The sequence below is a fragment of the Amphibalanus amphitrite genome, unplaced genomic scaffold (genome assembly GCF_019059575.1).
Source record: "Amphibalanus amphitrite isolate SeventyFive unplaced genomic scaffold, NRLGWU_Aamphi_draft 000526F_arrow, whole genome shotgun sequence".
Taxonomy (NCBI): domain Eukaryota; kingdom Metazoa; phylum Arthropoda; class Thecostraca; order Balanomorpha; family Balanidae; genus Amphibalanus; species Amphibalanus amphitrite.
In genome coordinates this window covers 173,562-245,454 of record NW_024882020.1, presented here as the reverse complement: position 1 = coordinate 245,454, position 71,893 = coordinate 173,562, and the positions used below count along the sequence as shown (strand labels likewise).

The window sequence follows — 71,893 nt, the reverse complement described above, 5'->3', positions numbered from 1 at the left end:
GTACTTACCCGGGGGCTCCCCGGCCCGTGTTCCTCCCTCCGATCACCAGAGGTGAGTTGAACGACAGCGGAACAATATTCAGCAGCTGAAACAGTGCCGATAAGGTGCTGTCAGAATTATAGGAGCTGGACTGGCACTTGTGATGTAGGAAGAGCGCTGACATTAAATTAATTACTGTTTTGTCTTTTCATTTTCAACATATTGCAGCAATTACAACAACTATATACCTATTGACAAGAAAAACACGTTAAAAAAAACGACTCAAACCAAATGTGAATGAGATACCTTTCATATATAAAATACCTACAGACACAAAACAGCGCAGAAAAACATGTAGGTACTGAACGGGGAACAGCTAAATAACTCATTTGAACAGCTCTAACTTATATCAACATGCAAAAGTACATCAATAACAATGTGTGAAGTGCACATGCAGATGTCACAGATGGTTATCTGTCTGCGCACCTGTGAGAAGGCGTGCATGGCGTCTGGCGGGGTCGTCCAGCCGGGGGTAGGCTACACTAACCTGTGCGAAGGCGTGCATAGCTGGGTATCCAGCGGGGTAGGTGACACTCACCTGTGCGAAGGCGTGCATGGCCGGATCGTTCAGCGGGGGTAGGTGGGGTGGGGGAGGGGAGGCGGGAGGGGGCAGCGAGTGCTCACCTGTGAGAAGGCGTGCATGGCTGGGTCGTTCAGCGGCGGCAGCTCATCCTCAGGGTCGTCGGCTGCCGCCGCCGAGCCGCCATCCTCCGTGTCTCGCTGCTCTATGAAGCCGCCCTGACAGTCGGGACAGGTGTACTCCTGCCGGGGTCACAGTCAGGTCATGGTTACGGTTACATCCAGGACACAAACCTCGTAACGCATGTCGGGTCAGAGGCCATTCCCTCAGGTCAGAGGTCACCCGAACATAATGGGTTTTGCCTTTATACGGCAGAACGGTATGGGTACGGTGACTCATGTCACGACGACAATGCCGATGAGGCTCAAATAACTTTCCGGTTGCGGTAACTGTCAGAATACGGTAGCTGCCAGTTCACGGTTTAGTCACGATAACGGTCTAGATCTAGATCTAACTATCACGGTCAGATCAAGATCAAGCAATGGACTGGTCACAATAACGGTCGGGTCAAAGGCGACGGTAACGTTAATGGTCAGGTCACGGCCAGGTCACGGTCCGATCGTAATCAGCTCAGGTCAGGGTCGGGTTCCATTAAGGCCAAGCCACCCGGCCACCGTCACGCAATATCTTCATTATTCACTATTCAGCCTAAGCCCATAGATAAGCCCGTAAACGCGTCTTGACTATGATGGTCGTCGATCGTCTCTTCAAGATCAAGTACTTGAGAGGGAGGAAATTATGTCAGCTCGAAAGGCGGGAAAGTCTGTCAGCCCAAGAGGGAGGAAATTATGTCAGCTCGAAAGGCGGGAAAGTCTCAGCTCAAGAGGGAGGAAAGTATGTCAATTCGAGCGGGAGGAAAGCTTGCCTCAGTTCGTCGCGCCCACCCAAACTGAGCAATTCGAAGAGCGACGGATTCGCAAGATAGCACTCCTCAAGGGATAAAGATCACAAAACACCAGACTTTGAACAACAAACAAGTACCTAAGAACACATCGATTTTGATAGGCAAAAAGCTGATACAGACTAATGAATCATTTTGTACACAGACTGTCCAGTTTGTAATATCAGCACATAGCTATATCAATTATTTAACCCAACCCGTTCCAGGGATTGTCTCGATTCCGCGGCACACAGCAAAAGTAGGCTGAAGTTTGATGGTCAGATCTAAGAGCGGCCCTTACCGGCACCACTGGGGTGATGTCCTTGTTGCAGATGTGGCAGAAGTACTGTGTATCTGTAGTTGCCGCACCCGACGCCTCAGCCATGGTGTTCTGAGCTGTCTGCCAACTGTCGATCAGAGCAGGAACATTATCAGGAATAAGTCATTAGATTGGAGCTACTTCAATAGAGTGAGTCCGCAACTCCGCAGTCCACATCTAAATGTGCCAGAGTTGAAAAGGAAGTGAAAGACTTCCCACGCTAAGCTGTCTGCTTTACTTTTACAGATGCTCAAGAAAATGGAAATAGTAGCTGTGGGATCAACCGTGCCATCTGTAAAATCAGGTAGGTACCTCACAAAAATAGTAAAATATAAATGGCACCAGGCGCACCCTTATCTTATTTCACCATTATGCTCCAAGACACCGGAATGACTAATTATTTCCCTTCTAATCCTGTCTCAAAATACTCATTATATCAACATAAGATTTTATGTTAAAAATGACACTTTAAGGCATGGGCACCAAACACTATTTAATCTTTATTAACCCGCGCCCTGCTACACCTTATCATACATCAATTCTACACATGTTGTGAAAATTTCAGACCAAGGTCATTCAAGGTCAGGTCACCAGGTCACTTGAAGTGACCTCACCTCATAAAAAGTTTCAATGTCTGTCATAGCTACACCGAGTGACCGATCGCTTTGAAACTTTCAGCGATTGCTAAGAGCAATAGCATGTACAAAATGTATATCTCAGAATTTTGATATCGATGACCTAAGGTCAGGTCAATTTTGCGACCTCCCCATTATAAGTCAATAGGAGAAAATTGAAATGCGCCTCTTTTGGACGAAAGACATTATAAACACTCCCAAACACTGAATTACAAGTGGTTTAGACACACTGAACATGAAAATGGTGTCCATGACCCCTGTTTATGCCCTGAGGTCATCTTAGGTCACGAATGGTATCTAACAGTTTTTCGCAAATAACTTTTGATAGAGGCATGCTAGAGCGATGAAAACGCCTTAGATGTGTTCAGCTCGACGATACGGATCGACTGATATGCAGCATGACCCTTTCCGGTCAGGTCATGACCTTGACCTGAGGTCAAATTTTCAAGTTGACCTTTCAAGGTCAAGTTATAGTTCATTCGATGCGTCTTGACGAGAGAAACACGATGCCGGTAAAAAAAAGGCTCGTACAAGGCTTGGGTCAAAAGTTATTGCAGAAAAACTGTTTCCGAAAAAATCGGCTATTTTTGCAGTTTTTGCCACCTGCAGGCAAAACCGTTGACGTTAGGTCAAATCCGAGAGAATTACTCAGAAAGGGTGTTAATAGGGCTATCGAATGCGCTTTTCTGCGGCGCTGTAGCTCTATTGGTTCCCGAGTTATGCGTTGGCTTCTTGGAAATTTTTGACATTCGACCTGGAATTCGGCGAAATTTTGCCTTCAATGACCTCTGGTGACCTGACTTTTGACCTGACCAAAAAATTGACCGAAGTGATTTCGTCATTATTTTTGACGCTCTTTCGAACGCCGCCTTCCGCGTATCGCTACGTGGCCCAGGAGCCGAGTTAGAAGGGGGGTGTTCAAACACCCCCCCCCCCCCAGCAGGGCGTGGAAATCCAGGACCCCCAGCCGGGCGCGGGTTAAGATGGTGTAGTTCTATGTAGTTATAAAATTATGTACCAAATATTTATATTTGAAGAGGGGAATGGGCCGGGATCCAATATTTTTTTATAAATTTAGTTTGAACCTTTTGATAGGAAGGATTCACAAGGACAGAGCCACCACTAAGCGGAGCCCGTTGCATTGTTTGCAATCGCGCAATTCCAGTTCTATGGCAGAATTTAGAGCCCAAAGTTTAACGTGCAAACATAGCTGCATACGGCCGGTCCCTCACTGACTTCGCCTGGCTACGGCCTGCCGGCTGCCACCAACCGCATCCATAACCATACCTGTCGGGAGGCCCATAAATGTCAAGCGCCTGTCATGCTTAGAGCCCGGACTATTGTAACCACGATGGAACGCATGCTCTCACCACACGGAGTCCAACGCTCTACCGGGCTACGGGACCGCCCCCCAATATTTGGGGCTTCAGCTTAAGTAACTATTTAAGCCCATTTTAAATCAAAATAGGCAAATTATAAAATTGTCATACAACATGATGAAAAATAGGAAATTATTCTGGTGAGATTGTGATTGCAAGATTGCAAAATCCGGATTGCATTCCATTTTGGTGGATTGCACCTGGATTTGAAATCCATTCAAAAAACAGGATTTGATTGCAGATTGGATTGCATCATACTTCCAATTTTTGCAATCCAATCCGAATTGTGTTTGATTAGTGCTTTGAAATGGTTTGTTGCGATTGAAAATTATGAGATCGGCTTCATCGGCTTAATGTACTTTGCTATCAAGGGCTTTACATCAAAACTTGAAATAATTTAAGCGCTTTTAATTTAAATGCTCAAAATAATATACGCTGATGAACTACATAGGAAGAGCAAAATTACGTATTTGAGGGCGAGTTTTAAAAAATATAAAACACTGGTTGGGTAGAGGTTTAAATGTGGGGGTGTTTGAGGCAAAAAATATTTCCCATAAAATACCTGTGCCTTAGATAGGAATTACTCACAAGACTAGGTACTAGAAATGGGTGATTTGGGGATGGAGGCATGGCCCTATGCCCCCTCCCTCCCCCAGATCACCTAGTGCACTAATAATACAACAAGATTGCAAAAAAGGATTGCGGATTTGATCACAATCCAAGTGAAAAAAGAGGATTGCGGGTAGGAATGCAATCCACTTCGGCACTAGGAATGTGGAATGTGGATTGGGTTGGGAATGCAATCCTTTCAAAAAGGATTTTCCCGATGCCTGCTCTAATCACAGTCTGAGCCCTAATTTAAAAAAAAATTCCACAAACTTAAGAAAATCACACATCCACATCAGAAGACCAACAGCAAGACGTCTGCATATCTATGAGCAAGACACACACTTTCTGATGATATAAATCGTAATTACGGCGTCTGGACTATATAATTTCTTACATGAAATATTGCTTGAAATTGAATCCAAATCCGTGCAACAGTATTAGCATCAAATTAGCATTTGGTTCGCGTCAGATTCGTATAAAACTTGCATGTCAAGGTTCGGGTTTAAGGAATTCCCTAATGAAATGCTACATCACTATTCGACTGCCATCTATGTCCGGGAAGACTTGCATAGCGTCAGCAACAGCACCGAATACAGCATCGGATTCAGAATAGCTTTGGCTTGAAAAGACTCCTAGGGGTCAACGGGGGAGGGGGGAGCACACGAATATGACCTTGTTTTAACCTAGCTCCTAGCTTCCCTCATTCATACCATAATCGTCTCTTTACCCTCGACGCCGACGGACCTATTGGCCTACCTAGGGCACCGGTCGATGGGGGGGGGGGCGCAGGTAGGTACGACCCCCCTCGCCGTTTCACCCCTGGTGGAGCTAGTGCGTCGGCCGTCGCGGAAAAACGAGCGTATGTGCTGTTACGAGACGCAGAAATTGATACCCAATTTTAAGGTCCTAGGTCTCGGGGGCAGATTGATGTTCCACCACTCCCTACCCATCGGGCTCCCATGGCTCAGCACTGGCTAGTGGCTGCTGCCAGTGGCAGCACTGGCAGCACTGGCATTGGCAGGCAGTGATGAGCAGTGCTGAGGGCAGGCAACACTGGCAGCAGCCAGTGCTGAGCCATGGGAGCCCGATGCAGGGCCTCGTCTAAGGAATTTTCACTGGGGGGGGGGGGGGGGGCAGAGACTGAAGGAGCCAAACCTAGGGTACCCCCAAATCCTGTTTTCTCACCGGATTTAGGCCACTTGTTTTTCGTCACAGCCCTGAGACCATGATTTTTTAACAATTTTATTTTTTTAATGTGATTTTTTATCCCGCGCCGGGCATGGGGATTTTTGAACACCCCCCCGCGGTTTTTCGCAGATATCTAAGAAACGGCGGCGTGGAGCGCCGCCGTTTTTGGCACACCTGTTCATGCATCTGTTCCGCACGTGTTGTGAAAATTTCAGACTCAGGTCACTCAAGGTCAGGTTACCAGGTCACGTCAAGTGACCTCACCTGAGAAAAAAAGTTAGAATCCTCGTCATAGCTGCACCGACCGAACGATCACCTTAAAACTTTCAGCAATTGATGAGAGTAACAGTATATACAAAATGTATATCTCGGAATTTTGATATCGGTGACCTAAGGTCAGGTCAATTTTGCGACCTCTCTATTATACCTAAGTCAATAGGAGAAAATTGAAAGGCGCCTTTTTGGACGAACGTCATTCCAAACACTCCCAAGCATTGAGTTACAGGTAAACTCGACAAGCTGAACCGAAAAATGGCACCCGTGACCTCTCCTTATGACCCTGAGGTCATATCAGGTCATAAAAGGTCCCATGAGTTTTTTTTACAATAACTTTTGATAGACATGCTATAGCGATGAAAACACCTCAGATGTGTTCCGCTCGGCGATACGGATCGACTGATATGCAACATGACCTTTTCCGGTCAGGTCATGACCTTGACCTGAGGTCAAATTTTCAAAATACCTTTCAACGTCAAATTATAGTTCATTCGACGCGTCTCGACAAGAGGAACGCGATGCTTTCAAAATAAATGTCACTTCCTTGAGTCAAAAGTTATTGCAGAAAAACGTACGTTTTTCATAACAACGGGTATTTTTTAGATTTTGGCCTCTGGAGGCTAAACCGTTGACCTGAGGTCAAATCTGAGGACACACCGGCGAAAGAGCGTTAAAAGAGCTATCGAATGGGCTTTTCCTCGGCGCTTTAACTCTATCGGTTCCAGAGTTAGCTGTTGGCAGTTTCCAAAATTGTTGAAATGGACAAAATTTGACCTTTGATGACCTCTGGCGTCGGCGATATCAACTTTGACCTTCCTAAAAACATGACTGAAGTGTTTCCGTCATTATTTTTGACGCTCTTTCGAATGCCGCTTAATGCGTGTCACTACGTTGTCCCAGGAGCGGAGTTAGAAGGGGGGATTCAGACACCCCCGGTCCGGCGCGGAAGTCGCGGAGCACCGGCCCGGCGCGGGTTAACATTGTATTACCCCCTCACCAGACAGTGATAAACATACTTATCCGTGTTGGGCGTTTGATTGAGTGTGTGTGTGTGGGGGGGGGGGGCAAACACGAGTTGGGTCACTGGCCAGCTCTGCTAATTGACAATTTGCTAATTGGCGCTCTCAGCTCTGAAAATCACAAAACTCTGGCTTTTCCCGTAGCCATGAACAGTTATTTAACGAATCATTTAATGTTTCTCGTTAAATCCATGTAAGACACCTAGCAAAACGTATTGCCGATAAGGTAATTTTGTGAGAAGTTCACGTGTTGACTGGGGGGGCAAATGGTGGCCACTGGGGGGGGCAAACCGCTCGACTGGGGAGGCAATTGCCCCCCCCAGTTAACATGTTAGACGAGGCCCTGGCCCGATGGGTGGGAGTGGTGGAACATTAATCTGCCCCCGAGTGTACCTAATCAATCGGTGACATCTGAGCTGTCAAGTGCACCAAGGTATGGATCCGTTTTTGGCGAATAACTTCGCAAAAAAATGGTCGCAGAGCCGTGATTCTGGCAGCATTGTTTTCGCCTTGCTCAGACGCGTCGAATGATACACTTTTTGTTTGGGTGAGGTCAACTTAGGGTGTTGCCGACCTCGGGTCAGTCAGGTCAGCGCGCCCAGGGGGGGGGGGGGGGGCTCTACAGATTCCCCCCGTTTTTCGGCATTATCTTCTAAACCGTTTGACGGACCAACACGAAATTTGCTATTGGTACCTTTCACGGCATTAATTTGACACCTTATGCAATTTTTCAACCTTTTAGCTACCACAATTTGGCCGGAAATGACGTCAGAGTGACACCATGTCGGCCGATTTTGATGCAAAATATTGAATTACGGCAAACTCTCTCAACAGCTCAGACCCCATTTCACCACACAGAAATGACAATGATCAGCTGACGCATTTTTCTTGGCCGAAGTCAGAGCGCGCGGCCCGACGCACCACCACCGCACCACAAAGTATGAGCAGAAGCCGCGCCCAAAGCCAGGGCCCCGGTAACGTGAGGTAGCCGAGTCGGGGCAGCGTGCGCTGACCCAAGCCGGGGCCGCAGCTTTGGGCGCGGTCTACCGCATCCCCGCGGGCAGCCCCGGGCTATCACATGACACCGGGAGGACGCGCGGCCCCGGCTTGGGTCAGCGCACGCTGCCCCGACTCGGCTACCTCACGTTACCGGGGCCCTGCGCTTTGGGCGCGGTCTACCGCACCACCTAACAGGCGTGTTCGAAACCGCAGGAGATGATGATGAACGGGTTTATCGAAACTTGATTGGATGAGCATATCGGTAATAGCGATTTCAGTGTGTGCATTTATTGTTCATAGTGGTGTGAAATGTGGTTGGGGTACGACCGACAACCCGTCGGGACGAATTTCGCACTGGGGTACTCAAAATTTGAAGAATTTAAGACGTTTCCATGAGTTTTGAAGGTATGGATAAGATCTAAAAATCCGGTTCTCCTTATCTGGGCCATTAACTCCATACGGTCCAGGAAAGCTGGCACACTACCTTTAATTGAAGGTGTTCCGCCGCCATTGACCATCGTGCTCCTGAGATCAAACTGCATCTGATAAGCACCTTTTTGTTGAAAATTTTCATTCTCAAAATTTGACTTTTCCTGACCCGAAAGCATGAGCTGACCTCCGGTAAATTCAGCTGAACATGACCTGAAATGGCACAGACGACATTGTTCTTAAAATCTATTAGTAAAATGGGCCATAAAACATGCGTCACGTGACCGATACATTATATACAATTTACGTGACCTGAGATGACCTGGCCTTGACCTGAAAATTCAAACTATGAGTACAGTACACTCAGGGTATCTAAGGCCTATATCAAGGAGTGCATTAACCAAAGATGAGCCTGATCAGACTTGCCGACTTGCCGGCTTTATTTTAAACTCCGTAATACCTAAGCCGGCGGCCAGAGCCTAAATTGTGATCAATCCAAAATACTGATAATTTTCACTTTGACCTGACCTGTGACGTCATCAGTTACTTCGAGGTCAATAAAATTAGGTTTCGCTGGACAGTTTTTCCAGGGCTATCAGATGATCTAATTTGACCAAATCCGTGCACCATATGGTTTTTACAACAAACATATTCATATCATGAATTTATTTGTGTTTTCATCGAAAATAATGTGATAGGGGAGAGTGGGGAAAGATGCCCAGGGTTTTACTATGTCGTATATTATTCGAAAATGACGATCGGAAAGCAAAAACTTGGAGTTTCAACGGAAGCCGACATCATTTTTCTCCAAAAATATCACACTTTCGTGCCTGGAATATGATAACTGTTTTTGCTATTAAGCATTTTCCTGAAGAAGTGAAAGGGGGCATCTTACCCCACAGGGTGGGAAAGACGCCCCCTGGGGTTGGGTAAGATGCCCCTCCGCACTAAGTGGCAAAAATGGGCACGTGAATTGCCTGAACGAATCAGTAGTCCCTCCGAGCCTGCAGTAGACACCAAACGTCATCGTAGGGGCCCTCAAAAGTAGTCGTAAGGGGCTTCAGAGGTCATCGTTAGGGCCAACATAGTCCAGCGCGGCCAAACAAGCCTCCGTGGTGGCGTTCGGAGACCACTGTGGGGCCCTTATAGGTCTTCATGATGCTTGAGGGCCCTCGAGCCCATCGTGGGGACCTCAGATGCCAGCGCGGCCCGTGGAGCCAACGTGGGAGCCCTCAAAGGATGTCGTGAGGGGCCCTGGAGCCAATAATGGGGCCCACAGAGGCCGTCGTGAGGGCTCTCAGAGTCAGATGCCGCCCAAAAAGTCGCTGTGTGGGCCGAGAGACCGGCATGGGGAGCACCCGACCGTACTGGACTCTCAATAGTCCCAGATCGGCTTTTGTCTCTCATCACAAGTATGTAATAAATGATTTGACGGGCTGCTTGAAAGACAGCCTACGGATTTTGGGGGGCGTCTTTCCCCATCAGGACAGGGGGCATCTTACCCCAAGGTACCGAAGTAACATTAAATCAGCACAATTTGTTAGTCATACAACTACACCCTGAAACAAACTGTTTGGGACACAGTACACGCATGTTAATGTATCACGACTATAGCAAGGGACGCAAAAATTATCTACCTTCTTTGATATTTACAATCTTTTGACACCAAAATATTTTTTGAAAGCAGCAAATAAAAAACATGCAATCACCAGCCAGCCGTTGCCCAACTGAGCTTCGCAAATTTTTGTGCAGTTAACAAGACAGGCTTCCGCTTTACGCTAAGAACAAATTTCCAGGTTCGATTCTTTGTTTCGCCGCTAGAGGGGGTGGGGCGTCTTTCCCACCCTGGGCATCTTACCCCACTCTCCCCTACATATCTATTTTGACAAATGAGGGTTATGAGCGACTCAAACGGACAGCTTTTAAGGAACACAATAAACCTAATTTGACCAAATAGGCACCAAATATGCACCTAATATGCACATAATCTGCACCTTATATGAACCAAATGTGAACCAGATGACCGTCGTGAAAACGGGTATTATAACACTTTCTAATGCTTACAGACTAAGCATGAGTAAGCATGACTAAGTACCTTAGTCGCGTAACTAAGTACCTATATGTCAACAAAACGGATGGGGTCCTGTGGCCTTCAGAAGCGATGACAAACGCGCTGAAGGCCGTATAGAGAAGCAGCTCCCACCAGTTTCTGAGCGTTGGCGCCACGTGGTTAACTCGCGTGTTGGAGAGTTATTCGATATTTTGGCGATAGGTGTTGCGATATAGATATTTTCTCGGCTCAGTTCTCTTATCTCACAAATCACAAATTTCTTGGAGCCTCTGTTTGGTAGGGGAGAGCGGGGTGAGTTGTATCATGTCCAAGTTGTATCAGGGCGAATTGTGCCAAACTTATCCAATAGATAGCGCTCGTGACACGACCAGCCGACGAGTTTTTCCGGGCGCCATCTTTCCTTGTTATGTCGTGTGGCTGGGTGGACGCGTCTCGAGGTGAGAGCCGATTTTATGTTTTTTTTAATGTCATTCTAAAGAAATAAGTTGCAAGAAAATGTGTGTTTTGGGCATTTAGATGTGCACGGATTTGAAAGATCTCCGTAGCGGTGGTGAGGGTAGGTTCTAAGGCTGCGTGAGTGAAAATGGATTTCTCCAGCTGTCCGCTGTTTTTGAGCACGAGGATGTTTTTTTTTTCAAGATGGCGGCGAGGTACATGTTGTATCAGAGCCGGGTGGGGTATGTTGTAACATGTAGGTATGTATGGATGTATGTAAGGGTATGTTGCTTTTGATCGCGAAAGCTAAGCCCTGGCTGGCGTTTGTAGGTAGCTAGTCAATACTCGTTCCATTTCGGCACAATGTGTTGGCTTCTTTGCTCTTAACGGGCCACTTTTGCGTCTAGTCTGTTGATGTTTCGTTCGTTTCGATGTTTCGTTCGGATTGCATTGACCTAAGTTTGGTCTAATAAAAGTGAAGCCTTTGAACATATACATTGTATTAACCCCATTTAATGTTGTTGTTACATATGTTCAAAACCAGTAGCAAGCACACTCCCTGAAACGTGAAATACCTAGTGATACAAATTACCCCACCATGTGATACAACTCACCCAAGCCATGGGGCAAGTTGTATCAAAAACATTGTTCTATTCGGCAGACCGTAGAAGAAAAACTGGTAGAGGTAGCGAAAAAGTTACTTTGCACAAAAAAGCAGAAGAATCAAGGTAGAGGATAGTATGGAAATAATGAGTTTATCACGGATAGTTACGAGGTTATGGGTCTCGGAGTAAAAACTGATACAACCCACCCCACTCTCCCCTACTTAGTTTTCAGTTTTGAAGTTTTCCGTGCGCGTTGGTTGAAGTTGGCGTCCGCACGTCGCCATCTTGTCTACTTCATCAGGTCGTATTGTCCATTCTTTTCGCTTTCTTCTTTACTATTCTAGAGACTTTTCATAATCAAGGTCCTTTGTTCTCTATCTGACCATGCCGCCTGCCTTCTCCAAGGCGGTCACTGCCACGCTGGAAGGAAAGTTTGTCCCAGGCGGCCCAGCCTACGTTCTTGCTAGATTCAAAAACAAAGACAAAAGCTTTCGAAATTTTAGCCCATACAAAATCCGGGATGAACTTCTGAAGGTTCTGTATTACCCAGCAGCCAAAGTCTCTGCCCTGCGAAGTGGAACTCTTCTAGTTCAAACACAGGATGCCAAACAGACTGATGCGCTTCTGGCATGGACCTCGTTCGGAGAGGACGAAATATCTGTGATTCTTGCTGATCGACTTAATCAGGTTGAGGGCATTGTGTATGCCCCAGAGCTCATGACAGAATCGCCTCAAACTATCCTCCATGAAAGCCGCGACCAAGGAGTAGTGAGCATCACTCGACTTCCTTCCAAAAACAACAAACCCAACCCGCTTCTCAAAGTCAGGTTCTCTGCAACGCAACTCCCAGCTCACTTCTATGCTGTATATGTGCGGTACGAGGTGAGGCCCTCATACCAACTCCCTCGACGCTGCACCAGGTGTCAGAGATATGGACATGGCAGGGGCACGTGCAGGGCTCGCACGGAAAGATGCGCAAGGTGTGCTGGAGACCATCCAACTCCTGGCTGTGATGCCCCACCATGCTGTGCGGCATGTGGAGGCCCCCACCCAGTCATCAGCAGGGAGTGCCTTGTCTGGAAGGAAAAGGCCAACGAGCTTCGAGGTGTAGCCCCACAGTCGTCCAACCAAACCCGGACCCAAGCAAGGGTGGTCCCTCAGGCCAGTCCCTTCAACCAGGAGCGCGATTGGCCAGAGCTGACTACCCCAACAGCTGGCCCTTCTGGTGACAGGTCCCGGCGAGCTGCTCCCAAGCCCCGACCTGCGTCCTACAGCTCTCTCTCACAGGCTCCTGCAACCAAACCGACAAAGGGGCCCCAGCTCGTGCGTGAAAGCACCGAGGGTCGCCCCCCGGCCCAAACATCAGAACTGAACGGAGAGATCGAGCAGGACAGAACCCCCTTGCTCACTGACCCCTCCCCAGTAACTCCGATACTGCGGTCCAGGGCCCTCGACTCTGATGACTCGACAGGTCGTGAGCAAACAGAGAATCTCACCGATGAGGAGGAGACGCCAAACAGTCGCTCTCTTTTCTCCGTGCAGCGATCGCCAGCCATGTATAGCGATAGTGACTCTGACTTGTCTCTGACGCAATTCACCCAGAAGACACCGAGCACTCGCCTCCGATCACGCACAGTCAAAAAGAAGAACATGGGCGTACGATCGCAGCCTGTGACTAAACGGTCTTTCATTCCCGAATAGGTCATCACAGCCCCTTGCTGTAAGCAGTGTCCATGCATTTTCTTCAATGGAATGTAGGAGGTCTTCTCTCACATCTATCAGAATTTAAGCATTTTCTACAAAAAGAAATTCCTCTTCTAGCAGCAATTCAAGAAACGCATTTTCGAAACTCTGATCACTACAATTATGATGTTCCTGGATACACATTGTATAGACATGACATAAATATGCCAAATCGACAGGGAGGGGTTGCACTATATGTAGCGAACTCTCTTCCTCAGCGTCAAACAATCTTGGCTTCCACACTTAATGTGGTAGCGGTAACAATTTCCTTGTTTAATCGAGAGGTTTTGGTCGCATCGGTGTACTTGCCACCCAACTCAAACATTGTTAACCGTGATACCATAAATGCTCTGTTTAGACAAATGCCTGAACACTGTTTGATGCTAGGCGACTTCAACGGCCACAGTCCATTATGGGGCAGCCAACAGCTATCTCCAAGAGGGCGGATCATAGAGACTGAACTCAACCGCCAATCTCTTATAACTATGAATGATGGAACTCCGACTTTCATCAGCCACAGCTATCATTCAACATCCTCCATTGACCTATCAATCTCTTCCCCCAGAATAGCCCCGCTTTTCAAATGGAATGTTTCACCGGACCCCCTTTTCTCAGACCACTTTCCTATAACCATTGAGCTTGCCAACGCCACACCACTGTCTCCTATAACTGAACGCAAAATATGGAAAACGGGTAAGGCTGATTGGAAAGCATTTAACGCGAGTGTCAACCGTCATTCCCCTTACAGCATGACCCGTACGATATCGAACTTCATAAACGCAGTAAGGGCTTCAGCCAGTGAAACGATAAAAGAAAAAACCATCAAAGTCGGTGGCCCAAATTTACCTAAAAATCCACCCTGGTGGAACTGGAAATGTCAGCGAGCCAAGGCTTTGCGGAAAAGGGCATACAAGCAATTTCAAAGGTGTATCTGTGATAGACACGCCCACCTCTATTCAGCAGCACGAAAAGAATGTGCTGAAATTATATATAAGGAAAAAAAGGAAGGATGGGAAAATTACGCTGCTAAGTGTAACCGATTCACCCCCCTCAGCGAGATATGGTCCCAAGTTCGGTCATTTGCTTCCAGAAGAACCGCCCCACGCCCCTTCCCCCAACTACGTATAAACAACACGTTCATAACGGCCCCGCCTGAAGTCGTAAATGCTCTCGCCAGACAGTTTGCAGCCGCTTCCTCGACAGAGATTTACGATCCAAATACTCATCGAATCCTTATCAGCCAAACCAATAATCTTGATTTTTCCTCAGCTAATACTGAGTCCTATAACGTTCCTTTTACCCTTCGCGAACTTAAATTATCTTTGGCAAAGGCCAGCCCCAAGACGTCAGTAGGCCCTGATGGTCTTCCTTACGCTTTTTACATCAACCTAGACGAACTAAATCTATCCACTCTACTCATCGCTCTAAATAATCTTTGGTTAAATGATTCCTTCCCGGACGAGTGGCTCAGGAGTATTATCGTTCCGATTCTAAAACCAGGCAAAGACGCTCAACTCCCAAATTCCTACCGCCCAATCTCTCTCACAAACTGTATTTGCAAAATCTTTGAGCGCATGGTGATCACCCGCTTGCGTTACTACCTGGAAGATAAAAAATGCATAGACTCTTGCCAAAGTGGATTTCGTCAACACCACAGCACGGCAGATAATGTCGTTCGTCTAATCTCTGACATTCAAGTTAACTGGGAACGTCGCCAACCAACAGTTGCTGTTTTCCTGGACCTAGTTTCTGCCTTTAATAAAGTACACAGCTCGACGGTTCTGAACAAACTCCATTCAATCGGCATTAGAGGCCATTTGGCCATCTTTCTTCGTAATTTCCTCAAACCTCGCACCTTCAGAGTTCGTTGTCAAACCACGCTCTCTGACGCTTTCCGAATGGAGCACGGTGTACCCCAAGGAAGTGTATTGTCACCTACCCTATTTCTAATCGCTATTAATGATCTCTTTTTATCACTTCCACGGTTTCTTACCCTCTCTGTCCGTTACTCACTCTTCGCCGACGATATCGCAATATGGGTCTCCCACAAAAGCTATAAACAAGCCTTTTCAATTATACAAAAGGTAATCGATCACTGCGTTCAATGGTGTAAGAAATGGGGCTTCTTTCTGTCAGCTCCTAAGTCAGCTCTGATGGTCTTCAAAAGGGGACCTCTACCGTCCTTGGACGAATCGCCACAGATTGATGGAAATAGAATCCCGTTTTACACATCCCACAAATTTTTGGGGATAATCTTGGACTCAAATCTGACTTTTCGACTCCACGTAGAGCACATCAGGACACGTTGTCTTAAAAGAATAAACGCCCTAAGATGCATCTCAGGTTTTACCTGGGGTGCGGACAGAAAAACGTTGTCAATGCTTTATATAGGACTCATCCGATCTACTCTCGAATACAACTGTTACCTTTTTAGTACGCTCTCGCCCACTCTTTGTAAACGCCTCGAAGCCATACAATCAAATTGTCTACGGATGATAACCGGGGCGTTCCGCACAACACCGACACTCTCCCTGCGAACGGAGGCAAACCTGCCAGCACTAGAAGACCGCCGTTTCTTCCTTTTCCTACGATACTACTATCGCGCCAAAAGTATTCCGAACCATTCTGCAATTCCAGCGATGGAAGCCAGGAAACCCTTTTCCCGGCAACCTCTCCGCAGGTCTTGTTTCCTTCCCGAAATTATAAATCAGGCTCATGAGATACTCAACATTGGCCAAATAAACGTTGGCTCTAAACCGCCTATGCTTCCCTTCTGGCTCCTGCGAGATATTTCTATTGAATATCTTTTTAACGATTCAAAATCTAACATTTCGCCAATGGATGCCCAACTGCTGTTCCATGAATATGTACAGAGAAACCTAGACTCCACATTCTTCTACACTGACGGCTCATGTCTTTCAAATCAAACGGGCGCGGCAGCCGTGGGCCCGAACATTAGATACAAAATACGCCTGCAAGACCATGTCACTATTTTTTTCAGCAGAAGTTCACGCTATTCAAACGGTAGTCCGTCATATACAAACACTTCACATTGAACAGGCAATAATCTGCACCGATTCCAAATCTGCCCTTCAGGCTATAGAAAGAACTGATAACGTCACCCACTACTGCATCCAAAATATCCACAAAATGCTACTAGAACTAGACGAAAGTCAGCATATAACTTTTCTTTGGGTGCCAAGTCATTGTGGCATCGCAGGGAATGAGCTAGCAGACACCCTTGCTAAGGAAGGAGCAATGAGAGCAGACCCTAGTGGGGTGCCTCTCTCGATCGGGGACGTCTGCCACAAACTCCGAACAAAATTTAATACTTACCTACAAAACAAATGGAATCAAACTCACTCTCCTCATTTATATGCGATCAAGCAAAATCTTACATCCTGGACAACTTGTAACCAGCCAAATAGGATTCGCGAGGTTACACTGGCAAGGCTACGATGCGGACATACTCGTTTCACCCACTGTTATCTTTTCGAAAGGACGGACCCACCAATATGCCAAACATGCAACACACGCATTACGGTTGAACACATTCTAATCGGATGCACAGCCCTCCGCAACGAACGAAAACATATCAACAACCACCTTACAAAATATCGCCTCAGAAACGATCTTCCGACTCTTCTCGGAGATGATCCAGCACTAACTGATCTAGTACTTGATTTTGTCTTAAACTCACCTTATTCCGACAAACTGTAAAGTATGCACCATTACTTGACCTCCTTCTCGCTATCATCGCAAGGGACTGTCCACATACTCTGGGACTGTCCCTTCACCCACTGCACAACGACGACCAGCGGCCAAGGATTCTTCAGTCACGGACCCGGCCGCTGAACAGCGGCAGCGGCCGGGTTTGGGCGACCACGGGCCCGGGTACAGCAATCGGCCTTCAACAGCGGCAGCGACATATCCCCCACTCTTCAAACCATTCCTATCATCCAACTTTATCGTAACATCGTAACCCTACCATTCACAAACTTCCTCCTTCCCTCCCCTCACAAACATCAATTTAACGGTAAGTCTCACTGTCATTTATGTGTCTTAACCCTAGAACGCCTAGGGGGGGGGTTGTATCAACCCCCCCCCTGAGGTTTTTCGGAAATAGTGCAAAAACGGCGGCGCGCAGCGCCGCCAAATTTTGGGTACCTTATGGGGCAACCTTTGCGCATCTTTTGCCGAAAAAAAATTGATCGGGTCATGTCAGGTCACGGAGTTATGACGTCATAAGAGGTACAGCCTCCGGCCGGATTTTCACAAACTGAGTGCCAATGCCCGAGGTTTCCTGCCGGTGGTACGGACATCGGTTGATGGATCGTGATGAAACTTCCCATGCATGTTGGGGCAAGTATTGGCTATCATATGGTATAAGAAATTTGACCGGGTCAGGTCAGGTCACGGAGCTATGACGTCACAAGAGGAACAGCGTCCGGTACTATTTTTGAAAAGCGCCCGAACCACTATTTTGCTAATTCTTGTCACCTCAATGGGAATATGCAGCAATATTAGCTTCTACAGGGAGCAAATGGACCTCCCAAATCCAAAAATACAATCAGATTTCAAAAATTTAAATTTTGATTTTTCGAATTTCTGCCGCCGACTGTGAACTTGCCGACTTCCGGCGCTCCCAACGCGCCATTTTTAGAGCTAGGGAAACGAAATACATACCAAACGATAGAGAATTGATCAAGGAACACGATAGTGAAGGTTTCAAGTCGATATCTCCCACCGTTTTGCCGCAATCGCCGCCGAAAGTTGAAAAAAGTCTATTTTTCCGAAAATTTGACCTTTGACCGGTCAAAAGTAGGTCAAATGTTGACCTAGGACCAAAAAATATACCACCAATCGCGAGATCTCGGCGAGAGCAATCCGTTGGTCTTTTCCGCTAAGCTCTACGACCTTCCGTTTCGAAACGCCAGGGGGGGGGTCGTAACAACCCCCCCCCTGGTCGTTCGTGTTATGAGAAATGGCCTGGTCGTGCGAGGGTTAACGTAAATTCATGGGTTTTTCCCCATATTCATGGCATAGTACATGGATATGGGTTTTCCCATGTTGTCTTGCAGTAAAAGTGGCCACCGGTCTTAGTTAGGACGGCAGGTTTTCTTTTGCGCGGCGTAGTTAGGTCGCCGCCCTCCTCGCGAGGCCGGTAACGTAAGTTAGGGCCACTAAAAAAAAAAAAGAGAAGCAGCTCTGTTCGTGGTGACATCGAACTGTTTGCTGCTGAATACAGGTGCCGTTTCAGAATTTTCACTTTATTTTCTGGGTTGGTCGCTGCTATTGTACCTCGTGCAGGTGTTGCCCAACGTTTTTTGGCATGTAAAATTTTCACCACTTTTTTTCGTCAGGCTCTCAACGTCTCATCGATTACCTGCCGTACTAAAGCAGGTTGTCATCTCATAGCCTGTTTCGTTGGCTATCAAATGGACCAAAAAGCATAGTCGAACTTAACTAAATAGTGGAGTCATGGTGAAAAATGGTTATGGTGTCACCATAAACCCGAATTCCTCTACACCTGTTTTTCCGTTTTTTTTTTCTCCAATAACCAAGCTGATATACCGTAACAATGTTGCTGACTGACGTCAGTGACGTCACAGCCGTCCAGCGAGCTGTCATCGCCTCGGTGACCCGGTCCGAAATGTCAGCCCCCCCCCCCCCCTCACCTGGGTGCCGGCCCCTGCTGGTCCAAAGGTGAGCTGCCCCGCAACGCCCACGCCCGGAGGGTGATCGGGGTGCTGCGGAGCGGCGCTGCATGACCAGCTCTGTCCCGCTGCAGGCAGCACGTGCAGAGAGTGCAGGTGAGGTGACCCAGACCGCCGAGTTGGTTTGTTGTTTTGCCTTTGCATTGTTATGTTTTCAAACAGCGACAAACAGCATTTGAAAACTCACTAGAAAGTGTATCGAAAGTGCAGCGTTTATTATGACGTCACCAGAGCTTTTGGGTCTTTATTTATTTTTGCTCCCGACTCGGCGGTCTCGGCGGTCTGGTGTTTGCATATGCATTTCCTATTTCAGTAGCGTTTATAATTTAAAATGTCATGTTGCAAGTTCCTTTTTCTTACCCCTATAATATACGTCACGAGCGAGGATGATACGTAGCGAGGATGATACGTAGCGAGGATGATGACACGTAGCGAGGATGATAGCCAGGCCGACTGCAATTTTCAGTGTTGTTTTATCAACTTTACATTTCATGTGAAACCTTATTTTCGTTTGACGAGCAAAATTCGTGGCTAAAATGCTTGCACTCGCTGACAGCTCGTTCCTCGGAGATCAAATGCAGAGTGTCACAGCTGGCGTCATAAGAAGGATGAGAAAACAAACATCATGCAGGGCAACCTCTTGTAAGTAAAAATTCGTTTTCTTCTGATACACGACTCACTGTTGATGCACTTTTTCTTGATACATTTGCTGGGCGCTTAGATGAAGGATAACATTTTATTTGAAACTCCGTAATACTCTGTTGCCATCAAGTTATAAGAATAAAACTCGAATATTTTGCTAACGACGCTACAGGAAATACTGCTTCATTGCTAGCAGCTTCACAACGTTATCTGTTCTTCTGTAACCCGCGCGGGGCTGGGGTCTCCAGCCAAACGCGCGGGGCTGGGGGGGGGGGGGTAAATTTTACCCCCCCCCCTGTTATCTCCCGAACTAATGGTCCGATTTGAAAAATTCAAACGCCAATCGAAAGATCTCATCACGAACAACTAAAAACATGTACTTAATTTTAAGTTTGAGGTCAAGGTCAAGGTCAGGTCAAGGGTACAAATTGCAAGTTCCTACAGTATCGGCCTTGCACCGTAGTTGCCGAAGGATGGAGTCATGGACTGAGACTGATCGCCCAAAACGTGTTCTTATGCTACCAAGACAATATTCGTTGCATACAATATCATTCAGAGGTCAAGGTCAAGGTCAGGTCAGGTCAGGTCAGGTCACCAAAAACAAAATATAGAAAAGGGCATGTGCGATACATGTTTTATGGGTCATTTTACTAATAGAATTCAATAGGCACACTCAATAAGTGATATGGACCACCTCTGGATGAATTTCAGGTCGAGGTCAGGTCAAGGTCAGGTCAAGTGAGGTCAAATTTTGAAGTTGGTTGTTAAGGCCTAAAAAGGTGTCTATCTGATGCAGTTTTTCACGGCGAGTCGAATGGTGCTATTTTTGTTTCCGTACGAGGTCTAGAACTTCCAAAAAAGTCATTTTTCAAAATTTTTGTGTGTCGTGACGTCATACAATTTTGAATAACTCCCACATTTTTGAACTGATTCTTCTAAAACTTGGTATGTAGGTGCACATAGACCACTTCTCTGACATATATTCCGTTTTTTTCGATACACTCAAAATTTTGGATTTTATAGCTATTTTCCCAAAAAAGTCAGTTTTTTGAAAAAGTTTGGGCCAAAATCCAAAATTTTCAAAAAACCGAGATAGCCATTTGATAGACAAAGTAGAATTACGTATATCCTTTTTGTTACGTCTTGATTCCTTTAAAAATGAAGATGTTAGCGGCGTTTGAACTTTTGCCGTTTTTGAGGCGAAAATTGCGAACATGACGTCACTAAAACGTCAATTTCTCAAAAATTTTCCGACGGATTTCGCTCAAATTTTCAGGGAACGTGTCAAATTGATGTAAGAAAAGGTACTGAAAGTTTGGCGTCGCTGCGCGCCGCCGTTTTTGAGATATTGCAAAAATTCGCGAAGGGGGGGTAAAATTTACCCCCCCAGCCCCGCGCGGGGTAATTTTCAACCAAACCACTTATCTGCTACTGTGAGTGATTGAAAGATATAAGAAGATGCGATGACAATCATTATCGTATAATTGATGCCAATACTTTCCTCAGATGCATTCATAAGCCTAATATTCATTATTGCACTGGCCAACGCTCAGGCGGAGCTTGAACAGGTGCATTCTATCTTTTTGAAGATCAAGAGGCATGGATTCAATAATCGTCGGCCTCTAGTACATGGATGTAAGCAGAAAATCCTTTTCGAGCATAATGATATAATCAGTTTGTAAACATGCAACGGTGTAATATTTGTATTGCATGACAAATCTAGATATCGTATTAAAATGAACGTCATCACATATGTTATAGTTGTAAAGCGGATTGATGTAACGTTGATAATCCCGACTGCATTTGAGTCGTCCCTAAACCGGTCTAGAATTTGACTATATGGTGACATACCAAATGTCACTCATCCAAGCTTATTTCAGGTGGTCCAGGCGTTGTTGGAGATGAGTGCAGCCGTTTGGTGATGGCTTACAGCCGGATGAGAAAGTGTAAGGACCGGACGTAACAAATTAATTTGAGTGTTTTTTTTTTACAAAAGTGTCATCGGTTTGTTATCTGCCCCCCCCCCCCCCCCATTTCTTTGATAACTTATCGGTATGTTGCAATTTGTAAAACGTAGCATCGAACACTTTAGCAATGTTTCATCTGTCGTACGGCATATTTCCTTGGGAGCAATTTACCTAATTACGTTAGCACTAGTCACAGCCAGAGAAGAGTTTTGCCATTTTTGCATTGATTAGTCGTCTATGTCTCGAACGGTGGGAGGAAGTGCACCTTTAAATGATCACAATGACTAACATTGCAATTAATGATTATAATTGGAATCGTAAATATGCCTAGGAAATTCACCAATAAAAAGTACCGCATTATTTCCACCATAAATATGTTCCATTGCTTCGACAAAAGCTATTTAATTAAAAAGCGCTATTTTTTATACAAAGTCCACTGACTTCACCCTTGCTATCACAGATCCTTGCGTCACGCGATACGGGAACTTCCCCGTTTCTCACAACTCGCAAAAGTTCTTCCGCTGCAGGGGCGACATAGTTACGCTAGAGGACTGTGGCAATTCCTACATCTTCGATCCCGATGTACGCTATTGTGTGCTGAGGAAAAAAGGTGAGTGGATTCGCACACCAATCGACTGGCGCAAATAATGATAAATGGAAGCGCAAATAATTGATGGAAGAAGTATCGTGTAAGAGTTTTGGATGGCCGTATTACTTATTTCCTGGTATGTCTCTCGCATAGAAGTGCAGTTTTTGTAAGGGACGCTCTTTTCGGTTCAGGGAATTACCGTAATACAATAAACTATCCGAGCATGTCTGACTTTTTCAGCTAAAGAAACTTCCAAGAAAGAGAAGAAAAAGCAGACAAATGAAACCCAGAAACGTGATGAGAAATCATCACCACAAAATGAAACATCGTCTCAGCAAGTATGTCCCAACGGCTTCTCCTCAATGCTTATGTTGCAAGAGGATTCAGCTGACAAGGACATCACTGAAGCATGCCGGTAATATCCAGTCACAAGCCGCAATATTATTGTTGTTGACAGTTATGTAATTAACTTCAAACTCGGCGGAGTTAATTTCAGTTTTGTTCATGCATCAGCTAACCGTATATGTTTAATGTATTAAAGATGATATTACGCTTTTATACACGTCTGTTAAAAATATTTGCCTGTCATTGTAATAACTCAAATAAATATTGAAGGAAGTTAAAAAATAAAATCAATCAGTTTGGGAATATTAATTAAAGTGACTGACCCTAAAATTGTTGACAATATTTTCAGTTAAAATGGTTTTTGAGTCAATTTTACAAGAGAAAAAACTTAATATGTTGGGCTTTTATGAAGAAAGTTTTTTTTTGCAAGGTATATTCATTGAATTGTTTTTATGCTATGATGTCGAAAAAAAATATCCGAAACCGGAAATATGACTTTACCGTAACTGGCAGTCCAGCAAACGGTGACTTCCTACCGTGTCCTTGAACGGGCCACTTCGTCATTTGATTCTCCATTTAAAAGCATCGAATCCACACCATGCTGCTCACTTTTTTCAGGAAAAATAAACAATGCAAGCCGAAGCTAGACAAGCTGCGTGAAAGGCAATGTCGCCCCTTCAAATCGTTTCAAACACCGTTAAAATTTATCAAGGCATCAAATATTAACATGCTCAATGTATCTATCAGCAACTCATTTTCACGAGGTGAGTCCCGGCTATCTGCTTGGAAAGAGAGAGAGAGAGAGAGAGAGAGAGAGAGAGAGAGAGAGAGAGAGAGAGAGAGAGAGAGAGAGAGAGAGAAAGAGAAAGAGAGAGAGAGAGAGAGAGAGAGAGAGAGAGTCAGACAGACAGACAGACAGACAGACAGACAGACAGACAGACAGACAGACAGACAGACAGACAGACAGACAGACAGACAGACAGACAGACAGACAGACAGACAGACAGACAGACAGACAACAAACGACTGACGATACATGCCAGACAGAGACAGAGACAGAGACAGAGACAATGACAGAAGACTGATAGTGGGTGACTGCAGGACATCCCCTCTCAGCTGAAGGTCTATGACAGTCTGATTTGATTGTGAGTCTGAGCTGGCGGACTGTCTTTGGCAGAGGCACGATTCTGGTGGGTGTCGGACATCCCCTCGGAGCTGCACTGGCGCTCTCCGGGATACGTGGTGACACTCCAGGACTGTCTGATGCTCTGCCACGATCGGTTCGTCATCGTTGGCACGTGAGTTCTTCGGCACTGTCAGTTGCGTGAATGTCATCTTCAGAGAAAGGTCTATGTTATGGAGCGTAACAGATGTCACCTGACTTGTCCATTTGTCCAATGGCGACTAATGGACATCAATACGATGTTGATGACATGCAGGACCTGAATGCCTTTTTGTCATGCAAGCATGTACTAATGTTAAGATGTGAGAGACCGCCATTAGAAATTTGATAGGGACCTATGCATTTCATTAACCCGCGCCCGGCTGGGGGTCCTGGATTTCCACGCCCTGCTGGGGGGGGGGGGGTGTTTGAACACCCCCCCTTCTAACTCGGCTCCTGGGCCACGTAGCGATACGCGGAAGGCGGCGTTCGAAAGAGCGTCAAAAATAATGACGAAATCACTTCGGTCAATTTTTTGGTCAGGTCAAAGGTCAGGTCACCAGAGGTCATTGAAGGCAAAATTTCGCCGATTTCCAGGTCGAATGTCGACAATTTCCAAGAAGCCAACGCATAACTCGGGAACAAATAGAGCTACAGCGCCGCGGAAAAGCGCATTCGATAGCCCTATTAACGCCCTTTCTGACTAATTTTCTCAGATTTGACCTAACGTCAACGGTTTTGCCTGCAGGGGGCAAAAACTGCAAAAATAGCCGATTTTTTCGGAAACAGTTTTTCTGCAATAACTTTTGACCCAAGCCTTTTACGAACTTACTTTTACCGGCATCGTGTTCCTCTCGTCAAGACGCATCGAATGACCTATAACTTGACCTTGAAAGGTCAACTTGAAAATTTGACCTCAGGTCGAGGTCATGACCTGACCGGAAAGGGTCATGTTGCATATCAGTCGATCCGTATCGTCGAGCTGAACAGATCTAAGGCGTTTTCATCGCTCTAGCATGCCTCTATCAAAAGTTATTTGCGAAAAACTGTTAGATACCATTCGTGACCTAAGATGACCTCAGGGCATAAACAGGGGTCACTGACACCATTTTCATGTTCAGTGTGTCTAAACCACTTGTAATTCAGTGTTTGGGAGTGTTTATATTGTCTTTCGTCCAAAAGAGGCGCATTTCAATTTTCTTCCATTGACTTATAATGGGGAGGTCGCAAAATTGACCTGACCTTAGGTCATCGATATCAAAATTCTGAGATATACATTTTGTACATGCTATTGTTCTTAGCAATCGCTGAAAGTTTCAAAGCGATCGGTCACTCGGTGTAGCTATGACAGACATTGAAACTTTTTATGAGGTGAGGTCACTTCAAGTGACCTGGTGACCTGACCTTGAATGACCTTGGTCTGAAATTTTCACAACATGTGTAGAATTGATGTATGATAAGGTGTACCAAAAACGGCGGCGCTCCGCGCCGCCGTTTTTGAGATATTCGCGAAAAACCACAAGGGGGGGTGTTCAAACACCCCCCCCCAGCAGGGCGCGGGTTAACCCGGCCGGGCCCGGGGGGTAATCCCAACCACCGCAGCCCGGGGGGGGGGGCGTTTTTCGCCCCCCCCCCTGTCTAACTCCGTAAATAAGGGAGATACGAAAAAAAAAAGCGATACCAAACGAAAGGTCCTTACGAGACGATTCTAAAGCACCTAAAATTTTTGACCTCAGGTCAATTTTCAAGGTCAGAGGTCAAGGTCAAAGGCAAAAACCGGCACATGTGTAGTGATCTCAAAGTAAGCCTTCTAGAGGACGGCAGGCTGCATCAAACCGGCAAAATTGGGTGTCAAACGAAAGAAGAGAGTTTGAGGATTCCGAAAATGTGCTCAAAATCAAAGGCCAAGGTCAAGATCACGCTCAAAGTTGACCTCAAACCTGGCACTTTTTCGCACATCTTGCGTGCTAACTTCCAAGATGTTTTGAAATGTTTTGAGGCTTATCAGTTCCCTATTTGTGGTTCATCTTACGATACAAGGCTGCTCAAAGGTCAAGGTCACAGAAGAGTATCCCTGCTAGAGGCTATTTCACTAATTCAAGTTAGTTATAATAAATAAGACAATTTTGCCATCCGGAAGCTCTAAATGAAGGCTGAGAGGAAAATCGATGCCAGATTCGTGATCAGCGGATACAAATCTATCATAAACGACCTTTCATGTGTCAAGGCCAACCAGAGGTCATTCGAGGTCACATGAGGTCAACATAAAATTTGACCTTTTCCGAACAAAATGTATATCATTCGACGCGGCTTGACAAGGCGAATGCGATGGTACCGCTGCCGTAGCTCTAGGACCATTTTTGTCGAAGTTATTTGCGAAAAACTAAAACCACATTTCGGGGTCGTTGACCTGACCTCTGACCTCAGGTCACCAAAACCATTTTTCTATTTTTCTCTAGGTCACACGCTACACAACCGTGCTAGTAATTTGTCTTTATCTGTAAAACTCTATTTTTAGTAGCTATTTGAAGTTTGCGTCTGTGACGCCGAAGTTTGCCGTGCAGGGGTCGAGAAAAATGGACCTTGTGACGTCATCAAGGGGGCTAGGTCCAAACTTTTTACTTCAGAAGATGTCAAATTGATGGGAGAAAAGGTACTGAAAGTGTCGCTTTCCTATCCCTAAGCGTTCGGGAGCTATCGCAAATATTCGCCAGGGGGGGGGGGGGCGAAAAACGCCCCCCCCCCGGGCCCGCGAGGGTTAACACCGATTGATCTCCCTTGACAGAGCAACATGCGCATGTGGAAGCATTCGCGAAGAGAACGCTGATTTCAACGTCTATGACTGGGTGAGGGATCAAAACTCTAAACGACTTCAGGAAAAGGAGGGATTTCTCCTTCATGATAGAGAAACGTTCAAAACAGGTGCGTCTATGAAAACTGATGTGTTGAAGTAGGACGAAATAAGCCGTTTCCACGACAGCCTATCTGGCGAATGCACCTAACCTTCTCGCCAAATCTGCACCTTTGATAACAAATGATGCACCTCTTTGATAATAACTATCTTCATATAATGGTTGTATTTCAGTGTTCTAATCGCTGATAATGTCGGATGATATGACAAGGCATGATCTATTTGCTTTATTCAGTGGTATCGCTTGTGTTTGACATGGTTCGTCTGGCTCTGAACAGTGGGATGGAGCTGCGGCACCAAGCCAACTGGATGGAACAAGCTCCCTGGGAACACACTCAGCCATTGTGTGCTCGCCTGTGTGAAGACACGCGCTTCACACCTCGCTTTTGGAAGGTAGGGTTGAATAAACAGTCTGTAAATGCGTTGGTGCATGTGAGCTATCGCATCAGTAGCCATGTGTCGGAATAGGAGTGAGTTGAAAAACGTAAACAAATAACAGCTGGCTGCAATTTATCTAAATCAGGTTTCAGAGCGGAGTCATACTGGTGATTCTACGTGAGTCTACGTTTACTACGTCGATTCTCGTACTGTCTACGTCAAAGTTCATGAAATTATATCCCCTCCCTTGCCTGATGTCAAAAGGGAATAGGTAAATGCTACGAGTGTGTGTGTGTGTGTGTCTCTCTCTCTTTTTTCTCACTCTCTCTCCCTCGCTCTCTCTCTCTCTCTCTCTCTCTCTCTCTCTCTCTCTCTCTCTCTCTCTCGCTCTCGCTCTTTCACTTGCTCTCCCCTTCTGTCCGTTTAGAGACGGGTGTCACTGCTCTGTTAGCAACAGGACCTCATCCATCACAGCTCTACCAGTGGAGTCCTGCCATCATCCGACCGTTGGACTCAACGCATTTGCCGTTCTGGATGTCGGCTATTGGACCAAAGCCATACAAATTCTGCTAAAAGGTAAGATCTATCAACTGCGTTGCTTGCATGTTACGGTCCAAACTCCATAGACAAGCGGACATCCACATTTACAAGAGTTAGGCGACGAAATACTCAACTTAACCCTCGCACGACCAGGCCATTTCTCATAACACGAACGACCGGGGGGGGGGTTGTTACGACCCCCCCCCCCTGGCGTTTCGAAACGGAAGGTCGTAGAGCTTAGCGGAAAAAACCAACGGATTGCTCTCAACGAGATCTCGCGATTGGTGGTATATTTTTTGGTCCTAGGTCAACATTTGACCTACTTATGACCGGTCAAAGGTCAAATTTTCCGAAAAAATCAAACTTTTTCAACTTTCCGCGGCGATTGCGGCAAAACGGTGGAAGATATCGACTTGAAACTTTCACTATCGTGTTCCTTGATCAATTCTCTATCGTTTGGTATGTATTTCGTTTCCCTAGCTCTAAAAATGGCGCGTTGGGAGCGCCGAAAGTCGGCAAGGTCACAGTCGGCGGCAGAAATTCGAAAAATCAAAATTTAAATTTTTGAAATCTGATTGTATTTTTGGATTTGGGAGGTCCATTTGCTCCCTATAGAAGCTAATATTGCTGCATATTCCCATTGAGGTGACAAGAATTAGCAAAATAGTGGTTCGGGCGCTTTTCAAAAATAGTACCGGACGCTGTTCCTCTTGTGACGTCATAGCTCCGTGACCTGACCTGACCCGGTCAATTTTCTTGCACCACACGATAGCCAATGCTTGCCCCAACATGCATGGGAAGTTTCATCATGATCCATCAAACAATGTGGGTATCACCGGCAGAAAACCTAGGGATTCGGCGCACACGTTTGGTAACTGTCGGCCGGAGGCTGTACCTCTTATGACGTCATAACTCCGTGACCTGACATGACCCGATCAATTTTTTTTCGGCAAAAGATGCGCAAAGGTTGCCCCAGAGGGTATTAAAAATTTCAGCCCGCTACGACAAGCCGTTTAGCGTGCACTTCGAAAAAACCTCAGGGGGGGGGGGGTTGATACAACCCCCCCCCTAGGCGTTCTAGGGTTAATTATTAAGTAATGGGCACCATAAGGTAGGCCATACAATTTTCTATAGTACCGCATTGTCGCTGCAGTCAAAGGTGTTCTGGTTTTTATGCTATATGCCAAAGAATTTTTGCATGTAATCACCGGTGACACGACATATTTCTGCTTTATTGGGTTGGGCGGTGAAGTCTATGACGTCATCACAATGAAAATGGCTTAGTTTTGTAGAGCATTGAATTTTGATCCCGTCACGACTCTCGCTAGTCCACTTTTTATCATAAATAAACCATTAATTGCGGTACAAAGTCAAAACTAAGCCCGAATCCGCGCCCGCAGCGATGTTGATCAAGACAGCCCATATTCAGCCCAGATTCAGCCCGGATTCAGCCCAGATTCGGGACACCTCTGATCAAGCTGAAACTCGCACACAATGTAGGCCATGACATGCCCAATCCACAGTCCAAGTCATTCGGTGGCACTCCCAGCCGTTTGACCTACAGAGGTCAGCAAAGGTCACGTGGCCCAAATTTGCACAGCAGATTGTGGCCCACCCAGTAGAGCTAGAGCGCTAAAAATGGCACCAATCGACTCGCCAGCATCTAATCTTACTTTCCCAACACTCATTTGACCTCTCAAGGTCATGCGATGACCTAAGGTCATTTGTGGGCTATGTCGAAAATACACTTGCACAGCAGTTTTCGAGTAGATGGATTGACCGAATTCCAAATCAAAGCACATCATCGGGTAGCCCATAGGCCGTAGTAACTTTCCTTGAAAACCGCTTTTCGATATGTGACCCCGTTTGACCTCCGCAGGTCAAAATGTGCAAATAAACGACACTCAATACGTCGCAGCCCGGATTCAGCCCAGATTCGGGACACCTCCGATCAAGCTGAAACTCGCACACAATGTAGGCCATGACATGCGCAATCCACAGTCCAAGTCATTCGGTGGCACTCCCAGCCGTTTGACCTACAGAGGTCAGCAAAGGTCACGTGGCCCAAATTTGCACAGCAGATTGTGGCCCACCCAGTAGAGCTAGAGTGCTAAAAATGGCACCAATCGACTCGCCAGCATCTAATCTTACTTTCCCAACACTCATTTGACCTCTCAAGGTCATGCGATGACCTAAGGTCATTTGTGGGCTATGTCGAGAATACACTTGCACAGCAGTTTTCGAGTAGATGGATTGACCGAATTCCAAATCAAAGCACATCATCGGGTAGCCCATAGGCCGTAGTAACTTTCCTTAAAAACCGCTTTTCGATATGTGACCCCGTTTGACCTCGGCAGGTCAAAATGTGCAAATAAACGACACTCAATACGTCGCAGCCCGGATTCAGCCCAGATTCGGGACACCTCCGATCAAGCTGAAACTCGCACACAATGTAGGCCATGACATGCCCAATCCACAGTCCAAGTCATTCGGTGGCACTCCCAGCCGTTTGACCTACAGAGGTCAGCAAATGTCACGTGGCCCAAATTTGCACAGCAGATTGTGGCCCACCCAGTAGAGCTAGAGCGCTAAAAATGGCACCAATCGACTCGCCAGCATCTAATCTTACTTTCCAAACACTCATTTGACCTCTCAAGGTCATGTGATGACCTAAGGTCATTTGTGGGCTATGTCGAAAATACACTTGCACAGCAGTTTTCGAGTAGATGGATTGACCAAATTCCAAATCAAAGCACATCATCGGGTAGCCCATAGGCCGTAGTAACTTTCCTTAAAAACCGCTTTTCGATATGTGCCCCCGTTTGACCTCGGCAGGTCAAAATGTGCAAATAAACGACACTCAATACGTCGCAGCCCGGATTCAGCCCAGATTCGGGACACCTCCGATCAAGCTGAAACTCGCACACAATGTAGGCCATGACATGCCCAATCCACAGTCCAAGTCATTCGGTGGCACTCCCAGCCGTTTGACCTACAGAGGTCAGCAAAGGTCACGTGGCCCAAATTTGCACAGCAGATTGTGGCCCACCCAGTAGAGCTAGAGCGCTAAAAATGGCACCAATCGACTCGCCAGCATCTAATCTTACTTTCTCAACACTCATTTGACCTCTCAAGGTCATGCGATGACCTAAGGTCATTTGTGGGCTATGTCGAAAATACACTTGCACAGCAGTTTTCGAGTAGATGGATTGACCGATTTCCGAATCAAAGCACATCATCGGGTAGCCCATAGGCCGTAGTAACTTTCCTTAAAAACCGCTTTTCGATATGTGACCCCGTTTGACCTCGGCAGGTCAAAATGTGCAAATAAACGACACTCAATACGTCGCAGTCCGGATTCAGCCCAGATTCGGGACACCTCTGATCAAGCTGAAACTCGCACACAATGTAGGCCATGACATGCTCAATCCACAGTCCAAGTCATTCGGTGGCACTCCCAGCCGTTTGACCTACAGAGGTCAGCAAAGGTCACGTGGCCCAAATTTGCACAGCAGATTGTGGCCCACCCAGTAGAGCTAGAGCGCTAAAAATGGCACCAATCGACTCGCCAGCATCTAATCTTACTTTCTAAACACTCATTTGACCTCTCAAGGTCATGCGATGACCTAAGGTCATTTGTGGGCTATGTCGGTCAATATGTCGGTAATTCGGTCAATCCATCTACTCGAAAACTGCTGTGCAAATGTATCTTCGACATAGCCCACAAATGACCTTAGGTCATCGCATGACCCTGAGAGGTCAAATGAGTGCTGGGAAAGTAAGATTAGATGCTGGCGAGTCGATTGGTGCCAATTTTAGCGCTCTAGCTCTACTGGGTGGGCCACAATCTGCTGTGCAAATTTGGGCCACGTGACATTTGCTGACCTCTGTAGGTCAAACGGCTGGGAGTGCCATCGAATGACTTTGACTGTGGATTGGGCATGTCATGGCCTACATTGTGTGCGAGTTTCAGCTTGATCGGAGGTGTCCCGAATCTGGGCTGAATCCGGGCTGCGACGTATTGAGTGTCGTTTATTTGCTCATTTTGACCTGCCGAGGTCAAACGGGGTCACATATCGAAAAGCGGTTTTCAAGGAAAGTTACTACGGCCTATGGGCTACCCGATGATGTGCTTTGAGTTGGAATTCGGTCAATCCATCTACTCGAAAACTGCTGTGCAAGTGTATTTTCGACATAGCCCACAAATGACCTTAGGTCATCGCATGACCTTGAGAGGTCAAATGAGTGTTGGGAAAGTAAGATTAGATGCTGGCGAGTCGATTGGTGCCATTTTTAGCGCTCTAGCTCTACTGGGTGGGCCACAATCTGCTGTGCAAATTTGGGCCACGTGACCTTTGCTGACCTCTGTAGGTCAAACGGCTGGGAGTGCCACCGAATGACTTGGACTGTGGATTGGGCATGTCATGGCCTACATTGTGTGCGAGTTTCAGCTTGATCGGAGGTGTCCCGAATCTGGGCTGAATCCGGGCTGCGACGTATTGAGTGTCGTTTATTTGCTCATTTTGACCTGCCGAGGTCAAACGGGGTCACATATCGAAAAGCGGTTTTCAAGGAAAGTTACTACGGCCTATGGGCTACCCAACGATGTGCTTTGAGTTGGAATTCAGTCAATCCATCTACTCGAAAACTGCTGTGCAAATGTATTTTCGACATAGCCCACAAATGACCTTAGGTCATCGCATGACCTTGAGAGGTCAAATGAGTTTTGGGAAAGTAAGATTAGATGCTGGCGAGTCGATTGGTGCCATTTTTAGCGCTCTAGCTCTACTGGGTGGGCCACAATCTGCTGTGCAAATTTGGGCCACGTGACCTTTGATGACCTCTGTAGGTCAAACGGCTGGGAGTGCCACCGAATGACTTGGACTGTGGATTGGGCATGTCATGGTCTACATTGTGTGCGAGTTTCAGCTTGATCAGAGGTGTCCCGAATCTGGGCTGAATCCGGGCTGCGACGAATTGAGTGTCGTTTATTTGCACATTTTGACCTGCCGAGGTCAAACGGGGTCACATATCGAAAAGCGGTTTTTAAGGAAAGTTACTACGGCCTATGGGCTACCCGACGATGTGCTTTGATTTGGAATTCAGTCAATCCATCTACTCGAAAACTGCTGTGCAAATGTATTTTCGACATAGCCCACAAATGACCTTAGGTCATCGCATGACCCTGAGAGGTCAAATGAGTGCTGGGAAAGTAAGATTAGATGCTGGCGAGTCGATTGGTGCCATTTTTAGCGCTCTAGCTCTACTGGGTGGGCCACAATCTGCTGTGCAAATTTGGGCCACGTGACCTTTGCTGACCTCTCTAGGTCAAACGGCTGGGAGTGCCACCGAATGACTCGGACTGTGGATTGGGCATGTCATGGCCTACATTGTGTGCGAGTTTCAGCTTGATCGGAGGTGTCCCGAATCTGGGCTGAATCCGGGCTGCGACGTATTGAGTGTCGTTTATTTGCACATTTTGACCTGCCGAGGTCAAACGGGGTCACATATCGAAAAGCGGTTTTTAAGGAAAGTTACTACGGCCTATGGGCTACCCGATGATGTGCTTTGATTTGGAATTCGGTCAATCCATCTACTCGAAAACTGCTGTGCAAATGTATTTTCGACATAGCCCACAAATGACCTTAGGTCATCGCATGACCTTGAGAGGTCAAACGAGTGTTGGGAAAGTAAGATTAGATGCTGGAGAGTCGATTGGTGCCATTTTTAGCGCTCTAGCTCTACTGGGTGGGCCACAATCTGCTGTGCAAATTTGGGCCACGTGACCTTTGCTGACCTCTGTAGGTCAAACGGCTGGGAGTGCCACCGAATGACTTGGACTGTGGATTGGGCATGTCATGGCCTACATTGTGTGCGAGTTTCAGCTTGATCGGAGGTGTCCCGAATCTGGGCTGAATCCGGGCTGCGACGTATTGAGTGTCGTTTATTTGCACATTTTGACCTGCCGAGGTCAAACGGGGTCACATATCGAAAAGCGGTTTTTAAGGAAAGTTACTACGGCCTATGGGCTACCCGATGATGTGCTTTGATTTGGAATTCGGTCAATCCATCTACTCGAAAACTGCTGTGCAAATGTATTTTCGACATAGCCCACAAATGACCTTAGGTCATCGCATGACCTTGAGAGGTCAAATGAGTGTTTGGAAAGTAAGATTAGATGCTGGCGAGTCGATTGGTGCCATTTTTAGCGCTCTAGCTCTACTGGGTGGGCCACAATCTGCTGTGCAAATTTGGGCCACGTGACCTTTGCTGACCTCTGTAGGTCAAACGGCTGGGAGTGCCACCGAATGACTTGGACTGTGGATTGGGCATGTCATGTATCGGGGTTACATGAGCACAGTAAATACGTATTTAGCCGCTAATTCGAATTAGGAACGCATTACCGACTCATGTAGCCACCTGCTAGTACGAATCGGCGATCCGATCCGCGGTTACATGAGCAAAGCAAATACGTATCACGATCGGATTCACCGCTAATGCGAATCAGGAGCGTACTACCGACTCATGTATCCACCTGCTAATACGAATCGGCGGTCCGAACAAAATCCGCTGGGAAAGAGGCTTAGAAGCGAATAGGACCAAGATACGTATTACAGGAACTATTTCTTCGCAAAAAGAAACATTAAAATGCAAAATAATAGGTATTTTTTCATTTTCTTCTTTTGAAATAATATTAAAAAAATATGTCGGTATTTTGTCAAGTTTTCAACAATAAATATAGTGAAAACCAAATAGTAAATATCCACATAATTTCAGTTGAAACATTTTTCTGACAGCACTACAGACGAATCAAGAGAGGCAATTGCCCAATGAGTCAAAGCAAGACAACTTTATGTTCAACTTTTTTTTGTTAAGTTAATTGAGAATGTTTTGAGCAGATTAAATGCAAAAAAGACATAAGATAATAAATTTTTAATTTAGTCACCTCTATTGCTACGGAAGTGCGCCACATTTGTATGCTATTCCGTTTGTAATGCGCATCGGGCCGAGAGCCAAACTAGATCCGTTTGACGTCACTGATACGAATTTGCTCATGTAGTCGGTGCACTGAATGCGTTCTTGGGGAGCTGATGCGAATTAGCGTAGTGCGTATTTGGAACGGATCGCTCATGTAACCGAAACGTCCGAGGCACACGATTCGGGCCGTATTTCACAAGAACTATTCTTTGCTGACTGGAAGCGTCAAAATGCAAAATACTAAGCATTTTTTTATTGGCTGCCCCGTAGAAAATAGCAAAAAAAAATGTTGGTATTTTGGTTTAGTCTTTGCATGTGAAATAAAATGAATGAAATATTTTGATAGATAATTTTTTCTGACCACCCTGCTGTCGCTGCATGGCGAATCAGTGCCCACTGAAACTTTGTTTTCAAGAAACAAGAAAACTTTGTTTTCATTTTTTGATTTCATGTTAATTTTAAATGTTTTTGAGCCTATCAAATGATAAAAGTATTTACAATTTAGCTCAGTCGTCCCGGTAAATGCCGCAACTGCGCCATGACTGTACGCTAATCCTATTCCGTTTGTGATGCGAATTACCGGCCGTCGAGGAGTCAGCCCGGGTGAGCCAAACAAGATCCGTTTGACGTAGATAAAACGAATTAGTCTCATGTAACCGGTGCCGTAGATCCGTTTGTGGGGAGCTGATGCGCATTAGCGTAGTGCGTATTTGGAACGGATCGCTCATGTAACCCCGGTAATGGTCTACATTGTGTGCGAGTTTCAGCTTGATCGGAGGTGTCCCGAATCTGGGCTGAATCCGGGCTGCGACGTATTGAGTGTCGTTTATTTGCACATTTTGACCTGCCGAGGTCAAACGGGGTCACATATCGAAAAGCGGTTTTTAAGGAAAGTTACTACGGCCTATGGGCTACCCGATGATGTGCTTTGATTTGGAATTCGGTCAATCCATCTACTCGAAAACTGCTGTGCAAATGTATTTTCGACATAGCCCACAAATGACCTTAGGTCATCGCATGACCCTGAGAGGTCAAATGAGTGCTGGGAAAGTAAGATTAGATGCTGGCGAGTCGATTGGTGCCATTTTTAGCGCTCTAGCTCTACTGGGTGGGCCACAATCTGCTGTGCAAATTTGGGCCACGTGACCTTTGCTGACCTCTCTAGGTCAAACGGCTGGAAGTGCCACCGAATGACTTGGACTGTGGATTGGGCATGTCATGGCCTACATTGTGTGCGAGTTTCAGCTTGATTGGAGGTGTCCCGAATCTGGGCTGAATCCGGGCTGCGACGTATTGAGTGTCGTTTATTTGCACATTTTGACCTGCCGAGGTCAAACGGGGTCACATATCGAAAAGCAGTTTTCAAGGAAAGTTACTACGGCCTATGGGCTACCCGATGATGTGCTTTGATTTGGAATTCGGTCAATCCATCTACTCGAAAACTGCTGTGCAAGTGTATTTTCGACATAGCCCACAAATGACCTTAGGTCATCGCATGACCTTGAGAGGTCAAATGAGTGTTGGGAAAGTAAGATTAGATGCTGGCGAGTCGATTGGTGCCATTTTTAGCGCTCTAGCTCTACTGGGTGGGCCACAATCTGCTGTGCAAATTTGGGCCACGTGACCTTTGCTGACCTCTGTAGGTCAAACGGCTGGGAGTGCCACCGAATGACTTGGACTGTGGATTAGGCATGTCATGGCCTACATTGTGTGCGAGTTTCAGCTTGATCGGAGGTGTCCCGAATCTGGGCTGAATCCGGGCTGAATCTGGGCTGAATATGGGCTGTCTTGACGGACATCCCGCAGCGGCCGTTAGCACAGTCCCCTATGGTAAACAGGTTAGTTCACATTCCCGCCGCTATGCGAGCGGCGGCGGCGCGACCTGTCCTCATGTCCGCCTTGGACCGTAACCGTGCTGCGTAACCTTCTGTGAATGCTTTACAGGCTATGGATAAGTTTATCTCAGTTCTGGATTGCTGTGATAGTCAATTACAAGGATTGATACAATAATCCATGTGTAACATATTAACCGTTTTTACGACGACTACCTAGTATACATTTGGTGGACAGATTGGTGCAGATTGGGTAAAATTAGGTTCAATGTGTTTTATAAAGGTAATTCGTTTAGATTGTACACACAGAAAAATATTAACACCGTTAGCGGTGTAATTGCACAGTACATATCTGAGCACTTGAGGAAAGTTAATTTAGTCCCTTCCCCGCTTAAATTACTCGCGCTTCTAAATGAACACCAGGAAGAAGGTAATAAAACACTGTTAGGAGGGTTGGGTGTTTTGCTACATGTAGTAAAACACCCAACCCTCCTAACAGTGTTCTTTTACCTTCTTCCTGGTGTTCATTTAGAAGCGCGAGTAATTTAAGCGGGGAAGGGACTAAATTAACTTTCCTCAAGTGCTCAGATATGTACTGTGCAATTACACCGCTAACGGTGTCAATATTTTTCTGTGTGTACAGATGCTAACACACCTCATTGTTCTTTTCTTTTTACATTATTTTCAAGTAAGATCCTGAAATAAATTCATGATATGAAAATATTTATTGTAAAAGAGATTTGGTGCAGATTTGGTCAAGTTAGATGCATTCGCTAAATAGCCCGTCGTGGAAACGGCTATTGTATTTCAGGAAATATGAGTGTGTCGTGGGAGCACGATAAGCCAAGACACGTCACTTGGAAGACAGAGGGAGCAAGGCGGGACATCGTCGGCTGTTTGGGAGCATGTGCTGCCACCGAGGGCGTCAGGTGGATCGCCATCGGGGCGTAAGTCATGAAAGCATCAAGTAGTTGAATAAGAGGATATGGTGCATGTCATGTACAGTCATTTTGACATCACATTCCTGTTGCCAGCATCGCTTAGTCACTTGCTTAGTTTGACCATGGATGAGATAAGTGTGATCTTATCCATGGTTTGACAAAGCTAACGATTTAACACTGTTTCCACAGGGCAGGATGCCAGTGTGGTGTACCTAATCCCTTCCTGAAAAAGAAGGCGGCACTTAAACCGATTGTGGTACACGACTCGAGTCACAAGTACAACAGAGGCCATATCCCATCACGGTGGTTTCTTCTGATCAAATATAACGCAGGTCGGAGAGGTGAGAATCTTATGTCGAATGAGTAGGTATCCACCTTTTAAAGTGAACCAGAGGGCGTTCGGTTAAATCACTGGTGTGCTAGAATTTGAGTCAGAATTGCTAATAACTAAGAAATTGATTCACTTAATCTTAATATAGTTACCTGATTTGAATCTTCTAATGAAAGGCATAAGGTAATACATAAGACACAGCTACGTTGTAGGTATGCGCGTTTGATTACCTACAACAAAATAATGATTTACTTACGTGGCTTTTATTTCAACTCAGTATAAGGATAGCCAAAATTGATGATCACCTTTTACATTATAAGGAATCACAAAATGTATTATATTTCAGTATTCCGGCCCAGGACGTTCGGCAACACCCAAAACATCAGTCCACCTCAGTCTGGGTCCGTTGCAGTAAACGGCACTGCCGCACTGCATTTAACAGAAGCATCTGTTGGTGAGTCGATCAATGAAAAATAGTTTTAACCCTCCCTCTTTATTGATACCCACTAAATAATTCAGCTATATTTATTTAGATTTGATCAAATGATCTATTGAACTCCAAGCTGTGAAACAAACATCCTTCTCCGTTTTAACCATACAAAATTAGGATTGAACAAGATCCTATGGTCGTGCTGAAGGACATACCTTCATTTCAGAATTGAATATGAGAAGGACAACTTTACAAAACATGAAGAGATTCGGCTATAACCGAATACGCAGTAGTTTTGTGCCTTCAACCGGTAAGCAAAATAGGCAAGCAATCAAATTCATACGCGTACCTGCACTACAATGTATAATGCAATAGCACATCATGACTGCGTGTTTTCGTTGCATTAAAAAAATGGTTGGTGCAGTTAGCCTCTAATATTTGATCCTCATAAGCAATATCATCTGAGGGTCAAGGCACTTACGACATATGATACGGGTCCCTAAGTTCTAATTGTAGAAGCATGCATCTAATACTTAAATGCAATAAAAACTATGTAAATTAACGGTGTTTATAATTTTCAGCCTCATCAAATCTCAACCAGGATATTCAGAGCTCGGGGAGTTCCTCAAATAAAGTTAAAGAAACCTTTTCGAACAAAACCGGGCAGCCTGCTCGCATACTCGAGGATATCAAATCTTATATTGGTGAGTCGCTTTCGATCGTGCGAATGATCAGTCGTACTACCGAGTTCAGCAGCATTCTCAAAATACATTCAATTTTCCCTAACATTTTGACAATTAATGTTTATAACCCGCGCCGGGCCGGGGGGTGTGCGAAAAAACCCCTGTGGTTTTTCGCAGATATCTCAAAAACGGCGGCGCGGAGCCGCCGTTTTTGGCACACCTGTTTGTGCATCTTTTCCGCGCATGTTGTGAAAATTTCAGACCCAGGTCGCCTTAGGTCAGGTCACCAGGTCACGCCAAGTGACCTCACCTCAGAAAAAATATGAATGCTCGTCATAGCTACACCGATCGATCGATTGCCTTGAAACGTTCAGCGATTAATAAGAGCAACAGTATCTATAAAATGTATATCTCGGAATTTTGATAGTGGTGACCTAAGGTCAGGTCAATTTTGCGGCCTCTCCATTAAAAGTCAATGGGAGAAAATTGAAAAGCATCTGTTTTGCACGAACGCCATTCTAGACACTCTCAAACATCGAGATGTAGGTACAATTGACACACTGAACCGGAAAATGGCAACTGTGACCCTTGGTTATGTCCCCGAGGTCATCTCAGGTCACGAACAGAATCTAACAGTTTTTCGCTAATAACTTCTGATAGAGAAATGCTAGAGCGCTGAAAACGCCTTAGCTGTGTTCGGCTAGACGTTGCGGATCGACTGCTATGCAACATGACCTTTTCCGGTCAGGGCATGACCTTGACCTGAGGTCAAATTTTCAAGTTGACCTTTCAAGGTCAAATTATAGTTCATTCGACGCGTCTCGACGAGAGGAACACGATGCTGGCAAAAGTAATGTCATGGCTCTTTTGAGTCAAAAGGTATCGCCGAAAAAACGTTTTTCGTAAAAACGGCTATTTTTGGAGTTTTTGCCCTCTGGAGGCTAAACCGTTGACCTGAGGTCAAATCTGAAGACATTATTCAGAAAGGCCTGTACAAGGGCTATCGAATGCGCTTTTCCGCGGCGCTGTAGCTCTATTGGTTCCCGAGATAGCCGTTGGCAGTTTCAAAAATGTTGAAATAGTCAACATTTTACCTTTGGTGACCTCTGGTGACCTGACCTTTGACCTGACCCAAAAAATGAACGAAGTGTTTTCGTCCCTATTTTGGACGTTCTTTTGATTGCCGCTTACCGCGTGTCGCTACGTGGCCCAGGAGCCGAGTTAGAAGGGGGGTGTTCAGACACCCCCCCTCCGGCCCGGCGCGGAATCTCAGAGCACTGGCCCGGCGCGGGTTAACATTGAAAATGATAAGACCCGGAAATCAAAATAGTACAATGCAGCAGCCGCAGCGATTTCTGGGTATCTCTGGTCTCCAAGTCCTAAATTTCGATTAAATGTGAAAGAAATAATAGTTAACCCTCGCCGGCCGAGGGGGGTGTTCAGAGTTCAGAAATAATAGTTAACCCTATGGGGGGTGCCGCCCCCCATAGGGTTTTTTCGCGATAGCTCCGAGTACGCTGGCGATAGAGAGCTGAAACTTGGCATACCTGACCTTTGATTCAAGCCGGATCTTTTGACACCAACCGCATTTTTGGGTCAGGTCAGGTCACTGACCTATGACGTCATAAGTGAACCTCTGCACGGTCTTCAGATGTCGCAACTTCGCAACGCCCTCACTGCCAGAGGAGATGTCACAGGGAAATGAAACTTGCAGGATCTAGTATCCATTATGAGTCTCACAACTTGTATATCTCGGATTTTTCCTAAAGGTCATATGAGGTCAGGTCATTTTCGTGACCTCACCATTATAAGTCAATGGGGAAAAACACAAACTGCTATTCTGGCGCTGGGAACGATCTCCAACTATCTCAAGCACACAGAATCGTGATTTTATGCACTCCTTGCAAGGTAAGATGCGTCACTTTTGCAATGTTGACCTTGCGTGAAGTCATTTATGACGTCATCAAGGTCATATTAGTTTTTCGTCAATAACTCTTGATCAAATTGAGCTATCGAGTCGGGAAAGCCACCAATGGACTCAGGAAGACCTGCCGAATCGAATGATATGCGACATGACCTCTTTCGACCAACTTCGTGACCTGGGGGTGCTGACCTGACCTTGACCTGAGGTCAACACCCCAAGTTGACCTGACCCGGACAAAAAGTATATCATTCGACGCGCCTGAGCAAGGCGAACACGATGCTGCCAAAATCGCGGCTCTGCGGCCGTTTTTTGCGAAGTTATTCACCAAAAACTGAACCGTACCTTGGGGCACTTGACCTGACCTCAGAGGTCACCGGTTGACCTGGGACCTTAAAATCGGGTACCAATCTCTGCGTCTCGTAACGGCGCACACGCTCGTTTTTTCCGCGACGCGCTAGCTCCACCAGGGGCGAAACGGCGAGGGGGGTCGTTCCCGCCCACCCCCCCCCCCCCCCCTCGGCCGGCGCGTATGTAGAAAACCAATAGGTCCGGCGAGGGTTAAGAGCAAATAAATGCAAATAAATGCAGCTGAGACTCCCAGTTCTAGCTGCATAATTTCATTTTTGCCGGTTTAGGGTTTATTGAGTAAAACTAACAAGAAATAAGATTTAGTCAGTGAGGATTCAACTGTTTGTGAAAAGAATTATGCAATCTTGTTAAAAATAAAAACACACTTGAAAAGACTTGTTTTCCTGTGAACTGTCACTCGTTCATTGCAGGAGATTACTTGAAGAAAACAGCAAGAGCAGAAGGAAAATTCGGATACGAAAGAAATCCATTCTACTGGAGGCACTCAGTCGAAGAGGATGCTGAGTTCAGAAAAACGCGATGTAAGTTCAACTCTTGGAGACTGAAGAGTGCTAGAAACTTTGTGAATTAAAATTGGAGAGGCATGGAAGTGATGACATTGTAAAACGCAACCATTTTTGCAGTTTCTCTGAAGAAATCCAGACTGGGTCTGACGAAATACCGGTCGGTGTCTACCGGAGAGGAGGTTGGATTTTACCGCAGTGCAAAAAAGTCGTCAGGTCAGCTTTTCGTCGGTGAGTATCGGCAGGTTTTGAAGCGTAAAAGTGTTCAAAATTTGTCAATTTCCAAGACAATTTCTTGCGCGTCTAATGATTATGAGAACTATTGCATTTCTATAACTGATGTTCCACGAGCGACTAACTGGAAGTTTGCATTTATGCTTAATTATGAGTATGAACACGAATATAATTTTGCAAATGGCCCGGAGTGTACAAAGCACATTGATGCACGAGTCAGGCTAATTTAAGCACGAGTGCACAAATAGACGAGCGCAGCGAGTCTATTTGTGCACGAGTGCTTAGCTTAGCCGACGAGTGCATCAATGTGCTTTATATACTCTGGGCCATTTACAAAAACTATTATACCATCCGGTGCATTCTATCGTGCTTTCCCATGTGTTTAAAAGGGCTAATTTTGGGGAGTTGTAAGACAAAAGGACATGGAGGTTTGGGGGGGGGGGACTGTAAAATATACACGCGTGCATAAATCTTTCATTTATTTCTTGAATCGTCAATCGATGATAGGTTTAGAAATCAGCACAATGTTTACACATATATTATATTCGCACTGAACCGGAACGCAATAATAAATTAATGGGGCTTTGCAGTCGCGCCGTACCTTGTAGTCAAAGTTCGATCACCTGCCGGCTCTGATAGTTTTGGCAGCGAATAACTGAGCCTAAAGCACGTGCACTCTGCTCTGCGCCGGCCGTGGCCCAAAATGCATAAATGAGATGCGCCCACCACGTGCACACCGCTAAGCCCATCCCCTCGAAAAGTTGATGTGACAAATAAGTGCACGCGTACGACTTGGCGCGAAAATTTGACCCCCGTAGCCTTTACCGTTCCCGAAAAATAGTCTGTTTTTGCCGTTTCCAATGTTAACCATAGGTGCACGTGAGCACGAGCCAAGGGCGCACCCCAAGCCGCATTACGTCCAAAATCTAATGCAAGCTACGTTGTCATGTGACCCACACACCCTGAAAATTTCATCGCCGTAGGTTAACGAAAGCCGCCACAGTAAGCGCTAAAAGAGCGTACCATACAGTCATAGAGCCGTTCACAAATTTAAATTTGTGCACGGCAACCTTCGAATTTGTAAACGACAAATTCTCAGTGAATGCACCGGACGGCATATACTAATAGTTAATATTTTACAGTGTGTCCATTTGAACATTTTTGGAATAGTGGCTAATTAGTGAGCACAGTGAGCCAGGTAAATGAAGACTCAGCTAGCAAAGAACTCTGTCCTTTTTAGTAAAGCCAACACTGTTCAGTAGCTGCCTCAGTCGTGCTGCTAACGAGTCAGGCTGGCTGGACCTCGGAAAGAAACCCGATACGCTTGAGAAATGCACGTTTGGCTCGACTAGCCGCAACAGCGGCGGTCGGGCCAACGACCTTTCTCTGGCTGCGAGCGAGCGCCATCCAGCGCCATCTACGCAGCCGGGTGCGGCGCGCGTCAGTGTGCGTCAGCTCGCGTCGACGAGCGCACGCGAGTGTTTTTGTTTTGCGGGGCGCACACACGTTTTTGCCATTCTCGCTTCTCCTGGCCCTCCGGTGAGTTGTCAATTGGCGCGGACTACGCCTAGCAGAAAAAGGGGCGGGTGTCCGTCTGTCGATACGTTCATGGCTCTCGTGTTGCGCCTGCAGGGTCGACGCGAATTCCCGGCCCACTCATTGCGCATGAATGCGCCGGCTGCATGATGTATCCCGCGGGGTTCGGTTCTCGGCATAACACTAAGGTGCTTTATCTACGCAATGCCCCCATGTCGGTCACCCCGTCCATTTCCGCCGCAATGATTCTCAGGCCGTCTGTTTTCTTTTCGCTCGGTTATGACACGATGCGTCCCCGTGGTATTGAATTGTTGCTATCATCAGCGCACGTGAATTCTCAATTGCATGCACGCCCCTAGCTTTCCCGATGTAGCTGGTTCGGCCGCTGTGTGTTTCAATGCTGCCCTTGTGTGTGTGCGTGTCAGGCCCCCGGGCATTGTTACCGGGTACCTGCGGCCCGGGGACGGCCATCTTGGATGGATGTTACTGGCGGCGGCCCGCGTCTCGCGCCGTCTTCCTTTGTCTTGCGGGTAAGCGCGACGGCTCTCTACGCGCATGCGCCGTCGGCAGGTGGCGCCGCCCGCTGCGGGCCGGGCTGCGCAGCACGCAGGGCGTCCCTGCCCCTGGGGCGCCTGCGTCGCCCGCCGCGAGCGGCGGGGCCCACCCAGGGTACTGAACGCATGGCCTGGCTGTCGCCAGCGCTGCCTAGCGGCTATATTGGAACTCTGGGTTATGTGAATCGCGCAAGGTGGCGCCACGCTCATGAGGCAGCAGAGCCGCCGCGGCGGCGCTCAGTCGCTGAGCGGCGGGCCGGCCGGCGGGACCCTCTGCTCTGAGTGAGCTATTTGACCGCCAACAGCTCTCTGCGGGAGCTCCCGACCACTAAGAGCTCTGCGTGAGCCGTTAGCTCTGCGTGAGCACTCTTATCCAGCCAGCATAGTATTTGCTCATATCAGCGTCCGTAGCCCGGCATGAGCTTATCAACCGCCCATAGCTCTGAGTGAGCTCATCAACCGCCTATAGCTGCTCTGCGTGAGCTCCAGGCCACCAATCGCTCTGCGTGAGCACTCTATCTCAGCGGGCGCTGTGCGGGCTCATATCAGCGTCAGTAGCTCTGCGTGAGCTCGCCAGCCGACAGCAGCTCTGGGGGTGGACTCGTCACCGTTCCTGCCCTGCGCGAGGTCGACCGCCGCCGCTGCTGGCTCCTTGTCATCTCTCCGATTGCCCTGCGCATGCTTGCTTTTCCCCATGCCGGGTCTCCCTGTTTTATTTGTTTGCGGGTTTGTCTGCTCGTTCTTTGTTTTTACCGCTACGACCGGCCAATATCCCTGCCTCCGCTGCTCATTGTTCATCGGTGCGGTCTGCTCCCCGTATGGGTCGATTGCCTCCCACTTACCGTTCTCCGCTCGTTGCAGATATGTTGATCGTCGGCGACAGTTACGCTTTCTGGTTCCGGTCGCGCTGTACCACCGCCCTGCATGGGGCGGTGGTATATGGCGTTCGAGGCGGCTGCGTCGGGAGCGACGCTTTCCGGCGGGAGGCCATTCGCCGGGCCGTGCAACATCGTGCGCGGAAAGCCGTTATCATGGCGGGCGGCAACGACCTGGCCCGGCCCGACTTTAACGTCCGCCGCTGGATCGCGCAGCTGGAGGAGCTAACGCTCGGCCTCCTCGCTGCCGGGGTAGAGCGGATTTGGGTGTTCCCAATCCCCCCTCGCGCCGTGCTCCGCACGGCCGACATATCGGCGCGGCGTTTCCGGCGCCGGCGCTGGTCCGTCAACAGGATCCTCCGCCGGTTGTTCCGCCGCCAGCCGGTCGTGGTGCTGGTGTTCGTGTTTCCGGCCGATTTCCTGGGGTCGGATGGCGTGCATCCATCGGCGGCCGGGTGGCGGGCTATTGCAGAGGTCGTCCGGGTTGCCACCTCCTCTCCCACGGCTGTCCCGGAGCCCTCTTCCCCTTAACCGCGTGCGGTTCATACAGAGTGGGAGGTGCCATATGTCGGATCCAGCGAATACACTTATGCTGACATTGTTTTTGTTTGTTTCATGGACTGCGGGCCCTCATGCCGCGCGCACGGGCGGCGCCCACACGGGGCCAGATCGCGCCCGCTGCAGCGGCGCTGTCGCCAGGACGCAGGCGCACCAGCGCCCTCCGGCACACCGCCGCCACAGCCACCACCGGCGCCACTATGCGGCAGGCTGCCCCGGGCCGGCCACGGCAGACGATCGCCGCCCGCGCGGCTGCTGGCGCTGCCCGGCGCTCGGCGGCTGATGGTGGCGAGCCGGGGCCCGCTGGCGGCGCCCTGCGGTCAGTTCGGCGCCGGCGTCCCGCTGCTGAGGCCGGCTCATCCGGGACTACAGTCACGGCGGCGGCGGAGGTGTTCAGCTCCGCAGCGCTGCACGACATGCTGCGAGACATGGTTCGCGCTGCCGTCGCCGAGGAGCTGCCCGCCCTTCAGCCGCCACCGATGGAGCCTGCCGCGCCCGTCACGCCAGCGCCCACCGCGCCTGCGCCTGCGCCGCCGCCGCCGCCGCCGCCGCCGCCGCCGCCGCCGCCGCCGCCGCCCGCTCCAGCTGTCGCCGGTACGATTATGCTACCGGCAGCGCTCGCCGTGCCGGGCGCCGCCGCGGCCCCGCCCGTTGAGGCGCCGCCGCCGGTCGTGACTGGTGTCGGCACGCCGCCTGCGACGGGCCCCGACTTCGCCATGCGCGCGGCGGTACCGGCGGCGACCGCGGCATTAATCACGAGCCATGCCTATTTAGATATCGGGTCCCTCCTGGACAATGACGCCCTCGGTGTCGGCGCCGGCCCGACCTTCAGCCTGGTCGACGGCCGTCTCCGGCCCGCCGCTGCTCCGCGCCGCCCCGTCTCACACTTCGGCGCGTGGTGCACCGCGTTTCTGCGCTACGCCGCCGTATACCTGGCCGTCCATCCGGCTGACGCCTCGGGGCTAATAGGGCACATGCAGCAAGTGGCGTCCCTGCAGTCCCCAGGGATGGGCTTGGCCTGGCGGGAGTTCGATGAGGCCTTCCGCCGTGCCCGCAGCCTGCAGCCAGAGTCCCATCCGTGGGGCGCGACGGCAGCCAATTCGCCTTTATGGCTGAATGCTGTCGCGCGTGGAATGTCTGCCGCTCGGGCCGGGCCGGCTGGGCCCTCCCGGGGCCCCCATGGCGCCACCGCTGGCCGGTCGGGGGCCGTTTCGGCGCCCTTTCCGGTCTGCCTCGCCTTCAACAGCGCGGCCGGCTGCAGCCGTCTGTCCTGCCGCTACACCCATGCCTGTCGAGCATGCCGCGGCTCTCATGCCCTGCCCTCATGCCCCCGCCGGCCCGCCACGGCCCTCCCGGGTCCCCGCCGCCGCGACCGCCAGTGAGGCCCCCGCCGTGCCCCGGTCGATCCCGCCTGACCGCCTCCAACGGCTGCTGCGCGGCTACGACCCCGCCAAGGCCGAGGTGCTCGTCGCCGGGTTTCTGTTAGGATTTGAGCTGGGAGGCGTCGATGTTTCCCCCGGTGATGCAGAACTCAATCTCCCTTCCTGTGCGCTCGCACCCGAAGTAATAGACGCATACATCGCGGCCGAGCGTCGGGAGGGCAGAATCGCAGGGCCTTTCTCTTCTCCTCCGCCATGGGTAGTTAAATTCTCTCCCATCGGTCTCATCCCCAAGCGTCAGCCGAATTCATTCCGGGTCATTCATCATCTCTCATTCCCCTCTGGCTCGTCTCTGAATGATTCTATTCCCCCGGAAGCCACCCACGTTCAGTATGGCTCTGTCGAAGAAGCTCTCCATCTTGTTGACTCGTTTCCGACCCCATTTCTCGCCAAAACAGACATTGCAAGTGCGTTTCGGATGGTCCCGGTTCGGACTGCCGATACGGCGATGCTGGGTTTCCGCTGGCGTGGGCAGGCATATGTTGATCTGTGTCTACCCATGGGCTGTGCCAGCAGCTCTCGTATTTTTCAATCAGTCAGTGATGCATTCGTTTGGATTGCACAGACCAAATTCGGATCGGGCCCTATCGTCTCTGTTCTGGACGATTTTCTGTTCGTAGGCGGCTCGGTGGATGAGTGTCGCCGATCCCTGGCGGGGTTTCAAGCCATGTGCCAGTCGCTCAACATCCCGCTCCGTCCTGACAAGACCGTCGATCCCTGCCGGTCCCTGACGTTCCTGGGCGTTATCATTGACGTCGCGAGTGGGCAGCTGCGCCTCCCGCCAGACAAAATCGAGCGTGCCCGCTCATGCCTGACGGGGCTGCTGGCGCGCCCAAAAGCGCCTCTCCGTCTCGTGCGTGAGTGCACTGGGCTGCTAAGCTTTGCGTGCATCGCCATGCCGCTCGGCCGGCCCTTCCTGCGGCGCCTGTTTGACCTATGTCGCGGCGTGTCACGGCCACATCATCGCGTCACCATTACTCGTGCCTACCGGCTGGACATGCGTGCCTGGCTGCTGTTCCTCGCTCAATTTCACGGCCGCTCCTTGCTGGATCAACGTCGCTGGCTGCGCGAGCCGGGGCTCCTAATCGAAACCGATGCCTCCACCTCATTCGGTCTGGGTGCGGTGTGCGGTGCCACTTGGCTGCTGGGTCCGTGGCCGGCGTCCCTCCGGGCGGCACCCATTTGCGTTCTGGAATTGGTGGCAGTGGCGGTGGCCATTTATGTGTGGCGTGACCGCTTCGCTCATCGCTGCGTTATTGTCCGCTGCGATAACTCGGCTGTCGTGGCCTGCATCACGGCTCAGTCGTCCCGCTCGCCGCTGATGATGCAGTGGGTTCGCTTTCTATTTGTAACCACGGTCACTAACGACATCCTCATTCGCGCGGTCCACACCCCTGGTGCCGAAAACGCAGCCGCTGATGCCCTGTCCCGTGGTCTTGTGCAGGTCTTCCGGGCGCTGCGTCCCCAAGCCGACGGTGCGCCGACAACATGGGACTGGCCGGTCTGCGGCACGCTGCAGACGTCGCCGCACTCGCCGAGGCCGCCCTCGCCCCTGCCACCGTGAGAGCGTACCACGCCGTATGGCGCCAGGTGCGGACCTTCCTGCAAATTCCGCCGACGGCCGTCGTCTTTCCCGTGTCAGTGGCCGCCACTGCAGATTTTCTTGCCTCCCGCCATGCCCAGGGCTGTCACTCTGCCACCCTCGCCGCCGCCGCCTCCGCAATCGCCTACGGCCACAAGCGGGCCGGTCTGCCCGACCCTACCGCAGACTTTCGAATTCTTCAGCTTCTGGCTGGCTCTCGGCGCCTCCGGCCCGGAGCCGACCAGCGCATCCCCCTTTCCCTTAACCCGCGCCCTGGTGGGGGGGGGCTATTTTTTGCCCCCCCTCCAGACTTTTCGATATATCTCCAGAACCACTGCGCCGATCGTCACCAAACTTTCAGTACCCTCCCGGACATCAATTTTACACATTGTGACCAAAAATTTTTCCAAAGGCTATGATAGGTTGCCCGGAAATGACGTCAGAGTGACGTCATGTTCTGCCGTTTTCGACCAAAAAAAGGGTTTCGCGGGAAGAGCTGTCAGGCCTATAGCTTTGCAAATACAGAAAAATGATACAGACATAAAAGCTGTAGAATGGACAGGGCTACAAAACTGCTATCTCGGATTTTTGAAATTTTTGGATTTTGACCCCCAAAAATCAAAAAATAGATTTTTTGAATCTAATAGCCAAAAAATCCAAAAAGTTTTTTGAATTTCGAAAAAACCGGAATATATGTGATAGTCCTTACCACCTTCTATCTACATACCAAATTTGAGATCGATACCTCTTTTTTTGGCCAAGTTATAGCGAAAAAACTGTTCAAAATTGATGACGTCAAATTTTCAAACTCAATTTGCAGCAATTCTAGACCTCGTAGCGCAAAACAAAGACCACCATTAGACTCCCCGTGACGAGCTGCATCGAATCAATACCCATTTTATGCAAAAATATCAACTTTGAAATTTGACCTTTTTTGACCTGACCTTGACCTGACCTCGACCAGAAAGTGACCTAAACCGTACCTGATGGTCTTATAACCAACACCATTGAGTTGGAAATGAAAAACTGGCCATAAAACATGCATCGCATAACCTTAGTAAAGTTGGGTTCATGTGGTGACCCTTGGTGACCTTTGGTGACCTGACCTGTGACCTGACCTGGTATGACCAGTGACCTCTAACAGCAACATATCTACTAGGCAACTGACGCCCTATCGCTGATTCCCGACAAAATGCGTTTTCCTCGGTGTTATAGCGCATTCCCTAGAAGACCCGTGAACGGTGAAACATTTCATCTTTGACCTGACCTGTGACGTCATCGGTGACCCCGAGGTCAATAAAATTTGGTTTCCCTCGACAAATTTGACAGGCCTTTCGAACGCCGTTTGAATTTTTCGGATCCGTCCAGTAGTTTCGGAGATACGAGGGGGGGCAAAAAATAGCCCCCCCCCCCCCACCAGGTCGCGTTATAAACAGACCCCACCAGGGCGCGGGTTAATGAGATCGGGCTGCTCTGTGACGCTCTCGCCGGTCTCAACCTATCTCCCCTCGAGCGCGCTGCTTACCGGGCTATTTTCCCGCTAGCCTTCTTTGCCCTGCTGCGGCCAGGCGAAGTCGTGGCCGGCAGGTCAGTGGCGCACACTCTGCGTCTCGGCGGCGTTTGCATCAATGCCTCTGAACTCTCTGTCACGATCCCGTCCTCCAAGACGGCCGCCGCTCCCCAGGTCATCTCCCTCACCGCGCGGCCTGACATCAGCGTGTGTCCCGTCGCCGCGCTCCGTGCATACTTATCTCTGCGCGGCGTCGGGCGGCCGCAGGACCCCCTGTTCATCGGTGACTGTCAGCGCCCGGTAACAGCCCCGGCCCTCACGCGGGTTCTCCGCTTAGCGGGTCGCGCGATCGGACTCGATGTAGCTCGCCTTTCCGGCCACTGTCTCCGTATCGGAGGCGCGTCCCATGGCGCCTCGGTCGGCATGTCTGAACTGCAGCTGTGTCAGGCGGGACGCTGGTCTTCCCGTGCCGTCCGCCGCTACGTGCGTCAGCCTGTCTCCGTCCTCCAGGCGACCTAAACTACCGGAGGTCGCGCTCGGCGAGCCCGTGCCACGCCCCCTGATAACCCAGACGCCGTTATTCCGGCCGCCGTTCGTGTTCGCGGTCGCTCGCATAGCCCAGATTCAGTGCTCGGACTGCCCGTTTACGTTCCACCCTGTGCGACCACTGCCCTCGTGGCGGAGCGGCAGCCTTCGCTGCCTGTTTGATGGTCCAGTAGGATGGTCCGCCGCCTCCGGCGGAGCGGGAGTCACGCCCAAGGTGTCTCACCATCTTGGTCCTCTGCCTCGGTGCGTGCATCTCCGACGTGGCGTGTCTGTCGGTGCTTGTGTGTTTTCCCTTTTTGTTTTGTTTTAGTTTTTTTTTTGCCCGCTGCCTGTTATCGGGCCGGCAGCGATCCCCCGCGTCGTGCGTAGCGGTGGCCGGCGGCCGTTTCGGGGCCGCTAACTGGACCGCCGCCTACATGCGGAGCGGCAGCCCCGCTGCCTGTTTTGTGGTCCAGCTCGTCGGCCCCCCACGCCCCTCGGCGTAGCGGTCGCCGGCTGCCTGTTTTAGGGTCGCTACCGGCCGCCGCCCCTGGCGGAGCAGCAGACGGTCGCTAACCGGTGTTCCACAGGCCGTAATGTTCATCGTTCATATATATGTGGCACGCAACCTATTATCCCTTTCTGTTAGAACCGTATTCTCCGCCGCCTCCGGTCTCGGGTGGGGGAGATGGGCGGTTACCCTCGCCCAAAGACATGAGTGGAGGGGCACCAGTCCAATACATTGACCCGTGACCACCAACGATGTCTTTGCGAGCGCAAGCGGACGGAGAAATGCACGTTTGGCTCGACTAGCCGCAACAGCGGCGGTCGGGCCAACGACCTTTCTCTGGCTGCGAGCGAGCGCCATCCAGCGCCATCTACGCAGCCGGGTGCGGCGCGCGTCAGTGTGCGTCAGCTCGCGTCGACGAGCGCACGCGAGTGTTTTACCGCCGCCACCCCGCCACCGCCGCGTTACATGTCCCATTTCTCCATGTGAGTGTTTCCCTTGGCTATGTATTGGTCTCGTGTGTACGGCGGTTACCCTCGCCCAAAGACATGAGTGGAGGGGCACCAGTCCAATACATTGACCCGTGACCACCAACGATGTCTTTGCGAGCGCAAGCGGACGGAGAAATGCCTGTGCGCCTGCGACACTCACACTGCAAAGCGAGGCAAACAGAAAGCAGCTCTTCATGTGGCAGCAGCCATCTTGCAGAGGTCAGTGCTACAGCACATGTGATTGGTCATGCACAGCACACATGCAGTTTCACATGAGTCGGTGACTGTTCAGCACACTGATTACGAGCGAGCGAGCGCAGCGAGCGAAGCGAAGTCTTTTCAATATAAGGGGAAAATCTCAGTATGAGCGGCCCGGCCCGGCCCGGCCTGTAACGCTTTTGAGAGGCTTATATCTCAGCAACCGCTGGACCGATTGGCCTGCGGTCTTTTTTGCTGGGTAGCCCCATCCCTTCTACCCCGTAATTGACTACTTTTGATACATCTCAGTGACCGTCGTGGCACGTGCCACGTGAAAAGTCAAGGGTGTTCAAGCAGTTTTGCAAAAGTAATGATTTTGAGAGGCCCATATCTCAGCAGCGGCTTGGGCGATTGTCTTGCGGTAATTTTTATAGGGTAGCTGCATCCCTTCTACCAAAGGTTGGATACTCTTGATCTATGTGAGTGACCCCCACTGCACGTGCAAAATACAAAAAGAAGAGGTGCCAAATTTGTTCCCATTTCAGTAACTCGGTAATTACTAGGGCGATTTCGCTGAAACTTGGCATACAGGTAGGCACCCACCAGGCAATGCATTACCATTTTTTTTTTTGCTCCGCCAGCCTAAAGCCAGTCTGGAGCCGGGGGTCATTACATCTGGCAATTTTGGCCAGGAACAAAGTTTTACGTTAAGCCGGTTTATGTGAACCCGGAAGCAATAGCAACGTGGGAGCCTATCCTTAGCGTGTATGAGCAAATCTAATGGGGAACTTACTTTTGCCACCATGTGTTGCGGTTAGGGTGCTACTGCACGTGCGCACGTGCAGGGGGCGCTTCGAGATCTCGAGAACGGCTGGGCCGATTGCGCTCAAATTTGGTACACGGTTGGGGACCGGTTAGTAGGGTGCCGTGCAAAAGTCATTTTGGACCCCGTTTGCACGTGCGCACGTGCAGAATGCCGCTTCGAGATCTCAGGAACGGCTGGGCCGATTGCGTTCAAATTTGGCACACCGCTAGCGACCGGTTAGAAGGGTGCTTTGCACAAGCCCGTTGGAAGTACCCTCTCGCCCTTCCGCACGTGCAGGGCTCACTATCTCGCTCGCTCGTTCTTCGCCCAAAAGGCGTTTTACTGGTTATGACTTGCTATCGATTTTGAACCGTATAGATGGTGTGTGTCAGTCATACCTATGGGTCGCGATGGATAACAAGCAACAACACTTTGTTTTCTTTACCTCTTTGTTTTCCCTATGACTTTTAATCCGTCTGACAAGATACCTATTTGACAGAGAGAGGTGTTTCTGCTCCTTTGGGATTCCGAAGCTGCAAAACGTCGTCGCCACCATCCCGAAGCCTGCCAAGTGTCCAAATGGAACAGTTTCAGAGGCATACATCAAACAATATAGTGATCGGATCATAAAGCAATTCTGCGATGGCGTCAAAGCAGACGATGGTGAGAGCTATATTGGTTCTACTGCTTGCTGCTGTATGTACTATACTCGTAAACGTATAAATTTCAGCAGCTATCACAATGATTTCATTGACAGGGATTGCGCTATAATGTCATCAGAAGATCATTATTTTTTGCAGTATCGTCTGTGTTTTCAAATGTCTACGACTGATTTTTATTTTTCAGGAGAGAATGTCACATTCCCTGGTGGAATAGGAAAGTACTCTGTCGACAGTGCAGGTCCTTTTGCTAGTTACTCGACCATCGGAAGATCTTTTTCGCATCTCACTTTTCTTGGTGAGTGTTTTACATTTGCCAATTGCACCTAGCAATATTCAAAATTAATTTAAAAAGGCGTAAAAACAATGTGAGTGGACATTGAAACTTTAAGCCGTCAATTTTAGAATAAGAAACCTTACCAATACCCATAGTAACAAAATTTAGTCAAAGCCCGTCTGTTGATGTAAATTTGCTGCATCTTACAAATTGTCTGCTCCTTTGTCTGCACCTTTTGCTGTACTGAGTCTTGCCAAATTGTAAAACAATGCCCCTTTGTGACTCCCTATGTTTTTACATTGGTATATGAGATGAAAATTGAGATTGATCTTTTTCAGCATCGGCAAAAGAACATAAGGCGATGTATCGCGGAAATTACACCGTAACTCGTCACCAAAAGGAAGGCGTCGCCGGAAATGGTCAGCGAGTGCTGCTAGAAAAAGGTAAAGTTATGTTTTTTTTTATTGAAGGTCTCTCCAATCATCACATATTGTCACTAAACAATATGTAGCCGTTTTCACGACGGCCATCTGATACACATTTGGTGCAGATTAGGTGCAGGTTTGGTACAGATTTGATCGAATTAGGTTCACTGTGTTTCTTCAACCCACGAGCCGCTGGGGGGCATAAAGTTGCCCCCCTTTACTTTTTGTGAAATATCTCCGAAACCTGATGAGCTACGAACGTGAAACTTGGCATAGCTTCAAATGAATACCTAGGCAATGTATGTAGGCAATGTTTGAAAAAAAGTTTGGTGGTTGTAGCACCTAAGATGACGTCACAGTGACGTCATAAAATTTTGTCGTTTTTCGATATGGACCGTTTCTGATGACGCTGAGCATGAAACTCAACTGTAAATGAACTAGACAGCACCTGCTGTCATTCTAAAACATCTAACTACACTTCCATCTAGTTTCTGACCAATAATCGACTCTTTATATTCGGTCCTTTATATCTGATGTATCGTGAGGAATATGAGAGTCGCAAATCTATAATTTCACTTATGACATCACTGTGACGTCATTTCAAATGGGATCGACACCAAATTTGGACACAACCTCGGCTAGGTATTCAGAAAGATGTGTACAAAGTTTCGTTTTTCTATCTCTTCGCGTTGCGACGATATCGTCACAGAAGTAAAGGGGGGCAACTATATGCCCCTCCCCCTCAGCGGCCGGCGGGTGGCGCGGAGGCCCAGCGGCCGCCGGGTTAAAGTTGTCAGTTTGGGTTGCACAGATGCTTATACTTTATAGTCCTCGTTTTTCAAATTATTAGACATCATTTCCGATTAAAATACTGAAATAAACTCATAATATGAAGATATTTGTTGTAAAAGGGATTTGGGGCAGATTTGGTCAAATTAGGTGCATTCGCCAGATAGCCCGTCGTAAAAAGGGCTAATATATTTCACCTCACTTGCAAACAGTAACACGTATGTCATAAAGATAATTGTCATGCACAGTCATCCGGAATGGATTCTTTGAATGATGAGCTGATTGGAACCATGAGATTCTAACGGTGTGATAAAAGGAAGCGTTGCTATTGCACTCAGTGTACACCGATGATTAGTGCCATCAGTTATTTTACTTTTGCTATGAATTATTGGTATGATCTGGTAGTCCCATGGGTGATTTGTCAGTTACTTATGTGCGCCATATGAGCTGAATTTGTCCGGCAGATGTGTTCCCGAGAATGTTCCGTCTACGAATCATCACGGCCGAGAAGTACCACTGGAAAGAGGGAGTCGCCGTTCTCAGTTACTTTGAAACTAGCACAGGTATGCGTGCTTTTGAGCCAGCTAAAACGGGAAAATAAGCCACGCATGGTGCGATAGGCTATCGGTGATATGGTGACCGTTGTATGACCCAGCGCCACCCTACACAGCCCCTCCGACGGGCAGTGCCCTCTGTAGCTCATCGGCAGCTCTGAGTTCACACTGTTTCACGCCCATTGGCTGAGTCATGGACTTCAATACATACCGAGGACCATGGCAGGGGGATCATTATCGTGACTCGTGAGTCTTGCGTGGTGTTGCGAGGTGGATGTTTCATAAAGTTGTAGCCTTTTGGTACCATTACACGGAAAGTCCGTTCCATTTTTCGATCTCGCGAATACTTCTATGATGCAATATTTATGTAGGGATGCTTTTGTAAACATGAATGACTCGAACAAAATAAAGACGGCAATAAAAATGTATTGATTTTTTAGGGGCTTTCGGTGAGCCACAAGATACAAAAATGCGTTTCGTGACACTTTGGCGCCATGTCTTCTTTATGCAACATGTTGTGATGAACGGATGAGTGCGTGACCACCACGGCCAATCGTGTCCAGCTCCGTTATGCACACCCAGCGCCCTGTCGTGTACCCCGTGATCGTGCCGACGCGACGGTTGATTAGTAAAGTGGGGCTCCACTCTGGGGACCCAGCTGTCCACAATGACCAGCACTAACACTGGACAGTATCCTGAAGCAGTCTGGACTTCAATGTGGACATGACAAGCAGTCCTCCTACCTTCCACGAAATTCTCCCCCCCGCCCCCTCCGGCGACTCAACACGCTTCCTTCCTAGAGCACTGGCACACTTTTTAAGCCTGCTGGTGTGCACATAAGGGCTGTACTCAGCACGACACACGCGCACGGATTCGCCGGAACACCTTTCGGCCTCGGTGGACACGCGATCGGTTTGCGTGGGCTTGCGACATGCCCACGCTCGGCCATGTACTCGATAGAGATTTACGACGAGCGGCGCCAGCTCGGCGCCTTCTACGGGCGATTCGACAGAGCCGTTTGTAATTATCGGGGTCGTATTACCACCGTCAGGATGGCGGCCGATGAGGCGTGCCACATTTGGGGACACTGGAAGAATAGTGTTAGGCTGAACCAAGGAAATCAGGTGGCCATCAAAGTGCTGATTCACGCCAGTCAGGGGGCGCGACTAAGAGCATACATGCGCAAGAACTTCCTGGCGTTTTACAGGCGTTGTCGGGGACTCAATAAAGTCTCATTTCCTCTGATATCTTTTTCATCATCCTTAGGATGTAGGTACTCATTCTCTTTGCTCGCTAATTGCCTTTTCCGGGCTGACTCATCATTTCCAACGGTAATCGTTAGTGAATGCTCATTTTAATTAATTAATTAATTTTTGAATTTTCGATTTGAATTGAGGTCAATTGGAACTCAATTCATGCTCAATTTCAACGGGATCAGTCGATGAGTGTGGTGGAATCTGAAAATTAAACCGTGGATAATTTCTGGGTACCTGAACTTACACTGACCTAAAAATCGATCGAAGTGCCCTCATTTTTTTTTTTGTTGTTGTTGAAGCCTCATGAACGCCGCCTGACGCTTGCCACATGTGTGTTGCCTGCATGAACAGAGACAGGTATACAGATAAAACGTCCCCGTCCCATCAGGGAGCGCGGGAATTTAGGAGCAGTAGTAGGCTGCTAAATGAAAGAAACATATCGTTTTAATGTCTTACTGGATAATCATCTTTTCTATAAGAAAAAAATAAATAATAAAAAAGATACAGCAAGCGTGGCTAATACCTCAGGCTGTCATAGGTCAGCTAGATCTTTGCCTACATGTTGTCTATCGAGCACTAAGCTGCTTTTACAGATCTGTGTCACCACATCATTAGCGCCTCTGACCGCTCTCCGCCGGCCGGGGATGAGTGTCGGTCACTGGGACAACAGTTCGGGAGATGAGGGTCGTTTGAAGGGAGTGATCTTCACCGGATGGATCGTAGCATTACCTCGGCCGTGCTACCCTCCACTGGTGTCGTCAGCTAAGGTTACCTATAGCTCCGACGACCTTAAAGTAAAGATCTCTAACATTTGCGATAACATGATGGCTTTGACTTTCCTGTGCAGCATAGCCTATTGAGCTGCCAGTTTATAATTCTATCATGCTATGTAATACCAGTAACGTGCCTATTCGAGGCATTTCAATCCGAAATCAATCGAAAAACTGATGTGCTGAACTCACCGCTCAATATAGTTATGTATATCTAATCTCATTAGCGTCGCCACGGGGGGGGGGGCAAGCGGGGCAGCTTGCCCCCCCCCCCAACCTCGGACCGGGCACCCCCTGAGATCGATACAGATCCGATGAGATTTGGGAGTCGGGAAAAAATGGGGGTACCTTTCTGAGAATGCCTATCAGGTCAGACTCGGTTGAGCGTGAAGTTCAAACCAGAGTCGCAGTCGCAGTCGCCAAAAAGACTCCGATTCCAGACCCGGAAATATCAATGCTGTGACTCATTCCCTGTTCCCAGTTGGTTCTGTATTACATTTTATGCCTCATTTTCATCAGTTTTGGAGTGCTGACACATAATTTTCGTTCAAAGCGTGACACGAATTTTCGGGGCCTTTCTCAACTCTGGCCAAAGTCTGCGAAAGGCTCAAGTACCGTTCAAGTGCGGCATGGCGCATGAGCTTGGTTTTCACAAAGGCTCCTAAGGAGCTCCACTGAGCTCTAAGTAGCTTTCAGAGGGCCCAAACCGGCCTCTGAGAGTCCCACTGGTGTCCATGTTCTCTGAGGGCCCAATACAGGGATCTTTGGGGACCTTATATATGCGTAGACCTCTGAAGGGTCACATGAATCTTTGAGGATGCCTTCGAAAATTTCTGAGAACCTTAACTGGCCTCTGATAGTTCAGACGAACTTTTGAGGCGACAGACTTTGCTAACCCCAAGCCGGCATCTGGGGGGGGGGGGGGGTGAACTCAGGTGTCTCTCTGAGGGCAGCGACACATGTTTCTTATATCCCTACGTATAGGGTCATTAGGGATTCGACACAAACCCCGAGGGCTCACACTGTTATCCGAGGGCTCCAGGCTCACCCTGAGCCTAGTCTCTTGGCGCCCGCCGCCCACACTGGCTTCTGAGGGCCTCACCTGGGCTCGGAAAGCCCTAAAGCACCACATACACGTAAATATTTGGGGTGACCCACGCCGATCTCCGGGATCCTAAGCAGGCTTCTGAGAGTCCACACTGACCCTGAGTGGCCTGAAATGGCCTGGAAGTCCCAAGCCTATCTCTAAGGGATCCCTTGCCGCTATGCCGTGCGTAACTTTTGGTTCCGTAAGGCATTTTTTGTTCGCGATTGCAGCGCTTCCCTTCCCACGAAAAACGATAACCTTTTTGTTCACACTCGAGTGAACAAAACACTTCCCTGGAGCAAAGATGAATTACTTCCGACTTACACTTCCAACATTCACTCCGCCGAATGCCCAACTTAGCTGCAATCGGGGGCTGGGATAAGCCCTTATGCATTTCACGTAAAACCTCTGCACACATGCGTGAATGTTTGCAGAGGTTTTAGCAGGGTGATCCGATTTAATGGAGCATTTTTCATCTTTTTCTGGGTGATTGATCATGAGCGACGAGCGTCTGCACAGGGTCCCTCTGCATTGCGTCGGCAATGGCAGCCACTGTAATTTTACCGGTCGTTTTTGTCCAAAAATTTCAAAATTTCGAATTTTTCTGTAAAAAATTACATGTCATAGCTAGAGGGAAAATTTTGTCACCATCGGATTCCTCGCACCATTGCGCGTCGAATGATATGTAAAACAAGTGAGTACCGACTGGGGAAAGGCAAGATTTAACACAAAAGTTGGTTTTGCCCCCCAACCGAAAATCTCTGGCGACGCCTATGTCTAATCTATATGTAGTATGCGCACTTCTCTATACGTCAGGATAGAAGTACTTGCTCAGCTCCCTCGCTTTCTTTTCGGCGCCACCATGACTAATGCGTTCTGGAATGATATATGTAAATTGTAAAGTGAAAACATGTTTGTGATTTGTGTGAGATGAAAAACAAAAATCACTTCTTCTTGTTATGATCAGGCAGCGAGAATCATGGATCTAAAAAGAAAACACTTGCTGGTCAGCGATGGGTCACCTGAAGGTGACCTCCACGTCGGCACCGGTCCCTGACCGCGGCACCACGACAGAGCGGTCAAGGAGCACGTCTTATAGAATGTCTTGTTGACCGACGTGACCTGGTGGCACTAGCACCCGAAATAAGACACCGGCACAGTAACCACCGAGTAACTCAGCCGGTGTGACACTGCGCCGCACAGGAGGTCCACAGGATTGTGTTCCACGACACACGTCCCCGGCTCACACGCTCTCTGCAGTTTAGATGTTTTGCGGCGGTCACGAGAAGCGTCTGCTCCCGCTGGGATTTCTACCTGCACTCTGCAGAGGTCGACCAGCGCCAGCACAGCGTCTTTGCTCGCGTGGGGATTAACACTGTCCAGAGGAACCACCAGGTGTTGGCGCAGTTACCAATAGTTATGTTATTTCAAAGGTCAAAGTGAGGAGGCACCGAATACCAATCGCTGAACACATTGCCGAACAGTTGGGCGCGTCTCTCTCAATCTTACAGCATATCCTCGGTTTCTGGCTACACCAAACTTTGCTTTTAAAACGCCTGGACCAGTTCAATATGTTCCGAGCATTCAGTGGCCACGCCACCCGGTGGCATCCATTCACGATCGCCATAGTCCCGGACGGCGGCCGTCGGTGAGCAAACTCCCGCGACCGGGGGCCGGCGTCGGCGGCGACGGTCGGCAGTCGAGACCGACGCTGTCGGAGGACGGAGGCGTCCGGTACCGCGCTCCGCTCGGGGAGAGGCGATCGGATGGAGTGTAGTGACGAGTTGGATGGTGCACGTTGTGGTCTGTGCGGAGTGCGGTGATTGGTGATCTGTTGCTGGTGTGAATGACATTGATGATAGGCGAGAGCAGCTTATTGTGATCACCTATATTTAGCCGTATACGGTAAGAATGACGTCGCATAGATATTCAAACACAAGATGTAGAAGTATCAAGTAACTAATCAAAAGCTTTGTTTTTCATGCATCCACATACCTATGCACTTTGGACAAAAGAAATCCAGTGATAACATGATAAAAAAGAAATCCATCTTAGATGCGCTAAAAACGTAACTTCAAACGCACTTTAGGAATTTCTACCCCAACGTTTTTGGGTCAATGTTTTTTATGTCGATATTGGCCGTTTTCACGACGGGCTATCTGGTGAATGCGCCAAACTTGAACAAATGTGCACCTAATTGCTACTTTAGAAAATATTTTCAATCTTCATATTATGAATTTATATCAGTGTTTTATTCGAAAACAATGTCTAATAATGTGAAAAATCAGGTATATTATTAGCAACTGGCAACCCAAACTGATAGCTTCTAAAAATTACAATGCACCTTATTTGACCAAATCTGCACCAAACCAGCACCAAATGTGAACCAAAAGTGTACCAGATAGCCGTCGTGAAAACGGCTAATGAATCGAGCGAACTCAGTCACATCTGCTCGGTTTTGACATCTAGGGGAAAGTGGGTGTATTGCGCCCTCCTAACCAATTGCGCCCACCAACATTCCCACGGATTCAATGGCATGTTTTGAATTTTGTGTTCAAAAACATTATTTTCCCCACTGAATAGTTCCTTTTATGGCCCAAGCTCTCCGATGAAGCCAATCAGCAAGGCTCATTACGCCATCAAAGATATTACGGCGTTTTCTTAGCTTTTTTGCATTATTTTAAGCCGTTGGCTATAAAAATCTGTGATATTTGTGTGATTTTCAGAGTGATATTTAGAAAGAAAAACCCATTTTTCATTATATTTCACTGGAACAGTAAACTTCCTTCAACATCTTTATGATAACTTCTACGCTTTTATTAAAAAGTACCTCATTTTTAATTGCGCCCATGGCAATTGCGCCAGGGGGGCGCAAATAGGATAATGGTGTAGCTATTGTATCACGACAGTATGAATGCATCATTAACTGATTGCAATAAAGAAGGGGTTATAATGTCAGGCAGGGGAGCAGCCCGCTGTCGTCACTCCGCAAATTATTTCTCTCGTCAAAGTTATAATGCAGCTGCCATTTAGGCTACGAACTTGTGGTGTAATTGACAAAATACGACGTTTTCAACATGGACTCAGGCGTGAGAGGTGACAGCTATGATAAAAAAAGTAAAAACTGATGTCATAAAGCTTTCGAAACGATAAAAATTATTAACCCGCGCCCCACTGGGGGGGGCTATTTATAGCCCCCCCTCCCGTTTTTCTGCAATAACTTCCAAACCGCTTGACGAATCGACGTTAAACTTTCAGTACCTTCGGCTGCATCAATTTGACACCTTGTGTCAAAATTTGAACTTCGTAGCTACCATAGGTCGGCCGGAAATGACGTCAGAGTGACGTCATGTTCGTCCGATTTCGACGCAAAACATTGAACCACGGCAATCGCTCCCAAGAGCTCAGTTTTTAAGCTAGATCCAATTTCTTTGCATGAAAGGACTCAGAATTAACCGCGCTATCAAACTGCTATCTCGGATTTTCCAAATTTTGAAAATTTCGAAAATTTTATATAATAATATTCAAAATTTATATTTTTATATTTTTTTCAAAAAGTTTTTGACTTTTCGAAAAAACCGGAATATATGTGACAGAACGCATCATTATGACTAACTCTAGCAAGTTTTAGCTAAATATCTTCAAAAATGGCCAAGTTATACGCATTATTGCAAAAAATTCACAATTATTAATTTTTCAAATCAATTTTTCAGTACGTATTTGGCATCGTACACCAATATAAATGGCACCATCGTGTTCCTGAGCTCACACTGCATCCAATAGACACCTTTTTTGTTGAAAAATTTCAACTTCAAAATTTGACCTTTTTTGACCTGAAAGTGACCTGACCTAAGCTAATTTCGACTCAAAATGACCTTGAATGACACACACGACATCAAATTCGAAATCTATGGCCTAAATGGACCATAAAACATGTGTCACGTGACCGACGCATGATATAATATTTTCGTGACCTGTGATGACCTGACCCTGACCTGAAAATCAAAGTACAAGTTTGATACCCTCAAGGTATCTAGAGCATCTGCTCACGAGTGTGGAAACCAAAAATGAGCCTGATCTGACTTGTAAGACGGCGGCCAGAACCCAAAATGTGAACAAGCCAAAGTGCTAATAATTTTTACTTTGACCTGACCTGTGACGTCATCGGTGACCTCGAGGTCAATGAAATTAGGTTTCGCTCGACAGTTTTTCCGGGGCTATCAGACGCCGTTTGAATTTTGACGATCGGCCCAGTAGTTTCGGAGTTAGGAGGGGGGGCTATGAATAGCCCCCCCCCCCCCAGTAGGGCGTGTTATACACAGACCCCAGTGGGGCGCGGGTTAATTTTGAGAAAAACGATTGAAAATGTAACGGTATAGGTGCATACGTTCACATATATCTAGTCAGTTACAGTAAACGTTTTCGTTGCACTTTTACAAGCGTATGGACACATGTCTGGGCAAAAAACATCGCGATTTACACCTACATTTATTATTTAACCCGCGCCCCGCTGGGCTATTCAGCCATACGCGCCCTGCTGGGGGGGGGGGGGCAGATTCTGCCCCCCCTGTCTAACTTCCGAACCGATGGTCGTAGAAAGACGGGGAAAACGGCAATCGAAAGCTCTCAACAAGGCGGATCTTAAGAGCCCAAATTTTTTTGCTTAAGTAGGTCAGAGGTCAGGTCAAGGTCAGGTCAAGGGTACAAAATACAAGTTTCTACAGTATCGGCCTTGCACCGTAGTTGCCGAAGAATGGACTGAGACTGATTGCCCAAAACGTGTTCTTAGACTACCTAGACAATATTCGTTGCACACAATGTCATTCAAAGGTCAAGGTCAAGGTCAGGTCAGGTCACCAAAAACAAAATATAGAAAAGGGCATGTGCGACACATGTTTTATGGGTCATTTTACTCATGGAATTCAATAGGCACACTCAATAAGTGATATGGACCACCTCTGGATGAATTTCAGGTCGAGGTCAGGTCAAGGTCAGGTCAAGTGAGGTCAAATTTTGAAGTTGGTTGTTAAGGCCTAAAAGGGTGTCTATTCGATGCAGTTTTTCACGGCGAATCGAATGGTGCTATTTTTGTTTCCGTACGAGGTCTAGAACTTCCAAAAAAATCATTTTTCAAAATTTTTGTGTGTCGTGACGTCATACAATTTTGAATAACTCCCACATTTTTGAACCGATTCTTCTAAAAATTAGTATTATGTGCACATAGACCACTTCTTTGACATATATTCCGGTTTTTTCGATAAACTCAAAATTTTGGATTTTATAAATATTTTCCCAAAAAAGTCAGTTTTTTGGAAAAATTTTGGCCAAAATCCAAAATTTTCAAAAAACCGAGATAGCCATTTGATACACAAAGTAGAATCACGTACAACCTTTTTTGTTACGTCTTGATTCCTTTAAAAATGAAGATGTTAGCGGCGTTTGAAATTTTGCCGTTTTTGAGGCGAAAATGGCGAACATGACGTCACTAAAACGTCAATTTCTCAAAAATTTTCCGACGGATTTCGCTCAAATTTTCAGGGAACGTGTCAAATTGATGTATGATAAGGTACTGAAAGTTTGACGTCGCTGGCGTAACGCGTTTAGAAGTTATTGGCGAAAAACGGGAGGGGGGGCAGATTCTGCCCCCCCCCCCCCCAGCGGGGCGCGGGTTAACCAGCGTGAATAACATTATGAATGTTAAAGTAATCCGCAATGACATTAGACTGCCGGGATGTATGCATTCCGTCTAATTCGCTTAGCCATGTAAAAGTATAGGGCGCAATTGGGTTCCAATTGCGCCATCCCCCTGACGCAATTTACAGCAGTTGCTGGCAAATGCGCCCTTTTGCATGTTTCTGAAAAAGCAGCTGTCAGAAGCAAACGAAACATTCTTAATTAATCGGGAGGCTCTTAAATCGTAGCCAATGAGTTCCTCTTTGAAATGGTTACCAGTGCATGTTTATATCTCCAGCGGTTTTCTTACAATTAGCGTTTTTCCTTAAGGTGGCGCAATTCACCCTCCTTCCCCTAACTTTGTATGTTTGCTTGTGCCTGCAAAATTGTGGAAAATACGGTTGTTTATATAATTGATTTAACCCTCGCATGTGTGCGGCGTTTGCCAGCTTCTAATGTGTAGGGGGGGGGGGGTCGGTTGGACCCCCCCTTGCCGTTTGGCCCCTGATGGAGCTAGAGCTTCGCGGAAAAAACGAGCGTGTTGCCCGTCACGAGAGGAAGCCGATGATACCCAATTTTAAGGTCCTAGGTCATTGGTTGACCTTCCAGGTCAGGTCAATGACCCAAAGTCGGGAAAATCGGGACCTGTTAGAAAGTCGTAGTGTGGCTGCTAAGGGGTTTTTCGGGGTGCTGATCACGAATATCGTGTTAGTTTTGATCACAGATGATGTCTTTAAGCATTTAGACAAGGTCGGGTCAGGTCAGGTCAGGTCAACCAGTAGGCGTCGTGACGGGTATTCGTAGTACGTGTCAACCGCCTCTGACAGCTTCGTAACATGTTATGAAGTCACCAAAACTACTTCGTAAATGTTCAAATGGTTGCTAAATTCGAATTCAGCTCCAAAAACTAGCCTAGAAACATGTAAAACTCGAAAAAATGAACCGAGGTCACCCGAGGTCACCAAAAGTCAATGACCTGACCTGACCTTCAGGTGACCTTGACACCCACCCTAATGTATGCGAGCAACATCAAATCACATGTTTGAACGTTTGAAACCACGAAAAGCTTGCATACGCGCGGCTAATGCGAGCCGACATACGCGAAATCGCGATTCCGGCCAAACATGGTCTCGGATAAGAGGTCACAGGTCAAAGGTCATTTGGGTCAGGGTCATGAAATTTTCAGGGTAGGTGTAAAATTGATCAATGCGAAGGTACTGATAGTTTCGTCGCGATCGGTCGCTTTTTACGCGAGTTATTCGCGAAAAACCATGGGGGGGGTCCATCCGACCCCCCCTACACATGTGAGATCAAGGTATAACCATGCATTTGATAGCAATTAGCGGGCAAATGCCCTATGGTTGTAGCTCGGTGCAGCGTGGAATGTTATGTGAGCAAACTGCTAGGCATGCACCTTCAATACAGTGTGTAATATATAAATAGTGTATTTCTCTTGCCATGTCAATTACTAAGCTCTGCTGCATCTGCCTAAAATGGATAAGGCTGAAAACTTCTGTTTTGCCATAATCTACGTACTTACAACTAACGACAGAATGACGTTCTACAGAATGATGACTACAGAAGTGTGTCACTCAGCCCGTGTGATGCGACACAGCCTACCAGGTCAGGCCCTTGAAAGCCTGCGAAAAGTGGAACATCATTATGTATTGAACTATTCCATGTTCCACACCTCCATAGCGTAGTTCGTTACATGTGGATTCATGCGTTTTTGTCATAAAAATTAATGGACTTTGAAACCTAATAAATTAAAAATGGGTAGACAATCAAAAAGTATTATTGAGTTTTGTCGCCTTGCGGTGGTGGAAAATATTACATTTCATGCGACACAATTGGGAACGCGAAATGGAATGGCTGAACATCGATCATCCCAGGCAAGTTGGACGTCCGTTATTGGTTTGGCCCGACGTCCAAGCCATGCGTCAAATTCTACGACCAAGATTTATTGTAAAACACTTTAATGGGACTTGTAATGAGCGGTGGTACAAATCTCACACTAATTGCTGGTTACAAAATCAGAAAGTTGTGCGAGCTGTGAAATGTGGCGCTGTAAAATGGCCGCCCGGGGTCCAGTTTTCGCCGGCCGGCGGACGTCCGGTTCGGATGTCATGACCGGGCCGTTGACATGAAATACGCCACCACTTATAAGGTGCTGCCAATACGCTGTGGAGCTCAGCTCGAGCGTGCCATTCAGGCACAATGCGAGATTGAGTTAGTCTGAGAAGTTTGCCATTCGAGGAAGTCCAGAGAGCTGGACGTGAAAGGGAGCGACGGTGCGGAACTTGAACCGGAACTGCAGCAACAGCGACTGGGTTGGGCCGGGCGGGCTCACGGGAAAATCTGTGTTTCGGACGTTGGGTGAATATGGGTAAATGTCATTTACGAGTTGAGTGACACGTGTTTGTCGTAAGGACCCCTCAACTTCTCCGGTTGGTTAGAAAGTATCTGTGGAAAAAATGCACCGAGGAGACGTGCACCCTACGACCTCCTCTGCCCTTTGCCATTTCACGTACCGACCGTTATAACATACTTTCATGGCTCTTCCTGATAGATCATTGCATTTTAACGGTCACTGACACTGACATTGCGAAGTGAAACAGGCTATTTGAGGGATCTGTATTGAGGCTGAGCTTTATTTGCGGAGTTTGGTCATCACAACTCGCTATTATATTGGGATCACACACTCCGATCAGCAGCTAAACAGACATCACGGACACTGGCCGGAGTCGTGATAGGTGCACTCGTGGCAAGTTGCTCATCTTTTGTGCGAAAAGAGCCGAAATCTCTCACTTTTCCATGCAGTCAGTATGCATCTTTTTTTTAGAAACAGCTACTGTACAAAGTTACGATATACATTTTACAGCACTTTTCAAGCCACTATGATAATCTCAATGCTGCGGTATCTCAATATGCTCACAAGACGTATCGGCTGGAAGAGTTTTAAATAATCTAAGCCGGCCTTAGTAGGCTTTGATAGGACCAAAATGAATGTCCCGCCTCCATTCCCGCTGCTCTTCACATGTTTTGGGGGTACTGCAGTAAAATGTGATGCGTAGTTCCTCGGGAGAAACGTATTTGATTGGATATCCAAGTGTGTTGCAGTACTTGGGGCGGATGGCTTATTCGGACTGATAATTACGCTTGCATCCAGTCTTTCACCCAAGTAGATATTTTGTGAAAGATGATAAACGGGTGGCATTCATCGCAGCAAGCTGTAAATATACTGAATAACAGTTCACACGTCATTTACTAAAATTTAATTCACCGTACACACAGACACATACAGACACGTCAGTTCGTCTGCTTTGCCCTCGGATGAGTGTATGCAGGCGCATAACTGATGGTTTACGCTCCGCGGTATTTCAGCAGCGTTTCTCCGTCGTGAGATTCTGGGAGTGAGTCGATGGAGCTGTCTCGGAGGCTCAGAAACCGGAGACAGCCTCACTAACCCCGGAGACAGCTTCACTAACCCCATGGCCCGACTGCAGCCCGGGCCGTATTCATGTATTCCTCGGGGCCGGCGCGTGGGCCTTCAAAATGAACCAACAGAGAATCCCACTCTCCGAAAGTCTCAGAACCGCTCCAGCTCACGCCCGCTGCAGAATTATTCATGCCAAAGCAAAGGAGTCGCACTTGATTTAAAACAATCCAAGTTTGTCGGCCGTTGCCGACTGGATTATAATAATATTGGCAATGACGGATGCACTAAAGACTAGCATTGACCATCAGTCACCATCATCAATATGATTATCGCAAGCACGTTAACAAATTGCCTCTATTTTCCAGAGCCATCGTCCGCGAACAGCGCCAGGATAACTCCTATCAGCTCATCCATCAGACGACAGTGAGGCTCAGCGCCCCGACAACCGTATACGACCGGTGCTGATGACCTAAGTGAGACGAGCCTGTTATCTGCTAGCTTCTCTGACCTATTGGCGGAGTACATAGGAGCTGAAAATCTGTATAATGGCTGAGTGCTGGCGCTTCTAGCTCAGCGGCAGTGACTGAGTGTCGGTGCTTTCATTTCAGCAAAGTGACTGAGTGACTGAGTGCTCTCAACGCGACGTGCTGTGACTGGAATATCGTCGATCTCAGCCCGGTGCAGTGACTGAAATCAGTGCTGAATTCGCTCGCACCGGTAGCTGGAGTCAGTGCTGATTCACTGTGTGGATGACTGATCCAAAGACCACCTATTCTTCGACGGGCAAAGATCAGTGCTAACTTCGCGGAGTGCCGGCAATCTCCGCAGTCGGTGACTCGTGGTCTGTGGGGGCTGCTCGATGGTGCGAACCGCATGACCCGGCCGACTGTGGAGGTCACTGTGGGTGACTTACGGCAGCTGCAGCGGCCGACACGGAGAGAGTGCTGCCGGGAGATATGGCCACACCACTGGGGACTGCCGTCGGCTGGCTGACCTCCTGGCTGCTGATACAAACCGGCATGACACTCTGGGAAGGTGAGTCGAGCATTCGTTTTGAAAAAAGGTTAATTTCATACTTACGTTTCGTTTTATACGTGTATTATATGCATATTTACGTTAGTTTCATACTACGAGCACATGCAGAAACATACAAATGTTTCAAAAACGTATTCAATCATTTATCTATTGCGTAAAAAAATGATATGCTTTACCTTATGACACGTATTCTGAGCAATTAATCCCCGCGTCTCAATAAGCGTTTGGCCTTGGTGCGAACGGTGCCACCATATCTGCATTAGTTCATGGTTGGCTGTGCGGGATCGATGGCCTGGCAGGATGTCAAAGGACCGCACAGTGATCCAAGGACAAAATTAGCGTCTGAAGGCGCTCGCACACAAAGGGAGTGCGCAGCCATGAATAAATCATCTTGTCAAACTAAGTCATCTTGCCAGCAAAGCGATGCAATGACCTGAACAGTGAACAGCCTGCAAAAGATGAAAAAAGTTTCTTTGTTTGCGTCATCTGATAGGTAACATATGTATAGTGCAAGAATGTAATAGTTTGTTTTAATTCAAGTTGATGTTCTAGTACTTCGCGTGTTTTAGTTAAAACAAGCTGTTGTTTTCTTTTAATAAATATAAATGTTACGTAAGGAACAGCTCAGCTTATTTTGTCGGAGCTGACTGGGCTGCATTCAACGCTAAATAGACGGATGTTTACACTCGCAATGTTTGCCAACTCAAAATGTTCTAAATATCTCTGATCAGTTGCCGCCACGGGCTAAAAGCGGGCTCTCGGGCAAATATGCACAGGCAGAGAGCGCCCTTCTCATTTCAGTTTGCATGCTCTCTCAAACGATACTTACGAATAGCAGCAGCGTTGCTGCACAGGAGGTATTTGCCCCAATTTTTCTAGAAGTGGCAATTATTTCTATTATATGCCGGCTTATAACCTTATGATACACTTCAGGCGCAAACAATTTCTCATCGCTACTGACTGATTCTTTATTGCATTCATTCAAGTGCCAAAAAAAGAACAATAACACTCGCTACCATTGGCCGTTCATCTCATAGTACAGTCTGGGGATCGGGAGACGTTATGGGGTTCCTCCCTCACCGTTGGGCGACCACTTCGGTTCCTGCGGCGTCACGGCCCAACTGTCATTACCAGTCGCAGTTGACACTGCACAACTGTCATCACCAGTCACCGCCGTCACAGTCCAACTGTCATCACCAGACCCGCCGTCACATTTCCGGCGCAGTTTGGCACTGATCGATGGATGGGTCAGCCGACCGCCCATGCGCCGCCGCCGCATCCCGCGGAACACGACCTAACGAGCCGTGGTGCAGGCAGCGCCGCGGCAGACGCGCCGCGATTGACACGGGTGACGCCGGGATTGACAGGGGATGACACAGATAATGACACCAACCGCTAGAGATGACACACCTGACGCCGACCAATACCACCGCTATTAGCTTAAAAAATCGCTTCTGCTCAAAAGGAATAGGTGGTGATAACGATACCACCGAAGCATTATTTGTGATTGCTGCAGCATTCTTTAAAAAAATCACCTTATTCATTGCTCTTCATCGGTAGTGCACCACAAGCTTGATAAAGGCTACTCTATAGTCCTTCAAATTTCTCCTATCTTAACCTCTGCCCCCTCCCCCCCCCCCACACACACGCACGCTCAGCACCCGTCCTCCGTTCCGACGTGACCTGAGGAATAGACCTGCGACGATTGGTTCCCGGCCGGGTCACCGGCCCGGCAGTAACTTACCGTCTGTCTTCGCCATCTCAGACGTCGATTTATACGCAGCACTGGTCGGTCCGATAACTGCACGGTACTGCTGTGCGTTGGATCGGGGCCAGCAGCGCGAGCAGCGGTGGGGGGGGAGGGGGGCTAGTGTCCGGCCAGGGGGTTTGGATGGAACACCACGGCCAACTTGACGGACCGTCACAGCAGACACAATCTGCTACTAAGTTCGGCAGGCTGACAGGCTCAGCTGTCGATGGATGTGTAACTTTGTCTCACAGTTGCGGTTTATTGAGAGGTGATTTATTCATGGCCGGTTGGAACCTGACTGGCATTGACGTCAATGTCTAAAATGGTCGGAAAATGGTTGTCAAGTGGCTTCGTTATTGACCAATCAGTCTAATTTGACAAAAACGATAGAGGCAGAAACAATTTATATATTTCTTTCCATTATATCTGGGCTTGAATTTGGACTAAATTGGCGTTAATTTCACAATGTATGACATTTCTTTATATTGTTGCAACCTCTTCCACCGAATAAATAAACTTTGATGCGATCAAAAAGTGTGTTGATTCCTGAGTTGATTTCTTTCTGAAATAAATGAAGGGGCTTTGCACTAAAATGACAGCTAATGCAACCATTAAATACAGCAGCACGACAAATAAAGGATAGCATGCATATAGCTATAGAACAACATGCAACACCGAAAACATTGTGAACTAATATTAATGCAGGAATATAAAATAATGTTACAAGGGCAGCAGCTCATTTATATTACTGCCCGAAACATAAAACACTGCCACTCTGAGCAGGCATTCTCCGTCAGAGTCTCTGATAACGATACTCAGCCAGCTGGAGTCGGACTCCCAACGCCAGCCATCTCAGTTGACGAGTTCCTTCAAGCACCTGACGCACCGGGGGAGGACGAATCGATGGATGATCATCCTCCTGACATGCGAAAATAAACAAAAGAAATGTTTCATAGTTATGCCAAAATACTTTTCCACAGCTTACACATACTGACTGGTATAAGAGGACTGTTGTGGAGCAGTTAATGTCATGATTGACGCATCTAAAATCTCGCGGAATGGACTAACATCATTTTCCGCATCGGATTACTCAGCACTGAATTTCAGCCGGCTGTTAGCCACGCCGCCTACTGTGGCGCGGAGTTTATGCCGCGTCGAAAGCTGCTAACGAGCACGGGGGCCTTGTTAACCTGATGAACGTTCCCTTTGCTCCCTCCCAGGTGTCCACAAGTGACTCGTCACCCCAATGCGGGGTCCGTGCCGACCATCACCACCCATGAAGGGCAGAGTCCCGCACTGTCAACTGTCAGGATTTGTGTGTATGTCGGACGATGAACCGAGCGCTCTTTCCTCTCTCCAAAAACTGTCGGGGAACTCTGACACAATTTAGAGAGCTTTGAACCGTGTTGACATCTATCGTAATTGTGACGCGATCGGTGTTTTTCTGCGCAGGTGCCGTTGCGTCATCTACGTCGGTGCTGCGTTCGTCACTGCGTCTGCCCTCGGGGCCTAAACTTCTGCTGCAGCACTCACCAAACGTCACAGCGCCACTGAACGGAACGGCCATCCTAAACTGTCGGATCCGACACATCGGATCCAGACAGGTGAGGTTGCGGCTAGACACATTGGGACACATTTCAAACGGTGCGTCTCAGGTCAGATTAACTGCGAATTTTGCGTCAATTTACAAGTCATGTCACAGGTCAGACCGTAGTTCAGGTCACAGGTCACATATCAGGTCACAGATCAAATTGCAAGCTCCGTCAAAGGTCAGGTCACAGATCAAGTCACAGATACGGTAGCAAATTAGGTCATAGGACATTTTACAGATCAGATCGCATGTCAGGTATCAAGCCCGTCGGCCTGGGTCTCCATTGAGACATTCTGTCACGATAATACGAGTACTTAGCTGCTGA

The 71,893-nt window shown here is 48.0% G+C and overlaps 2 protein-coding genes and 2 long non-coding RNA genes across 7 annotated transcripts in view; 3 read left to right on the top strand and 1 right to left on the bottom strand.

Annotated features, from left to right (window-relative positions):
- Positions 1-4,956, bottom strand: part of LOC122393254 (E3 ubiquitin-protein ligase RNF115-like) — a 14,228-nt gene extending 9,272 nt beyond the window's left edge. The window contains exons 1-4 of one of the 4 annotated variants that reach the window (XM_043389117.1): positions 4,836-4,956; positions 1,801-1,906; positions 664-801; positions 9-85 (exon numbers count right to left, since the gene is read on the bottom strand). In XM_043389117.1, the coding sequence (XP_043245052.1) occupies positions 9-85; positions 664-801; positions 1,801-1,906; positions 4,836-4,885 (371 nt within the window). In that variant the 5' untranslated portion in view covers positions 4,886-4,956. Of the gene's footprint in view, positions 1-8; positions 86-663; positions 802-1,800; positions 1,907-4,732 lie in introns of all 4 variants that reach the window. The other 3 variants (XM_043389120.1, XM_043389118.1, XM_043389119.1) reach the window with 3 other exon arrangements.
- Positions 4,957-21,072: 16,116 nt separating this feature from the next.
- Positions 21,073-36,390, top strand: LOC122393257. The gene is made up of 10 exons (XM_043389125.1): positions 21,073-21,200; positions 21,446-21,511; positions 21,993-22,142; positions 22,362-22,536; positions 23,085-23,230; positions 23,644-23,764; positions 26,414-26,550; positions 26,818-26,932; positions 27,345-27,493; positions 36,380-36,390. The coding sequence occupies exons 2-10, from the start codon at positions 21,487-21,489 to the stop codon at positions 36,388-36,390; spliced, it is 1,029 nt and encodes a 342-aa protein (XP_043245060.1). The 5' UTR covers positions 21,073-21,200; positions 21,446-21,486.
- Positions 36,391-37,530: 1,140 nt separating this feature from the next.
- Positions 37,531-43,020, top strand: LOC122393267. The gene is made up of 7 exons (XR_006258670.1): positions 37,531-37,549; positions 37,886-37,993; positions 38,196-38,279; positions 38,551-38,673; positions 41,356-41,466; positions 41,569-41,679; positions 42,923-43,020. It is a non-coding gene; the product is annotated as an uncharacterized LOC122393267 (long non-coding RNA).
- A 5,721-nt stretch (positions 43,021-48,741) lies between these two features.
- Positions 48,742-55,395, top strand: LOC122393268. The gene is made up of 5 exons (XR_006258671.1): positions 48,742-51,479; positions 52,763-52,926; positions 53,110-53,220; positions 53,538-53,642; positions 54,878-55,395. It is a non-coding gene; the product is annotated as an uncharacterized LOC122393268 (long non-coding RNA).
- The last annotated feature ends 16,498 nt before the right edge of the window (positions 55,396-71,893 follow it).

Coding starts and splice junctions, on each gene's coding strand:
- LOC122393257 (XM_043389125.1), top strand. CDS start 21,487: ATGGCTTACAGCCGGATGAGAAAGT. Junction 26,551..26,817: donor TAGAGAAACGTTCAAAACAG/GTGCGTCTATGA, acceptor GGCTCTGAACAG/TGGGATGGAGCTGCGGCACC. Junction 26,933..27,344: donor TCACACCTCGCTTTTGGAAG/GTAGGGTTGAAT, acceptor CTGTCCGTTTAG/AGACGGGTGTCACTGCTCTG.